Genomic DNA, 72,089 nt, shown 5'->3' on the forward strand with positions numbered 1-72,089 from the left:
ATCATCCTGTCTGCATCCCAAATGGGGCACTACTTTTGACCAGGGCCCATAGGGAAACCCACTATTTAGGGAATAGGGTACCATTTGGGTTGCATACAGGCTCAGTTTAGATGCTTCTCTGCACTAATGTCACCCCCCCCCCCGCACAGAGACATGACGTGGGGTGACGGGTTGCTAAGACTACAGCTTTACGTCGACGCTAGTGGGAAATGTCACATCCATAACTAGTAAACCATGTCTCAGTATGACAGGCCTACAGTGTAGTGTTAAGAGTGTCTGCTACCCTTTGGGGTACGTTCGCATTCAAAACACAGGGTATATATATATATATATATGCACCCTTACACCTTGCCCAAACCGGCTGCGCGCATGCACTATCGTGCATAAATTTATTTTGCCCCCCTACACCAAACGCGATCACGACACACAGGTTAAAATATCAAAACAAACTCTGAACCAATGACATTCATTTGGGGACAGGTCGAAAAGCATTAAACATGTATGGTAATTTAGCTAGTTAGCTTGCACTTGCTAGCTAACGTTAATTTGTCCTATTTAGCTAGCTTGCTGTTGCTAGCTAATTTGTCCTGGGATATAAACATTGAGTTGTTATTTTACCTGAAATGCACAAGGATCTCTACTCCGACAATTAATCCACACATAAAACGGCCAACCGAATCGTTTCTAGTCATCTCTCCTCCTTCCAGGTTTTTTCATCGTTTAAATTATATGGTGATCGCATCTAAACTTTCATTGTATTACCACAACTACCGGCAAAACAGTTCGTCTTTCTATCACCCACGTGGGTATAACCAATGAGGAGATGGCACGTGGGTACCTGCTTCTATAAACCAATGAGGAGATGGCACGTGGGTACCTGCTTCTATAAACCAATGAGATGGGAGAGGCAGGACTTGCAGCGCGATCTGCGTCAGAAATAGGAACGACATCTATTTTAGCCCTTGGTGTCGCAGACGCTCGTTGGCGCGCGCAAGCAGTGTGGGTGCAATAATTGAATAACATGGATTTCTAAATTTATTTTGCGACGCTCGCGCACGCGACGTGTCCGGTCTGGTCAGCATTTAAGTGGCACCCTATTCCCAGATGTAGTGCACTACTTCTTACCAAAGTCCTATGTGTATCCCTATGGGGCTCTGGTCAAAAGTAGGCCACTATAAAGGGAATAGGGTGCCATTTAGGACAAAGAAGCTCTCACTGTTCTTTCATCCAATCATTGAAATTGACGCATCTGCGTTTACAAAATGTGTTAAGACAGACCTGCAGCAGCATTACATATTCAGTCAGTGAATAATTGGTCCTGGAAACCCCCTCTCTCTCGCTCTCTCTCCCATTAGCTACGCTGGAGTGTCTCCTTATGTCACTCACACCCCAGAAAGCACATGTGCATGTCGCAAGGAGACACACTTGTCTCTTGGGACAATGAGAAAAGTTGTGTTTCCTATCCGAGAATAATACTTATACTATTATGCTAAATTATATTCAGAGTAATTTAATTGTACAGTATAGACAAATGAAATGGTAGGAAAATATTTCACTTGATAGAGGACATGTCTCACCTCTCTGGGGTTGTAGGCTACTAGTGAAGGGGCATGGTGTGGTGTTTCTTTGAATCAGGTAGACTTGGGTGACGATAAATTAAAACAACTTCTCTGTTATGATCTCATGTGTCCCTCCCTATGCAGGTGCTCCATTGTAATAAATCCGTAATAAAGGATAGTATCACAGAGGCGATTGGGCTTTTCAATGCCTGGATAATTAAATAAGTATTTTGAAAGCTATACAAAGCCACAGTGAAATGTTAGCAAAAGAGATTCAAAGAAGAAGACAAAGAAAAAATAAAAGAATGTAGGAGATCTAATTTTCTGTTTAATTGGCACTATAATTAGCCTATCGAGATAATCTTTGATAGTTTTTAACCTTTGTTAACAGAAATAATTTGATATGAACGTGAGAATATCTTTATCAACACACGCAGTGTCTTGTTTGTTTTGACATTGACTACAATGTGGTTTATTGCGAAGGTCCATTCATAGTTCTTTGATCTGATTGGATCGCTATACAGTCGTTTTTCCCTTATCCCCAATACACTTGAAATATTTTCCAATATTTGTGAATCAGTTGAAATGTTACACATTTGTTTCACCGTTTCCTATTTGTGAACTTTTCCACGCCGAACACAATGCCTACCCTCAAATCAGCAGCCATATTCTAGATTATTCTATAATTGTCTTTATTGTGAGGTGCACAAATCACTTCTATTCTTACGCCTTCGATCAATGAAACGGGTAAACATGTATCGGTTAGAATGCAACGTTGTTTTATCAAATAAATCCGAGCATCGGAGACTTGTCGAGAACAGGCGGACGGCAGGTGTTTAAAGGGTCTGTCTGAAAATGGCGCCGAATGTGAAAAAAAATTTCAACATATTTATTTCCTCGCGTGCATCTCATCACACAATACATAATCCATTGTTAAAGTTTCACATTGCACTTACCTTTTTCTATATATTTCATGAAAATAAAGAAATACTCCTCAGTGAATATCGACGGTTGGTTGCCTATTACTTTCGCGCATTGGATAAACAGAGTGGCAATTCCATGTGTGTTATTATCCGGGCTATGTTTTTAAAATGTGTTTAGGTTCTAGCAAAAAGGAGGTGGCTTCGTATGCAATGAGATAAGTGTATTTATTGCAGTGGCCAATGGGCAACGGGCAGAGACCAGCCTAATCCAATCAGGCTGGTTCGAGGTTGGTGTTCGATGGCAAGCGCCAAGGCTGCACCGTCGTAACCAAGGACACAGATGATGTGTTAATTTTCTAAGAAAATCAATGTATATATTTCCAAGGATAAATGTAGCAGATTATATAACAGACAAAAAAAAAAAAAAAAAGCACGCAGCTGATAGCATAAATGATTTAACATTGATTGTATATAGGTATAGGCAATTAACCGGAATCAATTCAATGTCCGAGAGGTACATTTTCATAACATGGTTACTAAAAGAGTGATTGTTCAAGGCCCGCAACCCTGGCGCATCTACACACCTTGTTGTGACAATAGAGCTGGTCGGAACAGCTCGGGGAAACCGCACTCATGCTCACAGAACAGCGCTCACGTTCTAATAGAATAAAACACGTTCTAATAGAATAAAACACGTTCTAATAGAATAAAACACGTTCTATTCACTCAGCTACCGACTTTCCCACCTTTAGGCCTACATTCATGTGGTGAATCAGGTGACTTAATCCACGTCTCTCACAGACCCTCCTTGCTCCTTTCAGCCATCAATGAATAATGAATAACATTAAACACACAAAAAAGTCCGTCCTTCTCACTCAGCTAAATCACTAGAACACGTGTGTATAGTGCAGTCTACATGTAATACAAACTGTCTGGAATAAAAAGCTTCGTATTGATAAGAGATCAATTCCATGGAGAAACGGCATACGTGAGATCCCTCAAATAAATACCTACCAGCCTAACGTCGGTGAGGAGATGTGCGCAGTTGCGTTAGGGGTCTGGATTCGAGTCTCTTGAAGGCGCAGTGCGAAAGTACCTGGTATATCTGACACTTTTAGCCAAGTACTCTGGGGAATATTCAGTGGAAACAGAATGGCCACTAGGCCAGGCTACTATAGTTGAATTTCTGTATGATCAGCAGTCCTCATTGTGAGCTACTGTGATATATAATGGCGATCTCACACAGCCTAGACACTCACTTTCTCCAAAACACGCTCCGGAGTAAAGTTTCCCCAAGGTACAGACCTACAGTGGGGACACGTCCTCAATCCATCTCTAGGGCCTGTTTTTCCACACTTGTATCTGCCCTCTCATTGGCTAGAATGGTCCCACCTGATCTGGCCTCCTCCCGCCTGCCTTCCATCGTTGAGGACATGTATTTCCATTGTTAGAGTGGTCACTTAACTATCTTGTCAATATAATAGACAATCTTTGGTTTTCTTTTCTTTAGCCTTATGATGTTACACCCCCCCATCTCTAATGTAAAGAGACCGGGTCCCCAGTGAGGAGAGGAGCAGGGGGAGCAGGGAGGAGGGGAGCAGTGGGAGCAGAGAGGAGGGGAGCAGGGTCCCCAGAGAGGAGGGGAGCAGAGAGGAGGGGAGCAGGGTCCCCAGTGAGGAGAGGAGCAGGGGGAGCAGGGAGGAGCGGAGCAGTGGGAGCAGAGAGGAGGGGAGCAAGGTCCCCAGAGAGGAGGGGAGCAGGGTCCCCAGAGAGGAGGGGAGCAGTGTCCCCAGAGAGGAGGGGAGCAGGGTCCCCAGAGAGGAGGGGAGCAAGGTCCCCAGAGAGGAGGGGAGCAGGGTCCCCAGTGAGGAGAGGAGCAGGGGGAGCAGAGAGGAGGGGAGCAGTGGGAGCAGAGAGGAGGGGAGCAAGGTCCCCAGAGAGGAGGGGAGCAGGGTCCCCAGAGAGGAGGGGAGCAGGTGGAGCAGAGCGGAGGGGAGCAGTGGGAGAAGAGAGGAGGGGAGCAAGGTCCCCAGAGAGGAGGGGAGCAGGGTCCCCAGAGAGGAGGGGAGCAGGGGGAGCAGAGAGGAGGGGAGCAGTGGGAGAAGAGAGGAGGGGAGCAAGGTCCCCGGAGAGGAGGGGAGCAGGGTCCCCAGAGAGGAGGGGAGCAGGGAGCAGCATAATTACCTCCATCCACTTCCACTATTACCACCAATTCAATACCCTCCGTACCACCCTGACAATACAATACCCACCCTGCCACCCTGCCAATACAATACCCACCCTGCCACCCTGACAATACAATACCCTCTGTACCACCCTGACAATACAATACCCTGCCTACCACCCTGACAATACAATACCCTGCCTACCACCCTGACAATACAATACCCACCCTACCACCCTGACAATACAATACCCACCGAACCAGCCTGACAATACAATACAATACCCACCGTACCACCCTGACTATACAATATCCACCCTACCACCCTGACTATACAATACCCACCCTACCACCCTGACAATACAATACAATACCCACCGTACCACCCTGACTATACAATACCCACCCTACCACCCTGACAATACAATACAATACCCATGTACCACCCTGACAATACAATACAATACAACACCCACCGTATCAGCCTGACAATACAACACCCACTGTACCACCCTGACAATACAATCTCCACCGTACCACACTGACAATACAATACAATACAATACCCAATGTAAATAACAGCCTACTTAAAACCTGTGATAAGTGATGGAATAACTGTCACTAACAAGCATCACACCTACTAAATCAATCTGAATTCCACTTTATCTCCATCAAACAATATCGCAACTGGGAGTGCAATCAATCACCTCTATGGTACCCCAACACATGACATCATACTATTCAGCAGTGTTTTAATTGAGCAATAAGGCATGTAAATGGCAGGTAAATGGCATTGTTCGGCCCGACGCGATAGAGTATCCCACCTTGCTCCTCTCCTCTTCATGATAATGCAATGCCTCGCATGTCTTATCGCTTTTATAAAAGCTGTGGTATCCCGGAAGGTCTACCCCGGGGGTTGGTGATAGAGGGGATGTACGTGCCGCGACGTTGTCTCCCTCTGCTGGGAGTACACGGGCTGGGCACCCCGACATGGATGGCTCCGGGTAGAGGTAATTCGTGGAGAGCGCCAACCAGCCGTGGAGGCCACATAAAGGGAGCACCGTGGCACACAGCGGGAGAGAACAGAGAGATAGACACGGGGGAGAAGCTGAGAAGAAGGACCGAGCCAAGCCTACGTGATTCCGTTGTTATGTTTATTGTATTGCCTAGCAACCCAACACCCCACGGTTTACTACAAAGTGTTACCAACATATTAAAATAACAACGAATTACATATTTTCATTAAAACTTTATTTCGATAAGTAAATTAATACAATTTAATTATTCAAACTTTAGCTGCATTTTCCTTTGTTAGAGCTTTTTTCCTATTGCCATTTATTGGGATATGTCCATGATAATGACATTGATGCGTGATTTCGACTGGCTCAGGAAAAAGTTGTCTCGTCTGGACACTGTTCACTCTCTATGTAAGGTACAGAGATCAAAATTCTAAAGTGAAACATTGACAAGCAGAAAGCTAGGTTTACACTATCCCCCGCTGTACCAAACTAAATGCTAGGTTTACACTAACCCCCACTGTACCAAACTAAATGCTAGGTTTACACTATCCCCCGCTGTACCAAACTAAATGCTAGGTTTACACTAACCCCCACTGTACCAAACTAAATGCTAGGTTTACACTAACCCCCGCTGTACCAAACTAAATGCTAGGCTTATACTAAACCCCTGCTGTACCAAACTAAATGCTATGCTTATACCAACCCCCGCTATACCAAACTAAATGCTAGGTTTATACTAACCCCCACTGTACCAAACTAAATGCTAGGTTTACACTAAACCCCGCTGTACCAAACTAAATGCTAGGTTTACACTAAACCCCGCTGTACCAAACTAAATGCTAGGCTTACACTAAACCCCGCTGTACCAAACTAAATGCTAGGCTTATACTAAACCCCACTGTACCAAACTAAATGCTATGCTTATACCAACCCCCACTGTACCAAACTAAATGCTAGGTTTACACTATCCCCCGCTGTACCAAACTAAATGCTAGGCTTGAAGCAAGGGGAAATAATGTGTGAGTTGAGATAAAGACAAGAGATGATTGGGATAGCAACATGAACATGATGATATTCTTATGAGGTGCAGTGATCATTTTCAGATGGAACTGTTAGCAGGCCAATACAGCACGGCTTGGAACGCTGCGTGTCCAATCAGCATCAAAGATCCAAACAACCAGTCTTATAATGGTAGTGTGAGGAGGGGATAGGATCCAAACAACCAGTCTTATAATGGTAGTGTGAGGAGGGGATAGGATCCAAACAACCAGTCTTATAATGGTAGTGTGAGGATGGGATAGGATCCAAACAACCAGTCTTATAATGGTAGTGTGAGGAGGGGATAGGATCCAAACAACCAGTCTTATAATGGCAGTGTGAGGATGGGATAGGATCCAAACAACCAGTCTTATAATGGTAGTGTGAGGAGGGGATAGGATCCAAACAACCAGTCTTATAATGGTAGTGTGAGGAGGGGATAGGATCCAAACAACCAGTCTTATAATGGCAGTGTGAGGATGGGATAGGATCCAAACAACCAGTCTTATAATGGTAGTGTGAGGATGGGATAGGATCCAAACAACCAGTCTTATAATGGTAGTGTGAGGAGGGGATAGGATCCAAACAACCAGTCTTATAATGGCAGTGTGAGGATGGGATAGGATCCAAACAACCAGTCTTATAATGGTAGTGTGAGGAGGGGATAGGATCCAAACAACCAGTCTTATAATGGTAGTGTGAGGATGGGATAGGATCCAAACAACCAGTCTTATAATGGTAGTGTGAGGAGGGGATAGGATCCAAACAACCAGTCTTATAATGGTAGTGTGAGGAGGGGATAGGATCCAAACAACCAGTCTTATAATGGTAGTGTGAGGAGGGGATAGGATCCAAACAACCAGTCTTATAATGGTAGTGTGAGGAGGGGATAGGATCCAAACAACCAGTCTTATAATGGTAGTGTGAGGAGGGGATAGGATCCAAACAACCAGTCTTATAATGGCAGTGTGAGGAGGGGGTAGGATCCAAACAACCAGTCTTATAATGGTAGTGTGAGGATGGGATAGCGGACGGAAGGGGATCAGTGCAACCCTTCAGCCTCTACTAATTAGTCTGTCTTCTCTCCGTTTGTCTAGACACCAATGTAGAGACGTTTTGATGGTGCTAATACAGATGCAGGTGAAATAGGATGTTAACATACTCGAGGGGGGGGTACGGCTAACCATGCGTGCTTAATCAGGACCACTTTTGTATTCCCACAAATGTGACTTGTCTTTTTGTGCAGCAGATTAGACTGTGCTGTGGCTACAGTTGAACTATTCCCTCTGGTGTCCCATCGCCCCACAGCTTGTACCTGATTGAGGAAATTGCATATACGTATATCCATGTATCATTGTGCACAAATGGCTTTAGCCACATATGGGATTCCTGTTTGCACCAGCTTTAATACATATTCATCACCAACATCGCTAAATAAACTATGATGCCGGAAAGATTTAATTTGTTGTTCCTAAATGTCCTCTACTTTTACCTCCTCTCTCTGTCTCTCTGCCTGTCTGTCTGTCTGTCTGTCTGTGGTATAATGCTTAATTTCACCAGTAAAAATACGCCAGAGAAGATAACCCAGCGTATCTTCATGCCCCCCTCCAAACCATTCCTCTGTAATAGCAAGAGTAAAACTGTGTCATCATCCCGCGAGACGTGGTCTGAAAGGTGATAGTCCTATGTATCAAACATCCAATCAGAGATTAGGATTTAGTACACTTTATTTGGGGTTATAAGAATTCCCTGGGCCCAGTTTTTAAACTGTTATCTATCTGGATTTCAGATACGATTAAATGCATAGAAATAGAATGAATAGAACGGGCAAATCATTGACTTGAATGGGAACTCCAGTTCTATTCATTATATTTCTATGCATTTAATACTATCCGAAATCCAGATAGATACATTTAAAACACTGTTTCTCCTCTCTCCTGGGATCATCTTTTTCATACATCTCTATGCCCGTCTCCTCCATGTTGACGTTGGTTTCATGTTGTCAATCCCATGGCCGAGCCAGTGACCACCTGTTCAGTTTCCCTGTCTGGCTCTCTGCTGCTCCCTGCTGTCTGAACGCTGAACTAAATGTCTGTGTGTTTCTTGGTGAATCATTTCCCATTAATGGATGGACATTTCAACCTTATTTTACCAGCTAAATTTACTGAGAACATATTCTCATTTGCAGGTATCGTATAGCTGTGCCTGCAAGCTTTTTGAATATAAGAGAGAGAGCGACTTGGGGCTATTTTTGCACTATTAATGGAGCTGAGAGTCAGTGTTCTGTCTATTGCTGTGTGTCCCCACAGAAGAAGGATGAGATCATATTTCTATGGTTGTCCCATGCCGCTGTGATGTCACGAGACAGACCCAGAAATGTCTGTTCTGAGTAGATAATAACAACTCACAGGCTCCGCCCTCCTACTGTACATCACCACTTCCTACTAGACCTCCACGCTACTGGTCTGACGACTGGTCTGACGACTGGTCTGAACACTGGTCTGAACACTGGTCTGAACACTGGTCTGACGACTGGTCTGAACACTGGTCTGAACACTGGTCTGAATACTGTACCTCCTCCTGGTCTGACTACTGTACCTCCTCCTGGTCTGACTACTCTACCTCCTCCTGGTCTGACTACTGTACCTCCTCCTGGTCTGACTACTGTACCTCCTCCTGGTCTGAATACTGTACCTCCTCCTGGTCTGACTACTGTACCTCCTCCTGGTCTGACTACTCTACCTCCTCCTGGTCTGACTACTCTACCTCCTCCTGGTCTGACTACTGGTCTGAATACTGTACCTCCTCCTGGTCTGACTACTCTACCTCCTCCTGGTCTGACTACTGGTCTGAATACTGTACCTCCTCCTGGTCTGACTAGTGTACCTCCTCCTGGTCTGACTACTGTACCTCCTCCTGGTCTGACTACTGTACCTCCTCCTGGTCTGACTACTCTACCTCCTCCTGGTCTGACTACTGTACCTCCCCCTGGGCTGACTACTGGTCTGAATACTGTACCTCCTCCTGGTCTGACTACTCTACCTCCTCCTGGGCTGACTACTGTACCTCCTCCTGGGCTGACTACTGGTCTGACTACTGTACCTCCTCCTGGTCTGACTACTGTACCTCCTCCTGGTCTGACTACTGTACCTCCTCCTGGTCTGAATACTGTACCTCCTCCTGGTCTGACTACTGTACCTCCTCCTGGTCTGACTACTGGTCTGACTACTGTACCTCCTCCTGGTCTGACTAATGTACCTCCTCCTGATCTGACTACTCTACCTCCTCCTGGTCTGACTACTGTACCTCCTCCTGATCTGACAGTTCATTATCACCTCAGAATGACTGTATGGCAGTACACATCACAACTACGTACAGTCGTGGCCAAAAGTTTTGAGAATGACACAAATATTAATTTTCACAACGTTTGCAGTTTGTATGATGGCAATTTGCATATACTCCAGAATATTATGAAGAGTGATCAGATGAATTGCAATTAATTGCAAAGTCCCTCTTTGCCATGCAAATGAATAGAATCCCCAAAAAACATTTCCACTGCATTTCAGCCCTGCCACAAAAGGACCAGCTGACATGTCAGTGATTCTCTCATTAACACAGGTGTGAGTGTTGATGAGGACAAGGCTGGAGATCACTCTGTCATGCTGATTGAGTTCGAATAACAGACTGGAAGCTTCAAAAGGAGGGTGGTGCTTGGAATCATTGTTCTTCCTCTGTCAACCATGGTTACCTGCAAGGAAACATGTGCCGTCATTATTGCTTTGCACAAAAAGGGCTTCACAGGCAAGGATATTGCTGCCAGTAAGATTGCACCTAAATCAACCATTTATCGGATCATCAAGAACTTCAAGGAGAGCGGTTAAATTGTTGTGAAGAAGACTTCAGGGCGCCCAAGAAAGTCCAGCAAGCGCCAGGACCGTCTCCTAAAGTTGATTCAGATGCGGGATCGGGGCACCACCAGTACAGAGCTTGCTCAGGAATGGCAGCAGGCAGGTGTGAGTGCATCTGCACGCACAGTGAGGGGAAGACTTTTGGAGGATGGTCTGGTGTCAAGAAGGGCAGCAAAGAAGCCACTTCTCTCCAGGAAAAACATCAGGGACAGACTGATAATCTGCAAAAGGTACAGGGATTGGACTGCTGAGGACTGGGGTAAAGTCATTTTCTCTGATGAATCCCGTTTCCGATTGTTTGGGGCATCCGGAAAAAAGCTTGTTTGGAGAAGACAAGGTGAGCGCTACCATCAGTCCTGTGTCATGCCAACAGTAAAGCATCCTGAGACCATTCATGTGTGGGGTTGCTTCTCAGCCAAGGGAGTGGGCTCACTCACAATTCTGCCTAAGAACACAGCCATGAATAAAGAATGGTACCAACACATCCTCCGAGAGCAACTTCTCCCAGCCATCCAGGAACAGTTTGGTGACGAACAATGCCTTTTCCAGCATGATGGAGCACCTTGCCATAGGCAAAAGTGATAACTAAGTGGCTCGGGGAACAAAACATCGATATTTTGGGTCCATGGCCAGGAAACTCCCCAGACCTTAATCCCATTGAGAACTTGTGGTCAATCCTCAAGAGGCGGGTGGACAAACAAAAACCCACAAATTCTGACAAACTCCAAGCATTGATTATGCAAGAATGGGCTGCCATCAGTCGGGATGTGGCCCAGAAGTTAATTGACAGCATGCCAGGGCGGATTACAGAGGTCTTGGAAAAAGAAGGGTCAACACTGCAAATATTGACTCTTTGCATCAACTTCATGTAATTGTCAATAAAAGCCTTTGACACTTATGAAATGCTTGTAATTATCCTTCAGTATTCCATAGTAACAGCTGACAAAAATATCTAAAGACACTGAAGCAGCAAACTTTGTGGAAATTTATATTTGTGTCATTCTCAAAACTTTTGGCCACGACTTTACTTTACCAACCATATATAGGCCATTGAAATGTCACACTGTGAGTCAGACCTGTATGTTGACTAGTCTGAACCAATATGTCTGTTGACTAGTCTGCACCAATATGTCTGTTGACTAGTCTGCACCAATATGTCTGTTGACTAGTCTGCACCAATATGTCTGTTGACTAGTCTGTACCAATATGTCTGTTGACTAGTCTGAACCAATATGTCTGTTGACTAGTCTGAACCAATATGTCTGTTGACTAGTCTGTACCAATATGTCTGTTGACTAGTCTGAACCAATATGTCTGTTGACTAGGCTGCACCAATATGTCTGTTGACTAGTCTGTACCAATATGTCTGTTGACTAGGCTGCACCAATATGTCTGTTGACTAGTCTGCACCAATATGTCTGTTGACTAGGCTGCACCAATATGTCTGTTGACTAGTCTGCACCAATATGTCTGTTGACTAGTCTGTACCAATATGTCTGTTGACTAGTCTGAACCAATATGTCTGTTGACTAGCCTGAACCAATATGTCTGTTGACTAGCCTGCAACAATATACAATATGTCTGTTAACTAGTCTGTACCAATATGTCTGTTGACTAGTCTGCACCAATATGTCTGTTGACTAGTCTGCACCAATATGTCTGTTGACTAGTCTGAACCAATATGTCTGTTGACTAGCCTGCAACAATATACAATATGTCTGTTAACTAGTCTGCACCAATATGTCTGTTGACTAGTCTACACCAATATGTCTGTTGACTAGTCTGCACCAATATGTCTGTTGACTAGTCTGCACCAATATGTCTGTTGACTAGTCTGAACCAATATGTCTGTTGACTAGTCTGCACCAATATACAATATGTCTGTTGACTAGTCTGAACCAATATGTCTGTTGACTAGTCTGCACCAATATACAATATGTCTGTTGACTAGTCTGAACCAATATGTCTGTTGACTAGTCTGCACCAATATGTCTGTTGACTAGTCTGCACCAATATGTCTGTTGACTAGTCTGTACCAATATGTCTGTTGACTAGTCTGAACCAATATGTCTGTTGACTAGTCTGAACCAATATGTCTGTTGACTAGTCTGCACCAATATACAATATGTCTGTTGACTAGTCTGAACCAATATGTCTGTTGACTAGTCTGCACCAATATGTCTGTTGACTAGTCTGCACCAATATGTCTGTTGACTAGTCTGTACCAATATGTCTGTTGACTAGTCTGAACCAATATGTCTGTTGACTAGTCTACACCAATATGTCTGTTGACTAGCCTGCAACAATATACAATATGTCTGTTAACTAGTCTGTACCAATATGTCTGTTGACTAGTCTGCACCAATATGTCTGTTGACTAGTCTGCACCAATATGTCTGTTGACTAGTCTGAACCAATATGTCTGTTGACTAGCCTGCAACAATATACAATATGTCTGTTAACTAGTCTGCACCAATATGTCTGTTGACTAGTCTGCACCAATATGTCTGTTGACTAGTCTGAACCAATATGTCTGTTGACTAGTCTGCACCAATATACAATATGTCTGTTGACTAGTCTGAACCAATATGTCTGTTGACTAGTCTGCACCAATATGTCTGTTGACTAGTCTGAACCAATATGTCTGTTGACTAGTCTGCACCAATATGTCTGTTGACTAGGCTGCACCAATATGTCTGTTGACTAGTCTGCACCAATATGTCTGTTGACTAGTCTGCACCAATATGTCTGTTGACTAGTCTGAACCAATATGTCTGTTGACTAGTCTGCACCAATATGTCTGTTGACTAGGCTGCACCAATATGTCTGTTGACTAGTCTGCACCAATATGTCTGTTGACTAGTCTGTACCAATATGTCTGTTGACTAGTCTGCACCAATATGTCTGTTGACTAGTCTGCACCAATATGTCTGTTGACTAGTCTGCACCAATATGTCTGTTGACTAGGCTGCACCAATATGTCTGTTGACTAGTCTGCACCAATATGTCTGTTGACTAGTCTGCACCAATATGTCTGTTGACTAGGCTGCACCAATATGTCTGTTGACTAGGCTGCACCAATATGTCTGTTGACTAGTCTGCACCAATATGTCTGTTGACTAGTCTGCACCAATATGTCTGTTGACTAGTCTGCACCAATATGTCTGTTGACTAGCCTGCAACAATATACAATATGTCTGTTAACTAGTCTGCACCAATATGTCTGTTGACTAGTCTGCACCAATATGTCTGTTGACTAGGCTGCACCAATATGTCTGTTGACTAGTCTGCACCAATATGTCTGTTGACTAGTCTGCACCAATATGTCTGTTGACTAGGCTGCACCAATATGTCTGTTGACTAGTCTGCACCAATATGTCTGTTGACTAGTCTGCACCAATATGTCTGTTGACTAGTCTGCACCAATATGTCTGTTGACTAGTCTGCACCAATATGTCTGTTAACTAGTCTGCACCAATATGTCTGTTGACTAGTCTGCACCAATATGTCTGTTGACTAGTCTGAACCAATATGTCTGTTGACTAGTCTGCACCAATATGTCTGTTGACTAGTCTGCACCAATATGTCTGTTGACTAGTCTGCACCAATATGTCTGTTGACTAGGCTGCACCAATATGTCTGTTGACTAGTCTGCACCAATATGTCTGTTGACTAGTCTGCACCAATATGTCTGTTAACTAGTCTGCACCAATATGTCTGTTGACTAGTCTGCACTCCAGATCTAACAAAGTGCGTAGCTCAATGTGTAGATAATCTTTCACGTTAATTCAGACTAGCCTACATCCTGCAGTGTAGTCCATTTAGAAAACATATAATAACTTCACTAACAACAACAAAAACAACAATAACCTCATATTGTAAACAACAACCTCATATTGTATACAACAACCTCATATTGTATACAATAACCTCATATTGTATACAGCAACCTCATATTGTATACAGCAACCTCATATTGTATACAATAACCTCATATTGTATACAACAACCTCATATTGTATACAATAACCTCATATTGTATACAATAACCTCATATTGTATACAGCAACCTCATATTGTATACAACAAGCTCATATTGTATACAACAACCTCATATTGTATACAATAACCTCATATTGTATACAACAACCTCATATTGTATACAATAACCTCATATTGTATACAATAACCTCATATTGTATACAGCAACCTCATATTGTATACAACAAGCTCATATTGTATACAACAACCTCATATTGTATACAGCAACCTCATATTGTATACAGCAACCTCATATTGTATACAACAAGCTCATATTGTATACAATAACCTCATATTGTATACAACAACCTCATATTGTATACAACAACCTCATATTGTATACAATAACCTCATACTCAATCATATTCACTTGGTCAAATTCCCTCTGTCAGTCTCTGTAATGGCACTAAAGGCAACAATCAATCACGCTCACTGATAAGTTAAGTTCCAGTCTTGAAAGATGTCTCCTGAATATATATCATATTTTCTACTGAATTCCTATCACATTCTGCAGCTGTATGTACTACTATATTCACAGTTGTCCCAACTGTCAAAAGAACAAAGTATATTTATTGTGTGATCTAGATAACCTCTAGACGCATCATCTCTTAGGGTGCTGCTGTCCCACTCCAGCTCTGAACAAGAGACAGGAGACAAGAGACAGGAGACAAGAGACAGGAGAGGTAAGGCAGTGAGACAGGAGACAGGATAGGCAGTGAGACAGTGAACCCCAGGCTACTGTCTGTCTGAGCCCAGACTGTCTGTCTGTTATAATAATATATAATATCCAAGGCTTCTTACAGTCATGCATGCATTCATTTTGCCTATGGGTGGCCCAGGGAAGCACCATGCTCTACCAACTGAGCCATACAGTTATTGCAACATTCTCCAGCAGAAATTATTTGCTAGCCTGGTCCCAGATCTGTTTGTGCCGTCTTGCCAACTGCTATACATGTTTGACGTGACAATGACCACAGGAGTTGGAATGACAGCACCAATACATCTGAAACCATGCTACATGTGTTTTTCCGAACTCAGAAATCAGTGAGAGGGATCAATTCGGATCTCTATCTCTCTCGGCCACAAGGGGGCAGGAAAGGGATACATTTTTACCTGTGGAGAAGATCTGAGATTTGAAATCTAAATCTGTGTGATTTACTGACAGTACTGATTCGACCAGGGTCAGATTACCGATCAGATCTCCAGGGTCAGATTACCGATCAGATCTCCAGGGTCAGATTACCGACCAGATCTCCAGGGTCAGATTACCGACCAGATCTCCAGGGTCAGATTACCGATCAGATCTCCAGGGTCAGATTACCGATCAGATCTCCAGGGTCAGATTACCGATCAGATCTCCAGGGTCAGATTACCGACCAGATCTCCAGGGGGCAGGTGCGTTCGGGGGTAGTCGCGAAATCCCAGTGGTGGGAAAAGTTACCAATTGTCATACTTGAGCAGAAGTAAAGATACCTTAATAGAAAATGACTCAAGTAAAAGTAAAAGTCACCCAGTAAAATACTACTTCAGTAAAAGTCTAAAAGTATTTGGTTTTAAATATACTTAAGTATCAAAAGTAAATGTATAAATCATTTCAAATTCCTTATATTAAGCAAACCAGAGGGCACCATTTAATAAAAATAAAAAATGTTTTTAACGTATAGCCAGGGGCACACTCCAACCCTCAGACATAATTTACAAACGAAGCATGTGTTTAGTGAGTCCACCAGATCAGAGGCAGTAGGGATGACCAGGGATGTTCTCTGTTTAGTGAGTCCTCCAGATCAGAGGCAGTAGGGATGACCAGGGATGTTCTCTGTTTAGTGAGTCCACCAGATCAGAGGCAGTAGGGATGACCAGGGATGTTCTCTGTTTAGTGAGTCCTCCAGATCAGAGGCAGTAGGGATGACCAGGGATGTTCTCTGTTTAGTGAGTCCTCCAGATCAGAGGCAGTAGGGATGACCAGGGATGTTCTCTGTTTAGTGAGTCCTCCAGATCAGAGGCAGTAAGGATGACCAGGGATGTTCTCTGTTTAGTGAGTCCTCCAGATCAGAGGCAGTAGGGATGACCAGGGATGTTCTCTGTTTAGTGAGTCCTCCAGATCAGAGGCAGTAGGGATGACCAGGGATGTTCTCTGTTTAGTGAGTCCTCCAGATCAGAGGCAGTAGGGATGACCAGGGATGTTCTCTGTTTAGTGAGTCCTCCAGATCAGAGGCAGTAAGGATGACCAGGGATGTTCTCTGTTTAGTGAGTCCTCCAGATCAGAGGCAGTAGGGATGACCAGGGATGTTCTCTGTTTAGTGAGTCCTCCAGATCAGAGGCAGTAGGGATGACCAGGGATGTTCTCTGTTTAGTGAGTCCTCCAGATCAGAGACAGTAGGGATGACCAGGGATGTTCTCTGTTTAGTGAGTCCTCCAGATCAGAGGCAGTAAGGATGACCAGGGATGTTCTCTTGATAACTGTGTGAATTAGGCAATTTTCCTGACCTGCTATGCATTCATTGGGTGTCAGGGAAAATGTATGGAGTAAGATGTCTTGACTGCCCCTGCATGGTCAGAAAGAGAACTGCTCTTTTTCAGAGAATCACAAGGCTCATTTTTGTTTTAATTTACTGAGCAGCAAGAAAATGTTTGCAAAAAAAAGAGTGATGAAGTCAACATCCAACATCTGTACGTCACTACTATGATCCGCTTGAAAAAAATACAAAATACTAGCTAGGAAGAAGGAGATCACAGAGGTTATTTTAATGAGTGGCTACCACCACTGCAAAGAGTTTTGCCTGCAAACTTTGCTTTTGAATCACAACGTTTTGGCATGTCTGCCTCGTGATTGGCTGGGAGAGTTGAAGAGAACCCACCGATGAATTTTTTTTCTTCTTCTCTCTTATCAAAGTTGCAAAAAGATTCTAGCCTGGAGGAAGGTGCCTTCAGGGCCCCAGATGTGGTGGTCCGGCCCTGGATTCGGGCCATTGGAAAATAAACAGACACAACACAAACATCAGAGTGCTACCTTTTAAGTTGGGGAATGTGAGGCCTTTGTCTCAAAAGGAAAATGCCAAAGATTACTCAAAGCTGTCTGACGCTTCACAGAGAATTACTTTTGATCTCAACACATTCGAGTGTGGAAATCAACACAAAAGTGGCTGAAATCTCATAATGTAGGTCTACTGAGTCCCTGAGGCATAACTACTGACACCTGGAGTGAGGTAGAATGGGATGTGGGTTAACCAGGCTGAAATGTTCAGAAAGTGCCCTGATGATGGAAAAAGCCCGCCTCAGCAGTTTGGTACAGTACATTACCTCTTGTTTTCAGAGCTGTTTTATACCCCTGTTGTTTCCACACTGCTTCCTGAAGCAGCAGGCCATGTTATAAAGCAAAAAGCACGTGCTCTCCTTTTGGATGTACAGGTTAATAGGAACTATATCAAAACTGTGTAGGTCAGGAAGACACACACACACACACTGTAAACACACACACACACACTGTAAACACACACACACACACACACACTGCACACACACACACACACACACTGTACACACACACACACACACACACACTGCACACACACACACACACACACACACTGTACACACACACACACACACACACACACACACACACACACACACACACACACACACACACACACACACACACACACACACACACACACACTGTACATACACACAGAGATGTGCACACACACACTGTACACACACACTGTACACACACACTGTACACACACACACACACTGTACACACACACACTGTAAACACACACACACACACACTGCACACACACACACACACACACACTGTGCACACACACACACACACACACACACACACACACACACACTGTACACACACACTGTACACACACTGTACACACACACTGTACACACACACACACACACACACACACACACACACACACACACACACACACACACACACTGTACACACACACAGAGATGTGCACACACACACACACTGTACACACACTGTACACACACTGTACACACACACAAACATTATGTGCATTATGTCCATCACAACAAAGTGGCAGTTTCTGCCACACAAAAAATAAACTTGATTGAAATAAACTTGATTGCTGAGCTTTCCTCTCATCAACATCCAAGCGGATGAAATGAAATACTCACCACATATCAGAGATACAGTTTCCGAGGAGGTGGACAGCCAGGGGAACATCGGTCCAGGGCACATAGGTCCAGGGCACATCGGTCCAGGGCACATCGGTCCAGGGTGTGTGAGAGAGGGAGAGAAAAAGACATGGTCAGACAATTCTAACTCATACACTGTAGCCTAGATATTTGGATATTACACTTACAATACAATGGTGTTATCCTGGGTACCAGTCTGTTTGTGTCATTATGCCACTCCTTGCTGTGCTAAACACGAGTTGACATGAGACCTGGGACCAGAATACAATAACGTTGCACAGTATAATGTACAAGCCAGTACATTCTAGTACAATCTAGTACAATCCAGTACAATCTAGTACAATCCAGTACAATCTAGTACAATCCAGTACAATCTAGTACAATCCAGTACAATCCAGTACAATCTAGTACAATCCAGTACAATCTAGTACAATCCAGTACAATCCAGTACAATCTAGTACAATCCAGTACAATCTAGTACAATCCAGTACAATCTAGTACAATCCAGTACAAGCCAGTACAATATAGTACAATCCAGTACAATCTAGTACAATCCAGTACAATCCAGTACAATCTAGTACAATCTAGTACAATCTAGTACAATCCAGTACAATCTAGTACAATCCAGTACAATCTAGTACAATCCAGTACAATCCAGTACAATCTAGTACAATCCAGTACAATCTAGTACAATCTAGCACAATCGTGTACAATCTAGTACAATCCCATACAATCTAGTACAATCCAGTACAATCTAGTACAATCCAGTACAATCTAGTACAATGATCAGCCAAGCAGGAGTATATCACCATGTTTTTGATGATCAATATTTACTGTAATCCTTTCTATCAACTGGAACATGGTCATCAACAAGAGTGCAGTGTCTCCATCTATACTGACCTAAAGAATCATCCTTAAAGAGTGCAGTGTATCCATCTATACTGACCTAAAGAATCATCCTTAAAGAGTGCAGTGTATCCATCTATACTGACCTAAAGAATCATCCTTAAAGAGTGCAGTGTATCCATCTATACTGACCTAAAGAATCATCCTTAAAGAGTGCAGTGTATCCATCTATACTGACCTAAAGAATCATCCTTAAAGAGTGCAGTGTATCCATCTATACTGACCTAAAGAATCATCCTTAAAGAGTGCAGTGTCTCCATCTATACTGACCTAAAGAATCATCCTTAAAGAGTGCAGTGTATCCATCTATACTGACCTAAAGAATCATCCTTAAAGAGTGCAGTGTATCCATCTATACTGACCTAAAGAATCATCCTTAAAGAGTGCAGTGTATCCATCTATACTGACCTAAAGAATCATCCTTAAAGAGTGCAGTGTATCCATCTATACTGACCTAAACAATCATCCTTAAAGAGTGCAGTGTATCCATCTATACTGACCTAAAGAATCATCCTTAAAGAGTGCAGTGTCTCCATCTATACTGACCTAAAGAATCATCCTTAAAGAGTGCAGTGTATCCATCTACACTGACCTAAAGAATCATCCTTAAAGAGTGCAGTGTATCCATCTATACTGACCTAAAGAATCATCCTTAAAGAGTGCAGTGTCTCCATCTATACTGACCTAAAGAATCATCCTTAAAGAGTGCAGTGTATCCATCTACACTGACCTAAAGAATCATCCTTAAAGAGTGCAGTGTATCCATCTATACTGACCTAAAGAATCATCCTTAAAGAGTGCAGTGTATCCATCTATATAAAAGCATGCTGAAGCTAGCCAAGCATGCTTCCCCTATAAATACTTTATGTAACTTACTGGAATACCACGAGGGAGATGATACAAAGATCTTAAACTGCCATGCGGAATTTATTTTCTCTTTTGAATGTATTATTCCCCTTCGTCATCGCTGTTGTAATCTAACCCGAATGGTGTCTTCAAATTAGACTGAATGGTATCTCCAAACGGAACCCTGTTTCCTAAAAGGTAATAGGATGCCATTTAGGATGAAGCCCGTCATTAACTATCCAAATACTACACTGAGAGGGTTTACATGGATTACAAGAAGAGAAGATCCGTGGTCTTAATGAGGAAGTCCTGCTCTGAACCACAGGAGTCAGTAGTCCTAACTCATTAATGGAGCTAACTTCAAACTGACTCTTCAGGGTGCAGGAAAAGAGCTGCTCTGACTCTATAAATACTTGAACTTGGCTATCGTCCCAAATAGCACCCTATTCCCTATCATAATGCACTACTTTTGAACAGGGCCCCATAGGCTCTGGTCAAAAGTAGTGCACTATTTAGGGAATAGAGTTCAATTTAGGATGCAACCTTGTTCTTATGGGCCGCACAGAGCCCCAGTGCTCAATATTTAATGTACTCAGGAATGGAATATAATTCCTATTAAGTTAAGGACAGATGGCTCATGTTTCATGTCAGTGGGCAAATCTTCTTACTGTCTCTTCTCCTGTCTCAGCAGTTCCTTCCACACTTAGTTCTGTTTATTTCACTAAGGATGTTTACCAAATGGCACATTATTCCCTATATAGTGCACTAGGGCCCATGGGGCTCTGGTCAAAAGTAGTGCACTATGTAGGAAATTGGGTGCGATTTGGGACACAACCTAAAAGTCCTCTCCAGCTGTTAATAATTGAAAATAGACCATGGTGTATGTGATGTTTCCATGAGGGTGTGAGAACAATGAGAGAGGGAGATCTCTCTCTCTCCCTCTCTCTCTCTCTCTCTCCCTCTCTCTCTCTCTCTCTCTCTCTCTCTCTCTCTCTCTCTCTCTCTCTCTTTCTCTCTCTCTCTCTCTGTCTCTCTTTCTCTCTCTCTCTCTCTCTCTCTCTCTCTCTCTCTCTCTCTCTCTCTCTCTCTCTCTCTCTCTCTCTCTCTCTCTCACACACTCACTCTGCCACTCTCAACTCAATTTCAATCTAAGGGCTATATTGGCATAGGAAACCTATGTTTACATTGCCAAAGCAAGTGAACTAGATAATAAACAAAAGTGAAATAAACAATAAAAAATGAACAGTAAACACTACACTCACAAAAGTTCCAAAATAATAAAGTCATGTCAAATGTCATAATATGTCTACATACAGTGTTGTAACGATGTGCAAACAGTTCAAGTACAAAAGGGAAAATAAATAAACATAAATATGGGTTGTATTTACAATGGTGTTTGTTCTTCACTGGTTGACCTTTTCTTGTGGCAACAGGTTACAAATCTTGCTGCTGTGATTGCACTTCACCCAATAGATATGGGAGTTTATAAAAATTGGATTTGTTTTCACATTCTTTGTGGGTCTACGTAATCTGAGGTAAATATGTGTCTCTAATATGGTCATTATGTCCATTTTAGAGACACATATTTCCCTCAGATTACAGAGACCCACAAAGAATTCGAAAAAACAAATCAAATTTTGCTAAACTCCCATAGAGGAAGTTGACATCACAAAACGGTGATGTTTTGGTTGTACTGGTACTGAGGCATCAATAGGATGCAGAAATCACGTGATCAGCTTCCAGATTGCTGTTAGTGATCTACTTAAGGTAGGACTAGGTACAATGATAAAGTGTACGGAAGCTGACGTCTTGAGTGAGTCTTTTCCTAATTAACTTTTATCTTGATTTTCAGGTCAGATGTGTGAGGTTTTGTCTCTAGATGGTAAACAGCTGATTTTCAGAATTTACTTTTCATAGCACCCGAACACACAAAGGTCATCTGTTCTCAGTGACAACATGTTTGGGACAACTTCTCTCTAACTGTTACAAAAACATGCATGTGTAGGCCTGCCTAACATAATAGGGGGTATTCATGATTAGCCATGGTTATGTTACGAGCTTAAACAATTTGAGTGTATTACCTGTTTACAAGGAAATAGGCTACTATAATAACATGATTGACAGGTATGACAGACAGGTAAGCATGTGTTAATCATACTTTTTCAGTTCGTTGAGTAGACAATAAATTATGTGGCCTAAAACGAGGCAAACAAAAGCTCCCGAACCCACCTCCGAGTTCTCAGACGAGCGGAAGAGCCTCTGTCTGCCGAAATAGGAGAGTAGACGCTGGCTGAGGATAAGGGCGTGGATGAGAGTCGTAATTTCTCGGCACTGTCAGCCTACCCTACATTGGGCCACTGAAGTGCGTCCTCCCTCCCTTCCGCGTCCGCCGCAAGGGTAATACGCGAGTGGATCACCAACAAACAGTTTGCCGATGTCACCGACTGACGCGAGAGAGGTGGGGTGAGATGCTGGCATTCCCAGAAACAGACGGCCTTGGAACCGCGGCAACCAGCAACTGTATCTATGCAGCAGACAGCACAAATAATAGACCAATGAGTCTTAACGTTCCCTCACGCCGGCGGTGTGTAGATAAAATATAACAGGAACTTTAAACCAATGCGGAGTAATAGCCTATACTTTTGGTCCATAGTAGACCTATCATAGATTCCATCCACACGACTGAAGCATCCTCAGTCAAATGCGCTTTATTAACATAGGCTACATCACACCTCCACTGTGCTGGTTATTTATCTCGCATGGCCCTCATAATATGATATATAATAATAATAAGGTGGCTGCTTATATTTGTCCTATCTCATACATGTACAAGTTTGTTTATAAGCATCTGTGAAATGGAAATGTGGTGTTTGTTTATCCCAACGCCCTCAGAGAGGGGCTCAGCCATTATCAACTGCAACCCCGAAGCAATTAGGCTTAAGTGCTTTGCTCAATGGTACAACGACAGTGTTCACCTTGTCGACTCGTGGATTCGAACAAGCGACTTTTCGGTTAGTGGCCCAACGTTCTAACCGCCGGGAACTCTGAACCGGATGACAGCTGTCACAACCATAGCATGAAAGCCAAAGGCGCGCGCGCTACCGTGCCAGTGGTGGCTAATCCACTTGAAATCTTCTTCACTACGATTTATTTAGCTCCCATGCACTAGTCCACCTGACTACTTACCCTACCTAGGCTTGCCTAGCCTATACTCTCATCGGTAACTGACAATTCTAGAACAAACTAGGAGGAAAGGAAAGAGGACCGACTCAGTGTCCGACTGACGTATGACAAAACAAACCCCATAAAATGACAGTGAAATAGTCAGCACAGAGCACATGAAAACATAGCCCTCTAAAATGTGTTCCCCGAGATAACTAGTATATCATTTTGCTAATTTCTATACCCACTGCACCACAGCATTGAATTACACGATAAAATGGACTAACGTTGGCCAGACGTTAGTCCATACATTCACAAATGAGACAGTTCCAGAAATAGACGAAACGTGCCGTTGACAACGTTTTCGATATAATGGGTTTACCTGGGAGGATGACAGCGCGTTGTCTTCGATTCCTTCTTATTATATGTCTGTGTAATTTACTAATTTGTGCAGTAGGGGGCTTCTATTCATTTTGCCTTTCTCACCAACACAGCAGCATTCCTCCGTCAAAAAAAACGTCACTGTGGAGTTGTGATTGTAGCGTACTGTCGGGGCTCGCGACATCCATTTACCCGCCTCTGGAAGATGGTGATTGGAGCAAAGCGCGTCTTCTCAGCCAGGTACTGTGACGTCGTATGGATAATGTTATGCACGAGCAACGGACTGGGATTAGTGACTGACAACAACCACTGATCGGGGTTATTTTTGTTGTTGTTTTTTGTTCAGTAGTATAAATTTGCAATATTTTTTTTACCCAGAAGTGTTTTTGTGTGTAGCCAGCGCAGACCCTAAACTACAGCAGCGCTTGTCTATGCATCCAACTGACCATGTGCTGAAGTTGCTACACTGACATCAGAGGTCAAATCAAATCAAACTTTATTTGTCACATGCGCCGAATAATAACAAGTGTCGACCTTACCGTGAAATGTTTACAAGTCCTTAACCAACAGTGCAGTTCAAGAAGAGTTAAGAAAATATTTACCAAAGAAACTAAAGTAAAATAATAATAAAAAGTAACACAATAACATAACAATAACGAGGCTATATACAGGGGGTACCGGTACCGAGTCAGTGTGCAGGGGTACAGGTTAGAGGTAATGTGTACATGTAGGTAGGGGTGAAGTGACTATGCATAGATAATAAACAGAGAGTAGCAGCAGTGTACAAAACAAATGGGGGGGGGGGGGGGGGGGGGGGGGGGTCAATGTAATAGTCTGGTGACCATTTGATTAATTGTTCAGCAGTTTTATGGCTTGAGGGTAGAAGCTGTTAAGGGGCCTTTTGGTCCTAGATTTAGCGCTCTGGTACTGCTTGCCGTGCTGTAACAGGTGAGATGCACTTTGGGGGAAAAGGTCAAGGGATGGCAGGAGATCTTGACCTCTAGGCTGAATAAATATTCATTTATACATTTACATTTTATCAGACACTCTTATCCAGAGCAACTTATAGGTTAAGTGCCTTTGCTCAAGGGCACATCTACACATTTGTTCACCTAGTCGGCTCAGGGATTCAAGCCAGCGACCTTTCGCTTACTTGCCCAATCCTCTTAACCGGTCTGCCATATTCATGGTAATCAATAATATTCCAGAGGCACCCAATTAAAATATCGCTTACACTTTATCACATTGTCTTTGAATGTAGGATAGGAAAGTAGACTATGCATTTTACTCACAAATCTGTGGAGGTGGATTGGGCTTTCAGGTGAGAGGTCAGTGAAAATCTGTGGAGGTGGATTGGGCTTTCAGGTGAAAGGTCAGTGAAAATCTGTGGAGGTGGATTGGGCTTTCAGGTGAAAGGTCAGTGAAAATCTGTGGAGGTGGATTGGGCTTTCAGGTGAGAGGTCAGTGAGCGGTCAGGTCCTCTCATTGGAGCACATTGGCAGAGGAAACTAAACATGACAGACTTCCTAAATGCATAGTTTGTGTTGACTCTGTGTGTGCTGGTCAGTCATTCAACAGCCTGCTCTTCCTCTAGGCCGCTGGTGGAATTCACTCGGCATTTACTGTGAACAAAGATATTTTTTTTTTAAATAAATTTAAGCTCAGTCTTTTAGCTTATTTTTTTTGGGGGGGGGGGGGTTTCGTTCCAGTTTTCAAGCTCTGTCCTCTTTTGCTATGCTTTTTGCAGGTTGCCATGACATATTTGGGGATTAATTTGAGAACGCCCACACATCCGCCTACGGGATGGATACGCTCTCTGTCGTGTTGCTAAAGTGGATCTCTTTATAACTCTACGTAGCAATTTACAGCTAAATAATAATTCCATTCACAACTATCCCTGTTCTAATACTCACCCACAGATAACTGCTCATAGGCTGAATACCAAAATGGCACACTATCCCCATATATAGTGCACTACTTTTGACCAGAGCCCTATTCCCTATACAGTATAGTGCACTACTTTTGACCAGGGCCCTATTAGCCCTGGTCAAAAGTAGTGCACTATATAGGGTATAGGGTGCCATTTGGGACATATTTCATCATATTGAAATCAAAGTGTATGCCACCTACCTACAATACAGCAGCACCAGCTCCATTAATACAAACAGAAACAGTAGCTACATTGTCCTTCCTACACAGCAGCACCAGCTACTATAAATACATTTCATTACAAAACAAATATGGGCTCCAGTTCAGCTCATAATACTATCATATTACTATTACTATAATTTCAGAATGGTGAACTGATCTCAAATTAAATGGGAGAATGCACATGATTTGAAGCGAGTAATTGCTTTGTTCTCAGTTACCTAATTCCCCATACCTTCTATTTCTGCCAGGGTGGATTCTGAGGTTCAGGTGCATGTAAGGCACGTGTGATCCCCTTGTGTGTGTGTGTGTGTGTGTGTGTTTTGGTGAAATGACACATGTACGCAGAAAAGATATGAAATATTTAAAGCAAACACCCAAAACATCATTCCTTCCCATGAACACTAGTTCCTGGTTCCTACTCCTTGACATCCCGTTTTCTGCAAATGCTGCAGTCGACTGTGGACCGCGTCACTCAGCCGCGTCCATAACATCATACGCAGGTACTTAGACGCTGACTATGCATGTGCCACTGGTTCGAGAGACAGAACTTTTCTTTCTTGACCATTTCTCAGATTTTACATTTCAGTCATTTAGCAGACACTCATATCCTTACAGGAGCAATTAGGGTTAAGTGTCTTGCGTAAGGGAACGTCGTCAGATTGTTCACCTGGTTGGCTGAGGGATTGAAAGCAGCAACCTTCTGGTTACTGGTCCAACGCTCTTAACTGCTAGGCTGCCTGCTGTCCTAGCAGTAGATGACTGCTACTGTATCCTTCCATTAGAACGTTCCATGTCCCATCTCATTCCATTAGAACGTTCCATGTTCCATCTCATTCCATTAGAACGTTCCATGTCCCATCTCATTCCATTAGAACGTTCCATGTTCCATCTCATTCCATTAGAACGTTCCATGTTCCATCTCATTCCATTAGAACGTTCCATGTTCCATCTCATTCCATTAGAACGTTCCGTGTTCCATCTCATTCCATTAGAACGTTCCATCTCAATTATACAGCAGACAGGGAAATGATGACTGCCTGTACTGGCCACACCCTCCTCTAGACTAGACCTTCTATTTTAAGAAATGCCTCAATTTCTATGCAGTCTTTAACATTCATATTTCAGAAACAATTAGTCTCACTGTGTATGTCAGACAAAGGATGAAAAGTAGTTTATGTATAAAAAATATATAATTTATTTAATTAGAAATAGACAAAAGTGCAACAATAGGAACTCACTTGTATCTTGGCCAGGTGGTTACAGTGAAAAACAAGTATGATACAAATACAACAACAACTTACAACCTGGTGTTATTACTTAAACAACAACCTGGTACATAAATTATAGTACTAAACTGTACACAGTCTTACAGTATTTACACAAGGTGTATTCGTCAATGCAGAATTCATTTATTTCCTTTGTTCTTTCTTCTCTTTTTTAAAATAAACAGTAAACAATATTATTTACATTCTTCAGCCAAGCTACTTTTTGTTTTTAGTGTTTTTGGACTAGTGTTTTTTTTCTTTGGATTTTAGTCATTTTAATGTCTCTTTTTGACCATGATGTGAACGTGAATTCACGGTCAGAAAAAGCAGTTTTTAGGGACCCAAACTCTTACGTTGGACTAAACTGAAAATATATCAGTGGTCAGCAACTAATGAAGTGACTAAATAATGAGAGATATAGGTAACGTCCCCGTCGAAGTTAAAAGACTCAATCATAAATATTTCCAATAATTTTGTGTCAGGTGTATATAAGTATATATATATATAAATATATATTCACTCAATAATATGCAGATCAGTCGAGGCACATACTAGTAGTATAATATATTCAAACTATTTCTGTATTGTTAATCTTTAACATATGAATAATGCTTTTTTTTTTTTAAATGTCATATTCTAACATTTTATGTCAAAATGTGACATTTGGTTGAGTAAGTACCTACTGCTCATCTGTACACTACCATGTCATGCTCCTATAACCCTTTAGCAGTGAATATAACTATATACCTTCCTAAGTGATGTGCTACGTCTCTCTAACATTGATTCCTCAGTGCGTCAGATCCACCCTATAGTATCTCTGTAGACATACAGGCAGACGAGTCAAAGAGCCAGGTGACTTTAGAGCTGCGCGTTAAAAACCCAAACAAAACAACAATAAAAAAAAGTAGCAAAAGAAAACCTAAAGAGTCAATCTCATGCTTGAACTCACATACTTGTTTTCAGTCTCACTACTAGGTAGACATGTCTATGGGTAGTAAGGTAGAGACAAGGCTCCAGGAATTCAAAAAGCTGCCTATGTGTGTGTGAGAGCGATGTGAAGTAGTTTTATCAGTGTGTGTATGTGTGTGTGTGTGTGTGTATATGGGCTGATGTGTTTATGTGCTTGTCAGTTTGTTTGGCAGCCATGATGTTTACATATCGTTGTCATAGTCCCCAATCATTCTGCGTGTGTGCGAGGCCAGGAAGATGTCATTGTCTCGTGGACAGTCGTGGTGACAGGAGCACGTCTTGATGAACATCATCTTGCGTCTGAAGGTGTCTCCCTCGGGGCAGTGGAACTCCACCTCGGCGGTGATGGTGGTGTGAGGGGTGCAGCAGCGCCCGTCCGTACACACACCACAGAACTTGGGCTTGTAGATCCTGCTGCTGCTGCAGCCTGACAGCTGGAAACGCATGCCGCGCAGGGACTTGGGGGTCCGTACACACTTCTTCCCCCTCTGTGGAAGCAAGAAGAATGGCGGTTAGTTTAGGATGGGAATAACTTGCTACATTGTCTATCATGCTTAGGGCAGCTTGGGTTTAACCTTTAGTAAACGATAAGAAGCCAAAGACATTCTATGCTCCTGAATTGCATGGCTTCTTGTTTACATTTGTGATGAAAATACAGCATTCACTTATTAAATGTGCTGAGAAATGCCATGTGATATCATCTTATGTCATGCTTATATAATAGGCTATATAATATACTATATAATACATTCCTCTATATGTTGTTGTACTATATAATATAATCCTCTATATGTTGTTATACTATATAATACACCATATAATACATTCCTCTATATGTTGTTAAACTATATAATATACTATATAATACATTCCTTTATATGTTGTTATACTATATAATACACTATATAATACATTCCTTTATATGTTGTTGTACTATATAATACACTATATAATACATTCCTCTATATGTTGTTAAACTATATAATATACTATATAATACATTCCTTTATATGTTGTTATACTATATAATACACTATATAATACATTCCTTTATATGTTGTTGTACTATATAATACACTATATAATACATTCCTCTATATGTTGTTATACTATATAATACACTATATAATACATTCCTCTGTATGTTGTTGTACTATATAATATATTCCTCTATATGTTGTTATACTATATAATACACTATATAATACATTCCTTTATATGTTGTTATACTATATAATACACTATATAATACATTCCTCTATATGTTGTTATACTATATAATACACTATATAATATGTTTCTCTATATGTTGTTATACTATATAATACACTATATAATATATTCCTCTATATGTTGTTATACTATATAATACATTCCTCTATATGTTGTTATACTATATAATACATTCCTCTATATGTTGTTATACTATATAATACGTTCCTCTATATGTTGTTGTACTATATAATATGTTCCTCTATATGTTGTTATACTATATAATATGTTCCTCTATATGTTGTTATACTATATAATATGTTCCGCTATATGTTGTTGTACTATATAATACACTATATAATATGTTCCTCTATATGTTGTTATACTATATAATACATTCCTCTATATGTTGTTATACTATATAATATGTTCCTCTATATGTTGTTATACTATATAATACACTATATAATATGTTCCTCTATATGTTGTTATACTATATAATACGTTCCGCTATATGTTGTTGTACTATATAATACACTATATAATATGTTCCTCTATATGTTGTTATACTATATAATATATTCCTCTATATGTTGTTATACTATATAATACGTTCCTCTATATGTTGTTGTACTATATAATATGTTCCTCTATATGTTGTTATACTATATAATACATTCCTCTATATGTTGTTATACTATATAATACGTTCCTCTATATGTTGTTGTACTATATAATATATTCCTCTATATGTTGTTATACTATATAATACATTCCTCTATATGTTGTTATACTATATAATACACTATATAATATATTCCTCTATATGTTGTTATACCTATATAATATGTTCCTCTAAATGTTGTTATACTATATGATATATTCCTCTATATGTTGTTATACTATATAATACATTCCTCTATATGTTGTTATACTATATAATACACTATATAATATATGCCTCTATATGTTGTTATACTATATAATACACTATATAATACATTCCTCTATATGTTGTTATACTATATAATACACTATATAATACATTCCTCTATATGTTGTTAAACTATATAATATATTCCTCTATATGTTGTTATACTATATAATACACTATATAATATGTTTCTCTATATGTTGTTAAACTATATAATATATTCCTCTATATGTTGTTGTACTATATAATACATTCCTCTATATGTTGTTATACTATATAATACATTCCTCTATATGTTGTTATACTATATAATACATTCCTCTATATGTTGTTATACTATATAATATATTCCTCTATATGTTGTTATACTATATAATGGTATTAGTCCATGTATCCACCTTGATGTCCTTCTCTTGCTCCACGTGGCAGGGCCGGATCATACAGATACGGGTCTGCCTCTCCAGCTGGCACCGTTCGTTGTCATTGGTGACGCGGGACGACACGCCCATGCCGCAGGTGGCCGAGCACTCGTCCCATTTGGTGGTCTGGACGATGCAGTTCTCCCTGGGGCTCTCCGCCGGGACCGGCCCGTGGGCTGACACCTCTCTGTAGACTGACAGAGGGGAAGAAGAGACCAAGGGGTGAATTTCAGATCCTGAGAGAAGAGGAAGGGAGAGGAAGAGGTGAACAGTGGTGAAAGGGTGAACAAGAGGGGAGGAGAAGAGGGAGAGATGGTTAGTTTGATCTTTGGTAAAGAGAGAGACAGAGACACAGAGAGAGAGAGAGAGAGAGAGAGAGAGAGACAGAGAGAGAGAGAGACAGAGAGACAGACAGAGACAGAGACAGACAGAGACAGAGACAGGGAGAGGGGGAGAGAGAGAGAGCATTGTGGAGAAGAAAAAGATGAGAGAAAAAGTGAAAGTGATATAGAGAGAGAAAAGAAACCCAGACAGAGAGAGAAAAATGAAGAGTTTGTAGGAGGTTAGACTCACCAGCCATGGCTGACTGGTAGGGGTTGTCCTGAGGGCTCTGATCACACACCCACTCCTCACAGCACTTCCCAGGGATCTGGATGCGGCGTGGGTACGGGCAGTCCGGGGAGGGCAGCCACACGTCGCTGGCACAAGTTGGCACGCAGCCGATCTCTCCGTTCATACAGACACACTGGTGCTTGCAGCTGGGCTGGAAGGTCTCTCCACTGCGGTAGATGACCCCTCCCAGGTCACACGTCTGGCCTTCCTGGGCTGAAACAGAGGTGGAGACGCCATTTTAGATTTCATATTTCAAAGGCTTTACATTATTAGGCCAGAGATTGCCCACTTTGGATAATAATAACCTAAGCCCTGACAAAGTCTACACAAAATATGTAGCAATCTCTACAATAGGAGAGCCAAGAGGTGATCACAGTCTCAAAGGATATCTCAAAACCTCCTACCCTTTCTTTAATAGTTGACAGGAGAATTCAACTCACCCATGCAGATGCCGTGCTCAGTGTCACTCAGCACTGCATAATCACAGTAAAGCCCCTTATGGTGGTCACATGGCTCCAGGAGGGTACAAGGCTCGCCAGCTTGCCTGGCACACACCTTACAGCAACCACAGCCATCCAGAACCAGGCTGGTACCAAAAGGGCATGGAGGGGGGTCCGACGGGCAGTCACAGGGATCAGAACAGTCCTGGGCCATTGTCTGTAGACGTAAGAAAATATAACAGTCAGAAATGTAAAAAAAAACACTTAGGATAGTGTGAATAACATGTCTGATATCAGGATTTGTCTCCAGGGAAGATGTGTTTATCCACAAAACTTCAAGCAATGAGTTAGGTCTATACTGTGTGTCAAAGAAGCAGATACTGTTGTATGAAGCTTCTTCACGTTTTGTGTAACACCTCACTTGTAATGCATCTTACTGCCACAAGATGGAGACATGACTCGATGTAACCAAATCATGTCTGGCAGTCATTTCTATGGAGAGTGATGCACTGTGGTATTACAGCATGTACAAATAAATAAAATATATCAATGTAGGCTACTCAAATGCTGTCAAATATTGATGCGCTGTTTATCTAAATACATGTAGTGATAAAAGGTTAGCGTAACATGGATTAAAAACGATTTAATAAGAGGGGACAAAAACAACTTGGCACTAAATTGTAGGTCCTATGTCACAATTTAGGCTACTAAGTTATTTTTACTGCTTCTCTGTACTCTGTATTTATGTTCCTTTTAGTAGCAATGAATAAGACAAACCCAAGAACATAGCCTATTTGAATCCAATAATGTCAGTAACAGTGACATCCAATTATAACAACCCTACTTTTTCATAACCTTGCATTGTTTACAGAACTGCTGCTGTAGGCTACTTTACGCTACTTTATAGAGCTGCTATAGATTACGTTACAGGCTACTTTACAGAGCTACTGTAGGCTACTTTATAGAGTTGCTATAGGTTACTTTACAGGCTACTTTACAGAGCTACTGTACGCTACTTTATAGAGTTGCTATAGGTTACTTTACAGGCTACTTTACAGAGCTACTGTACGCTACTTTATAGAGCTGCTGTACGCTACTTTATAGAGTTGCTATAGGTTACTTTACAGGTTACTTTACAGAGCTGCTGTACGCTACTTTATGAAGATGCTGTAGTCTACTTTACAGGATACTTTACAGAGCTGCTGTAGGCTACTTTATAGAGTTGCTATAGGTTACTTTACAGGCTACTTTACAGAGCTACTGTCGGCTACTTTATAGAGTTGCTATAGGTTACTTTACAGGCTACTTTACAGAGCTACTGTAGGCTACTTTATAGAGTTGCTATAGGTTACTTTACAGGCTACTTTACAGAGCTACTGTAGGCTACTTTATAGAGTTGCTATAGGTTACTTTACAGGCTACTTTACAGAGCTACTGTACGCTACTTTATAGAGCTGCTGTACGCTACTTTATAGAGTTGCTATAGGTTACTTTACAGGTTACTTTACAGAGCTGCTGTAGGTTACTTTACAGAGCTGCTGTACACTACTTTATATAGTTAGTTGCTTTAGGCTACTTTACAGGTTACTTTACAAAGTTGCTATAGGCTACTTTATAGGCTACTTTACAGGCTACTTTACAGAGCTGATGTATAATACTTTACAGGCTACATTACAGAGCTGCTGTATAATACTTTACAGGCTACTTTACAGAGCTGCTGTATAATACTTTACAGGCTACATTACAGAGCTGCTGTATAATACTTTACAGGCTACTTTACAGAGCTGCTGTATAATACTTTACAGGCTACATTACAGAGCTGCTGTATAATACTTTACAGAGCTGTTTACTGTGAGCCCACACCCCCATGGGATGTTTTAGCTGCTATAACTGCATAATGCGTTCCCAAAGGTTGTACTTCAAATCTACATTTACATGACTAAATAATAATAAATAAATAATAATACATAAATATGAAGACAAATCATATGACAATAGCCGGGTGAATGAGAGAGAAAGAATAGGTTATTATTGCATCAAATGCAAAGTGATGACAAAGTTACATAAATTAATAGATGAAAAGCCAGCACTTTATTCACATCTGATACATAAAATCTGTCATATTATATATTCAACTTACCGAACAGACGATGAGTAGAAAAAGGCAAATTCTGGTAATTTCCCCAGACATTGTTGCTAGTTTATTTTAACAGCGTGCACACTACAACCCGTTTGTTTTCGTTCAGACAGACAGGAGTTTCCCTTTTCTCGCGCTCTACAGTCATTCGGTTGTGTTGACTCGCTGCAGGGCTCGAGGACTGAGGTACGGAGAGGAGAATCTTTAAATAGTCCGCGAGGCGGGCCGGAGCCCAGGAAACAAGAGTCATGACACGCGACCCAAAGGGGTGAAAATATTTCAATTCCAGATGGGTTTCTTTCCTAATTCCTGAGAGAAGAGCTATTTCTACAGACAATCAATTTACTGTATCATATTTCACCTTTTCAGACACAAGCCCAGCCAAGTGGGAGTTGTTTTATGTCCTAAAGCAGGAACTGACAAGGATGTCTATGAGTGTAATTTGACATGGACTAAAGGAGAACATTGTTCATCTTGGCCACCGTTCAGACCAACGTAGCCTACATAAAGTGGTAACAGGTAAAGGGAAAAGATTGATAGTAGGATTATGTAATAACTAGGGGTAATAACATGACAAAGAGTAGTCTCAAATGGCACCCTGTTGTCTATATAGTATGTAGGAAATAGGGTGCCATTTGGGATGAACACAAAGTATCAACCTTTGTTTTATCAATATTTTTATTTCATTTATTTATATTTTTAATCCCAGCCCCCTGCAGGAGCCCTTTTGCCTTTTGGTAGGCCGTCATTGTAAATACGAATTTGTTCTTAACTGACTTGCCTAGTTAAATAAAATAAAATAAAAACATTTCATATGACACACTGAGACCATCCTAATAGTTACTTTCACCAGGTGATTCCAGGTGATTCCAGGTGACATGCTGTACAGACACACAATAACAGGTAATGGTCACTCGTTTAGAAGAGGGCATCGCTCACTGTCTGCCAATGTCAGATCTGTACCGTAAATCATTGTCATTTCTCAAACTTTTCCCACTCTTGTACCTTTCTTAGAGGTAGTCTACAGATAGCGCCGGGGCCACAGAGGTCTTTACCTTTCTTAGAGGTAGTCTACAGATAGCGCAGGGGCCACAGAGGTCTTTACCTTTCTTATATGTAGTCTACAGATAGCGCCGGGGCCACAGAGGTCTTTACCTTTCTTAGAGGTAGTCTACAGATAGCGCCGGGGCCACAGAGGTCTTTTGCATGAATAGGAATTGAGGCTTTAGTCAAGGTAGCTTACAGTTTGAAGAAGAGCATCAGTTTAAGCCTAGAGAACAAACATGGAATGTTCAACTCCAAGACAAACATTATGTAAAAGCTATGATTTTGAGAGTTCTTAGAGAGAGAAAGAGAGGGAGGAAGGGGGAGAGAGAGGAAGAGAAAGAGAGGGAGGGAGAGAGAGAGGGAGAGGAAGAGAAACAGAAAGAGGAATAGGGAGAGAGAGAGGAAGAGAAAGAGAGGGTGGAAGAGGGAGAGAAATAGAGGAAGAGGGAGAGAGAGAGGGAGAAACAGTGAGAGGAAGAGGGAGAGAAAGAGAGAGAGGGAGAGAGGAAGAGAAAGAGAGAGAGGGAGAGAGAGGAAGAGGGAGAGAGAGAGGGAGAAACAGTGAGAGGAAGAGGGAGAGAAAGAGAGAGAGGGAGAGAGGAAGAGAAAGAGGGAGAGGGAGGAAGAGGGAGAGAGAGAGGTAGAAACAGAGAGAGGAAGAGAGAGAGAGGAAGAGAAAGAGAGGGAGAGGGAGAAACAGAGAGGAAGAGGGAGAGATGATATGAAAGACTGCCACGTGGAGTACAGAGGAATAGACAGGTGTTTCTAAGAACCAGAGAGGATATATCTGATCTGACATACTATGTATTTGAACCTGAGCTTATTAAAACCCACATTAGAGGATAAAGTAGGATGACAGGTCTGTCATATTCTCACATAGTAGCATATACATGATATCTGAAAGTCAAAAACAGCCTGTCCACTCCACTCCTCACGTGTCAAGTCTTAAATAGGAAACACACACGGGGAAGGAAAAAGTCAATGTTGTGCTTTTTTTTTTTTTTTTGTCTTGCCCGGACGGCAGCTATTTCCTGCAGCATGCAAACCTCATGAAGCTGTGTGTGTCTACCTAGAAAGTCAAGAGGTTCTGTTTGCCCAAACGCCACAGCGAGCACAATCACACCAGGGATCATATTTGAGAACATAATGAACAAGCTAAATCCGTTTTGTACCTCTCTCTCTCTCTCCTCCCTCCCTCTCACCCCCCACCCTCCACCAGAGGTGAGAGAACCAGAGGTATGAGAAACAGAGGTGTGGGAACCAGAGGTGCGAGAACCAGAGGTGAAAGAACCAAAAGTGAGAGAACCAGAGGTGAAAGAACCAAAAGTGAGAGAACCAGAGGTGAAAGAACCAAAAGTGAGAGAACCAGAGGTGAAAGAACCAAAAGTGAGAGAACCAGAGGTGAAAGAACCAACAGTGAGAGAACCAGAGGTGAAAGAACCAAAAGTGAGAGAACCAGAGGTGAAAGAACCAACAGTGAGAGAACCAGAGGTGAAAGAACCAAAAGTGAGAGAACCAGAGGTGAAAGAACCAAAAGTGAGAGAACCAGAGGTGTGGGAATGTGAAAGCAGGCAGAGTGCCTCCTATTCCTCAGAGACTGTCTGGCTAGAGGAAACCATGCCTTGGCAACAGGAGACAGGACCAGGCCTCGGAGCTGAAACATGTACATAAGTTCAAAACAGAACCGTAACTAAGGAGGGCCGTACAAATTTCAAGACTGCAGAGCTGTGGAGTGCCTTGAGGTCTCTAGCCGAGAGACCTTCCTGCACAGAGCTCAGAGCACTGGAGGCTGATGGTTACAATGTGTGAATTTCAGAAAGACCAGCCTCAGTCAAGAGACAGCCAGTAGAGAGAGTTAGGACATGTAACGCTGTTGATACCGCATGGGCAGGACATGGACAGTTTCATTAAATACTAAAGAGAGGTCAGAGAGCTCTAATTCCCTTGATACTGGATGGATACTGGGCAGGGGCACGGGACAGAGCCCAGCAGCCAATGATTTTGCATAATAGATCAACCGGTTGCTATTTATGTACCGTCTACCATGCAACAGGCAGGCACAACATCCAAAGCCTGCAACCTATTTAAGAGCAATAAACACCATCCGAACTGGAACAGGTTCAACTAGGAATGATGTCATATTGCCAGGCAGCAAAAGCTTCAGCATCAGCTGCTATTGTTGGAACTCTTGTACTCTATTATGTGTGTAACCCATGTTTACGATTTGCTTTTGTTAACATTCATTGACCACATCACAAACTTGTTGCAGTACAGTACAGTGCACAGCATTCCACACATTGTAACTCGTTTATTGCTGTGGTACCACACATGACCACTAGGAGGCCAGCACCACACTGCTCATAGAGATAGAAGGAGGGAGAGATGGGAAGAGAGAGGGAGATGTTCACATATTTGTGTGTAAGGTGGGAACTGTGGTGGATTTAAGCATACATAAACATTCCTACTTGTATCAGATCTACGTCAGATTTTATTTATTTATTTATTTTACACACGAGGTGAGATCCTGGGGACTGAGACAGGACAGGACAGGGTCTTTAAGTCAGGGAGTAGAGTGTGGGAATCAACAGGCCAGGTATATAACCAACTTTAACCTGTTACAATGTGTTGTTCAATGTCTTTGTCTGCATATGACCATTGTCTGGTAGTATGACCAGTGTCTGGTAGTATGACCAGTGTCTGGTAGTATGACCAGTGTCTGGTAGTATGACCATTGTCTGGTAGTATGACCAGTGTCTGGTAGTATGACCAGTGTCTGGTAGTATGACCAGTGTCTGGTAGTATGACCAGTGTCTGGTAGTATGACCAGTGTCTGGTAGTATGACCAGTGTCTGGTAGTATGACCAGTGTCTGGTAGTATGATCATTGTCTGGTAGTATGACCAGTGTCTGGTAGTATGACCAGTGTCTGGTAGTATGACCAGTGTCTGGTAGTATGACCAGTGTCTGGTAGTATGACCAGTGTCTGGAAGTATGACCAGTGTCTGGTAGTATGACCAGTGTCTGGTAGTATGACCAGTGTCTGGTAGTATGACCAGTGTCTGGTAGTATGACCATTGTCTGGTAGTATGACCATTGTCTGGTAGTATGACCAGTGTCTGGTAGTATGACCAGTGTCTGGTAGTATGACCAGTGTCTGGTAGTATGACCAGTGTCTGGTAGTATGACCATTGTCTGGTAGTATGACCATTGTCTGGTAGTATGACCAGTGTCTGGAAGTATGACCAGTGTCTGGTAGTATGACCATTGTCTGGTAGTATGACCATTGTCTGGTAGTATGACCAGTGTCTGGTAGTATGACCAGTGTCTGGTAGTATGACCATTGTCTGGAAGTATGACCAGTGTCTGGTAGTATGACCATTGTCTGGTAGTATGACCAGTGTCTGGTAGTATGACCAGTGTCTGGTAGTATGACCAGTGTCTGGTAGTATGACCATTGTCTGGTAGTATGACCAGTGTCTGGTAGTATGACCAGTGTCTGGTAGTATGACCAGTGTCTGGTAGTATGACCAGTGTCTGGTAGTATGACCAGTGTCTGGAAGTATGACCAGTGTCTGGTAGTATGACCAGTGTCTGGTAGTATGACCATTGTCTGGTAGTATGACCATTGTCTGGTAGTATGACCAGTGTCTGGTAGTATGACCATTGTCTGGTAGTATGACCATTGTCTGGTAGTATGACCAGTGTCTGGTAGTATGACCAGTGTCTGGTAGTATGACCATTGTCTGGTAGTATGACCAGTGTCTGGTAGTATGACCAGTGTCTGGTAGTATGATCATTGTCTGGTAGTATGACCAGTGTCTGGTAGTATGACCATTGTCTGGAAGTATGACCAGTGTCTGGTAGTATGACCAGTGTCTGGTAGTATGACCAGTGTCTGGTAGTATGACCAGTGTCTGGTAGTATGACCAGTGTCTGGTAGTATGACAAGTGTCTGGTAGTATGACCAGTGTCTGGTAGTATGACCAGTGTTTGTTAGTATGACCATTGTCTGGTAGTATGACCAGTGTCTGGTAGTATGACCATTGTCTGGTAGTATGACCAGTGTCTGGTAGTATGATCATTGTCTGGTAGTATGACCAGTGTCTGGTAGTATGACCAGTGTCTGGTAGTATGACCAGTGTCTGGTAGTATGACCATTGTCTGGTAGTATGACCAGTGTCTGGTAGTATGACCAGTGTCTGGTAGTATGACCAGTGTCTGGTAGTATGACCAGTGTTTGTTAGTATGACCAGTGTCTGGTAGTATGACCAGTGTCTGGTAGTATGACCAGTGTCTGGTAGTATGACCAGTGTTTGTTAGTATGACCAGTGTCTGGTAGTATGACCAGTGTCTGGTAGTATGACCAGTGTCTGGTAGTATGACCAGTGTCTGGTAGTATGATCATTGTCTGGTAGTATGACCAGTGTTTGTTAGTATGACCATTGTCTGGTAGTATGACCAGTGTCTGGTAGTATGACCAGTGTCTGGTAGTATGATCATTGTCTGGTAGTATGACCAGTGTCTGGTAGTATGACCAGTGTCTGGTAGTATGACCAGTGTCTGGTAGTATGACCAGTGTCTGGTAGTATGACCAGTGTCTGGTAGTATGACAAGTGTCTGGTAGTATGACCAGTGTCTGGTAGTATGACCAGTGTTTGTTAGTATGACCATTGTCTGGTAGTATGACCAGTGTTTGGTAGTATGACCAGTGTCTGGTAGTATGACCAGTGTCTGGTAGTATGACCATTGTCTGGTAGTATGACCAGTGTCTGGTAGTATGACCAGCGTCTGGTAGTATGACCAGTGTCTGGTAGTATGACCATTGCCCACATTGCCCAGAAATCAACTTCAGAGTACAATAGAGTGGAAATATACCTGAATATTATATTTAGGAAGCCTAATGGGTGAAGATTTGATTGATGTGACATCTCCCCTGACCTCAACCCTCTGTAAGGTCATCCAACCTGGCTCCAAACCAAACCCTTTGACTCTAACAGAGTTAATTGGTTCCTGTGTTAATAAGAACGGCGTAGACGACAAAAAGTCTGAGTCCCAAATGGCACCCTATTCCCTATTTAAAGTGCACTACTTTTGACCAGAGCTCTATGGCCTGTGCTTAAAAGTAGTGCACTATATAGGGAATAGGGCTCTGGTCTAAAGTAGTGCACTAGATAGGGAATAGGGCTCTGGTCTAAAGTAGTGCACTAAATAGGGAATAGGGCTCTGGTCTAAAGTAGTGCACTAAATAGGGAATAGGGCTCTGGTCTAAAGTAGTGTACTAAATAGGGAATAGGGCTCTGGTCTAAAGTAGTGTACTATGTAGGGAATAGGGCTCTGGTCTAAAGTAGTGTACTATATAGGGAATCGGGTGCCATTTGAGCCGCAGCCTAAATTCCGGCAGGGACCTGGGTGCTTTGTCTGTGGTCGATGCGTTCAAGGCTTTGACTGTTGGCTGGTGTGAGTCACCAGAGTGCAGTGGTACAGACAGAAGCATCAGGCGGAGAGGAGATCAACACCAGTCAAACACATCTAGGAGGCGTCCAAAATTACACCCTATTCCCTAATAGTCCCTCAAAATCCCTCATTACTTACAGCGATGTGAGACACATGGACATCCTACGAGATTCATCTGCGTTGGGTTGGGTTGGGTTGGGTTGACTCCCTCTCCCCCTCGTCTCATATCTCAAGCAGGGCAGCAAAGTGTGAGAGCCAACGGGGCTTATAATCAGGGAGCTTCTTGGACCTCCTGTGGAGAAGAAGAGATGGAGGGCTGAATGGCTAGGACTGAATGGCACCCTATTCCCTATATAGTGCACTACTTTTGACCAGGGCCCCCCATAGGTAATAGTGGAATAGGGTAGTGCACTTTGTAGGGTATAGGGTGCCATTTGGGACTCACTACCAGGTCACGACCACCACACAGTCAACCTCCCTCTCACACTCTTATCTCAGCTGACTCGCATTTCCTCCATGCCTGATGACCTCACCTGTTAGTGAAGCTGACCTCACCTGTTAGTGAAGCTGACCTCACCTGTTAGTGAAGCTGACCTCACCTGTTAGTGAAGATGACCTCACCTGTTAGTGAAGCTGACCTCACCTGTTAGTGAAGCTGACCTCACCTGTTAGTGAAGCTGACCTCACCTGTTAGTGAAGCTGACCTCACCTGTTAGTGAAGCTGACCTCACCTGTTAGTGAAGATGACCTCACCTGTTAGTGAAGCTGACCTCACCTGTTAGTGAAGCTGACCTCACCTGTTAGTGAAGATGACCTCACCTGTTAGTGAAGCTGACCTCACCTGTTAGTGAAGATGACCTCACCTGTTAGTGAAGATGCCCAGCGTTAGTAGAGGAGGAGTTGACCGCGTTAGAAGAGGAGGAGTTGGCCAGCGTTAGTAGAGGAGGAGTTGGCCAGCATTAGTAGAGGAGGAGTTTGCCAGCGTTAGTAGAGGAGGAGTTGACCAGCGTTAGTAGAGGAGGAGTTGACCAGCGTTAGTAGAGGAGGAGATGGCCAGCGTTAGTAGAGGAGTTGACCAGCGTTAGTAGAGGAGGAGTTGACCAGCGTTAGTAGAGGGGGAGTTGACCAGCGTTAGTAGAGGGGGAGTTGGCCAGCTTTAGTAGAGGAGGAGTTTGCCAGCGTTAGTAGAGGGGGAGTTGGCCAGCGCGGGAGGGCGACGTGCTCTCCAGCCAGAGCCTAGCTGTGTGATCGGAGCCTATCGGACAAACTGATTACGTCACTGTAACTTTCCTGCTGAGATTAACAGAAAGCTGAGGTGGGCCACGTCTCGTTCTGGTGTGTGTGTGTGGGGGGGGGGGGGGGTTGTACACTGTAAAATGAAAAGGTGCTGAATATGTTCTGTGTATTTTATACCCTGGGCTTTGAGACAGAGGGCCCCACACAATCAGAACTAGTGCAAGGCAAAACAACATTTATTCCCACCTTATTCCATTTCGTTCTGTTTCACAGAGAAAACAGTGTTTTATTAATTCAGTAAATTGAAATTGTACGGTACATCCACGCAGAAAGTCTTACCCCATACATGTCTGGATCACAATGTGATTAAACAAAGACTTTGTAGTTCTTATTATCTTACATGGAAGGCCCTACAACACTAAACTACCTGAATAACAAGTGAAAAGCAGTGGGAGTTGTAATCTACTAAACCCTCTGGAACAACCAGGCAGACAACACCAACAATAACCACCTCTGAATTAGTTTGATTGAACTGAGACTTTGCAGCTCTCAATAATCTTACATTAACAACCTAATGAGAGGTGACAGGATAACTGAATAATAACTGAATAATAACTGAAAGGAGGTGGGAGTTGGAACAACCAGGTAGACAACAACAACGATGTCATTCTACCTGAGGCCCCTTGTCTTCACACCTGACCCCCAGCACGGTCCCACCCAGCCTCTGACTGCCAGCCAGCCAGACAGTCAGACAGTCAGCCAGCCAGTCAGCCAGCATCTTCTACCTGGGCGATAAAAACATCTCCCTCACCATGGATCAAGCCTCTAGTCACCTCTCTCTCTCTCCCTCTCTCCCAGACCCAGACAACCCCCTTTGAACTGGCACACCAAATTTATTTTCAATATTATTCTAATTGAGTCTGAACTGGACAAGGTTGCAAACACAGGACTCAATCAAAAAAATACAGTAAGCCAGGGGGATTTAGTTACTGCTGAGGTGATGTAATTGTGTCTTTTCTCACCCAGTGCAGGAAGGTGGGTCTCCTTCTCTTCTCCCGGCCGCTCCAGACGTTATTTCAACACTTTAATCTACATGATACACTCCTATTTAATATTTTCCAGTCATTTTCCCACGGGACAGTTGCCCTGCTGTGAAACCTCCTTGCACTCTAAATTTGCGTCCCAAATGGCACCCTATTCCCTATATAGTGGCACTACCTTTGACTGGGGGCTCCCGAGTGACGCAGTGGTCTAAGGCACTGCATCTCAGTGCTAGCGGCGTCACTTTAGACCCTGGTTCGATTTCAGGCTGTATCACATCCGGCCGTGATTGGGAGTCCCATAGGGCGTCGCACAATTTGCCCAGCGTCGTCCGGGTTTGGCCTGGGTAGGCCGTCATTGTAAATAAGAATTTGTTCTTAACTAACTTGCCTAGCTAAATAAAGGTTAAATAAATAAGTAAAAAACCCATAGGGCTCTGGTCAAAAGTAGTGCACTATGTAGGGAATAGGGTTGTACTTAGCCCCAGTCCTCTTGTTCAGCATTAGTGTTGTCCTCCCATTCCAACCAACCTCATATCCCCTAACATCAAAGTGAAGCCGTGTAGGTGCTGGAATGAAGCTTTGCCACTTGATTTCCTGCCAAATGAAAACATTGCTTCCATAGGCGTCTCCCCACCGAGGTTGATCCTCCTGGGAAAGGGTTGTTGATGACGGTGCTGCTGATGTAAGTACCTGTTCCCATATCACACCCGCCGCCGCCGCCGCCATCACAGAGAACATGATGACAGGCACATATAGTACCAGAAAGTCTGCACCCCCTTGAAGTTGTGAGTTTCATGCATTTAAGTAAGGACCCCCCCCCCCCCCCACACTTATCTACGCACCATACTGCACACTTTTAAAAGGATTTTTGTAGAAACGTGTGGAAAATGGAAAAGTGGAAAAAGTGTGGAAAAATGTATATATTAAAAATACAAAACTGAAATATCATAATTGGATACGTTTCCACCCCCTTCAGTTAACACTTGGTGGAAGCAGCTTTGTCTGTAGGGATAGATTTGGCAATATTTTACCATTCTGCGTGTATGGATATATATATTTACCCAAAAAAATATGGGGGATTGGAAATGATGCAGACAATTACATTGGAAGCAACATTCTTTCCGCAATATTAAGCTGATCCACCCCTAAAAAAAAATAATAATAATTAAAAAAAAAATTAAAAAAAAATTAAAAAAAATAAAATATTTTACCATTCTTCTTTACCAAACTGTTCAAGCTCTGTCAAGTTCTTGGGGAGCATTGGACTAGCAATCTTCAAGTCATGCCACAAATTCTCGATTGGATTTATGTTGGGGCTCTGACTGTGCCACTCAAGACATTTCATTCCTTAGCCACTCCACTGTAACTTTGGCGGTGGGCTTCGGTTCATTGTCATACTGAAAGGTGCACTTCCAGCCTTGTTTCGGCTTTCTTGCAGAGGGCGGCATGTTTTCCTCAAGGACTTTTCTGTACATTGCTCCATTCATCTCCCCTTCTATCCTGATAAGTCAGCAGTCCGTGATGATGAGAAACATCCCCATAACATGGTGCTGCCACCACCATGCTTCACAGTAGGGATAGTGTTCTTTGGGTGATGTGCCGTGTTGGGTTTGCGCCAAACTTAACATTTTTGCATTTAGTCCAAAAAAAGTTCAATTTTAGTTTCATCAGACCACAAAAGATTCGGCCACATGCCTACAGAATCTCCCAAGTGTTTTTTTGTTGTTGCATGCTTCAAAACAGGATTCAAGGTGGGCTTTCTTGAGTAATGGCTTCCTTAAAGCCACGCTACCACACATGCCAGATTTGTGGAGAGCTCGGGATATTGTTTTCACATGGACAGTTTGAACAGTCATGTCCATAAACGCCTTTAGCTCTTTAAACATGTCCATTGGACCCTTGGTAGCCCTCTCTGATCAGTCTCCTACTTGCTCTGTCATCCAGTTTGGAGGGACGTCCTGATCTCGGCAGAGTCTTGGTGGTGCCATACACCTTCCATTTCTTAATAATCGTCTTGACCGTGCTCCAAGGGATATTGTGGTTGAATCGGTGCTTGAAATTCACTACTCGATTGAGGGACCTTACAGATAATTGTATGTGTGGGGTACAGAGATGGGGTAGCCATTCAAAAATCATGTTAAACCCTATTATTGAACAAGGAGTTCATGCAACATATTATGTGATTATTTGTTAAGCACATTTTTACTCCTGAATTTATTTAAGCTTGCCATAACAAAGGGTTTGAATACTAATTGACTCAAGACATATTCCACTGAATTAAAAAAAAAATGAATTTATAAAATGTTCTACAAACAAAATTCCACTTTGACATTATGAGGTATATAGGTGACACAACATTTCAATTTAATACTTTTAAATTCAAACTGTAACAACAAAATGCGGAAAAAATCAAGGGATGTGAATACTTTCTGAAGGCCCTGCAGTTAATAGGGTAGCATTTGGGACGCAACCAGACCCTTCATCCTCCCATTATCCTCCTTCATCCTCCTTCATCCTCCCTTCATCCTCCATCATTCTCCCATCATCCTCCCAATATCCTCCCATCATCCTCCCATTATCCTCCATCATCCTCCTTCATTCTCCTTCATCCTCCTTCATCCTCCCATCATCCTCCCATCATCCTCCCATATCCTCCCATCATCCTCCCATCATCCTCCTTCATCCTCCTTCATCCTCCTTCATCCTCCCATCATCCTCCTTCATCCTCCTTCATCCTCCTTCATCCTCCCATCATCCTCCCATCATCCTCCCATCATCCTCCCATCATCCTCCTTCATCCTCCAATCATCCTCATTCATCCTCCAATCATCCACCTTCATCCTCCCATCATCCTCCTTCATCCTCCCATCATCCGCCTTCATCCTCCCATCATCCTCCTTCATCCTCCCTTCATCCTCCCATCATCCTCCTTCATCCTCCCTTCATCCTCCCATCATCCTCCTTCATCCTCCCTTCATCCTCCCATCATCCTCCTTCATCCTCCTTCATCCTCCCATCATCCTCCTTCATCCAGCCCCATCATCCTCCTTCATCCTCCCATCATCCTCCCTTCATCCTCCCATCATCCTCCTTCGTCCAGCCCCATCATCCCATCCTCCTCAGGCTCTGATTATTTTTGGCTAAAAGAATGGCCTGCTGGGGTTACAAAAGCACCCTGTTTTTAATGAGGTGAGGTGGACGTTCTAAAAATAGAACTCAGGCAGGGCCTCCTGCCCCCCTCCCCTCCCGTCTCCATCCCCTCCGCTCCCGCCCCTGCCCGGCCGCTGGCTGCCTGCATTCCGTCTCTGCTGCTTCTCCCTAAGGATGTTGTTTTGAAGTCTCTGGTACATTCCTCACACGCTTGGCCAGCCTCAGTGTTTGGTCCAAATGGTACCCTATTTCCTTTGTAGTGAACTACTTTTGACCAGAGACCTATGGCTATTCCCCACTACATAGGGAATAGGGTGGCATTTGAGACACTACCTTACTTATAACACTTTGCCTCTTTTTCTCTCTACCCCCATTTCCTTTCCTCTTCTCTTTTCCCCCCTTTACCTCTCCCTCCTTCCTTGCCTTAAGAATGTTTGAGAAGGACTCTTTGTCCCATAGCTGTGGTTAGCTGGTGTTCTGTAGCATCGTCTGGTAATGTTGGGCACCAGGTACGTGAAGACAGTTGACTCAACTTAGCCTGAGTCCTGTCTTTAGTTCCAGTTTTCCAGAATGGTTCATTCAGTCGATACAGTATCTGTTGATCTGTAGACTCTTCACCTGCAGAGATCCCCATCTCATATTGAGTATTGGCTTATTACAGAGTTCCTCCACCTTAATATAAACAGTACTGGCAGAGTTCCTCCACCTTAATATAAACAGTACTGGCAGAGTTCCTCCACCTTAATATAAACAGTACTGGCAGAGTTCCTCCACCTTAATATAAACAGTACTGGCAGAGTTCCTCCACCTTAATATAAACAGTACTGGCAGAGTTCCTCCACCTTAATATAAACAGTACTGGCAGAGTTCCTCCACCTTAATATAAACAGTACTGGCAGAGTTCTTCCATCTTAATATAAATTGTACTGGCAGCTATTTCAGTCAGGCACTGCAAATACCTGTTATGCAAAACCAAAACCCTTTCCCAACAATGGCGGTTTCCTTGGACGCGGAGAAGGCATTCGTCCACATAAAATGGCCATACTTGTTTAGAACACTCTCAGAGTTTGGTTCAGGGCCAAACTTTATTAAGAATATATCACTTTTATACAAGTTACCAACAATCAAAATCTGCATTAATGGTCTGATGTCAGATGCCTTCACCCTCCACAGAGGATCAGGCCAAGGGTGCGTTCTCTCACCTTCGCTCTTTATCCTGTCTTTAGAACCCTTCGCTTGCTTACTCAGAGATCATAAAAGGATACAAGGAATTAAAATTGGTAAAGAGATGTCAAACTAAGCCTCTATGCAGATGACATAGGGGAAAGTGGGGTAAGTTGATCCCTTATTTTACATTCAGCATCACTCCATCAAGGGAAATATAGTATTATTTCTAACACAGATATCTACATATATTGTGTATCCCTGAGAAATAATCAGAATTCATGTAAACATTACAGTTTTGAAAACATAGGGTAAGTTAAGTAGCCGACATATTTCTGTACTGAATGAAATATTACCTCTACCTTTTTAAAACCATGTCTATCCGTGTCTATCTTTAAACATTTTCACAATATTTTATTTTGTATTTTAATAATTTTAAGCATCTTTCAACACATGCTTAACACCAAACAAACACTTTTAACACAGGCCAGTCCCCGTTGTTACCAAATATCCGGACGACTGTGTGATCACGCTCTCCGCAGCCAATGTGGGTAAGACCTTTAAACAGGTCAACATTCACAAGGCCGCAGGGCCAGATGGATTACCAGGATGTGTACTGCGCTGACCAACAGGCAAGTGTCTTCACTGACATTTTCAACCTCTCCCTCACTGAGTCTGTAATACCAACATGATTTAAGCAGACCACCATAGTCCCTGTGCCCAAGAACACTAAGGTAACCTGCCTAAATGACTACTGACCCGTAGCACTCACATCTGTTGCCATGAAGTGCTTTGAAAGGCTGGTCATGGCTCGCATCAACACCATTATCCCAGAAACCCTAGACCCACTCCAATTTGCATACTCCCCTAACAGATCCACAGATGATGCAATCTCTATTGCACTCCACACTGCCCTTTCCCATCTGGACAAAAGGAACACCTATGTGAGAATGCTATGCATTGACTACACCTCAGCGTTCAACACCATCACGCCCTCAAAGCTCATCAATAAGCTAAGGATCCTGGGACTAAACACCTCCCTCTGCAACTGGACCCTGGACGTCCTGACGGGCCGCCCCCCAGATGGTAAGGCTAGGTAACAACACATCCGCCACGCTGATCCTCAACACAGGGGCCCCTCAGGGGTGCGTGCTCAGTCCCCTCCTGTACTCCCTGTTCACTCATGACTGCATGACCATATGACCAGGCACGACTCCAACACTATCATTAAATTTGCCGACGACACAACAGTGTCACAACAGTAGGCCTGATCACCGACAACAACGACACAGCCTATTCGGCCGTGTGGTGCCAGGACAACAACCTCTCCCTCAACGTGATCAAGACTAAGGAGATGATTGTGGACTACAGGAAAAGGAGCACCGAGCACGCCCCCATTCTCATCGACGGGCTGTAGTGGAGCAGGTTGAGAGTGTCCACATCACCAAAAGACGAACATGGTCCAAGCACACCAAGACAGTTGTGAAGAGGGTAAGACAAAACCTATTCCCCCTCATCACTGCCTGGTATGGCAACTGCTCGGCCTCCGACCGCAAGGCACTACAAAGGTTAGTGCGTACGGCCCAGTACATCACTGGGGCCAAGCTTCCTGCTATCCAGGACCTCTATACCAGACGGTGTCAGAGGAAGGCCCTAAAAATTGTCAAAGACTCCAGCCACCCTAGTCATAGACTGTTCTTTCTGCTACTGCATGGCAAGCGGTACCGGAGCTCCAAGTCTACCCCCAAGCCATAAGACTCCTGAACATCTAATCAAATGGCTACCCAGACTATTTGCATTGCCCCCATCCACCCTCTTTTACGCCGCTGCTACTCTCTGTTATTATCTATGCATGGTCACTTTAATAGCTCTACCTACATGTACATATTACCTCAATTACCTTGACTAACTAGTACCCCCGCACATTGACTCTGTACCGGTACCCCCCTGTATATAGTCTCACTATTGTTATTTTACTGCTGCTCTTTAAAAACCTCTCTAGGCTAGGGGCGGTATTTTCACGTCCGGATGAAAAGCATGCCCTAAGTAAACTGCCTGCTACTCAGGCCCAGAAGCTAGGATATGTATATTATTCGTATATTTGGATAGAAAACACTCTGTTTCTAAAACTGTTTGAATAATGTCTGTGAGTATAACAGAACTTATTTGACAGGCGAAACCCCGAGGACAAACCATCCAGGAATTTTTTTTTTGAGGTCACTCTCTTTTCAATGGGTTTTCTATGTGGATTTAGATTTCTAAGGCACTTGCTTGCAGTTCCTATTGCTTCCACTAGATGTCAACAGTCTTTAGAAATTGGTTGATGTTTTTCCTTTGAGAAATGAAGAAGTAGGGCTGTTCAGAACGAGGGTCGAGTCTAGTGTACTGTTTGTTAGGGGGCGCACGACCTGAAAGCTCGCTCCACTTTGTTTTTATCCGGTATTGAACGTAGTTTATCCCGTATTAAATTTTATCGATTATTTACGTTAAAAAATACCGAAAGTTGTATCAGGAAAGTTGTTTGAAATGTTTGGACAAAGATTACAGGTAACTTATTAGATATTTTGTAGTCATGTTGCGCGAGTTGGAACCGGTGTTTTTCTGGATCAAACGCGCCAAATAAATGGAAATTTAGGAGCTATAATGACGTAATTAATCGAACAAAAGGACCATTTGTGATGTTTATGGGACATATTGGAGTCCCAACAGAAGAAGCTCGTCAAAGGTAAGGCATGAATTATATCGTTATTTCTGAGTTTTGTGTTGCGCCTGGCGGGATGAAATATGATTGTCTGTGTTTGTTTGATGGGGTGCTGTCCTCAGATAATAGCATGGTTTGCTTTTGCCGTACAGCCTTTTTGAAATCTGACACGGTGGCTGGATTAACAAGAAGTACAGCTTTAATTTGGTGTATTGCACTTGTGATTGTATGAAAGTTAAATATTTATAGTAATTTAATTTGAATTTGGAGCTCTGCCATTTCACCGGATGTTGTCAAATCGATCCCGGTAACGGGATTTGATCCCTAAGAAGTTTTAACTACTTGTTACTTTTATTTCTTATTCTTATTCGTATTTTTTAAACTGCGTTGTTGGTTAGGGGCTTGTAAATAAGCATTTCACTGTAAGGTCTACTACACCTGTTGTTTTCGACGCATGTGACTAATAAAATAAAATTTGATTTGATTTTATTTGTTTTGAAATCCCAGTTATAATGCATTATGCCTGGGAAGAAAACATTTCAAATTGCTAAACTTGGCATTGGTTCAACCATTGGCTCAACTTATCCCAAGGCCATTGGCTCACCTTACCCCAAGGCAGACATGTTAATTATATTAGCCCACATCTACAAGGATGCACTTTCATGCTAGGTTTAGGACCTCATATTGAAGCTTATAGAGACCCTAACAGATGTATAGAACAAACATAAAATTATCTACTTTGGTTTAGATACAAGCATCATGAAACTGACAACACAAATCAGTTTTTTGGACCTAACTTGCTTACCGTTTTTTTCCATGTGGCTTCTTCCTTCACAGACTCCATGGAATGATGACCTGTTCCTGTTTGGTCAAATTATACATTTTGTGTATGGTTTCCTAGAAACAAGTGTTGCTCAACTTACCCCTTTGGCTTAACTTACCCCACTCTCCCCTTACTGCTAAAAGTACAGAATCCACAGACATCACTTTATCATGTACAAGAAACCATCTCACATTTTAGCAAGCTATCTGGCTATAAGCTCAATTGGGAAACATCGAAGGTAATGCATGTAAACATGCACTGTCACATAGACGGTATTGCATCCCTCCCATTCAAATGGTTTCCACAAGGAGTTTTAAATACCTTGGAGTAACGTTAAAACCACAAATAGATCAAATCACCCCCTTTAACATAGCCATTCTAATTAACAAGATAACGGACAATCTTGAAAGACCTTCCACTCTCGCTGTGGGGTAAAATAGACAATAAAAATGAACATTCTTTCATGTGTATCATACCTCCTTGTCACGATCGTCTTGAGGATAATGAGTGGACCAAGGCGCAGCGTGTGAAAAATACATTCTCTTTATTAGAGATGAGTGAAACACGAAACAAACACTTAAAACAAAACTAAACAAAACAACAAACGACCGTGAAGCTACAAACGTAAGTGCAATACAAAAGCTACAAACGTTCTACATAGACAATTACCCACAAAACCCAATGCCTATGGCTGCCTTAAATATGGCTCTCAGAGACAATGAACCACAGCTGCCTCTAATTGAGAACCAATCTAGGCAGCCATAGACATACAAACACCTAGACAAGACACTGACCCATTTAACATACAAAACCACTAGACAATCCAAAAACACATACATTCCCCATGTCACACCCTGACCTAACTAAAATAATAAAGAAAACAAAGATAACTAAGGCCAGGGCGTGACACTCCTACTATGTGCAATCCCTCTCCCCTTTTTTGGAGAATGGTTCAAGAAGTTCAATAGTTTGTTCAGGAAGTTCTTCTAGAGAGAGAAACCCCCTCCAGTCAGAAGCTCAAAATGACCTATGAGCTATGGACACAAAACGAAGTGGCCTGGGCCTTACATTTATTATGAAATACTACTTGGCATTTAATGCAAGGTACCCTCTTAAATCAGCGTATAACAATGATCCCACTTCCACTCCTTGGGAGATTATAGAACAAGAAGTCTTAGACATGAACAAATGTCTCTTCGGACCCTGCTGTGGTACAATCCAAAACACTGGGAAGGGATAAAAAAATCCCATCATAAGATTTTCCCGTGAGATTGCTACCAATTTACATAAAACTCTGAGCTTTGTTGGAATAAAATCATCACAAGCCCCTCTTCGGTAAAATAGGGGTTTGTTGAATAATGGAAAACCTTTAGTAATTAGAGAATGGGAAGCTAAAGGAAACATTTGGTAAATATAGAGGAGGGGAAGCTAAAGGTAACATTTAGTAAATATAGAATGGGAAGCTAAAGGAAACATTTTGTAAATATAGAATGGGAAGCTAAAGGAAACATTTAGTAAATATAGAAGGGGAAGCTAAAGGAAACCTTTAGTAAATATAGAATGGGAAGCTAAAGGAAACCTTTAGTAAATATAGAATGGGAAGCTAAAGGAAACATTTAGTAAATATAGAAGGGGAAGCTAAAGGAAACCTTTAGTAAATATAGAATGGGAAGCTAAAGGAAACCTTTAGTAAATATAGAATGGGAAGCTAAAGGAAACCTTTAGTAAATATAGAATGGGAAGCTAAAGGAAACCTTTAGTAAATATAGAATGGGAAGCTAAAGGAAACCTTTAGTAAATATAGAATGGGAAGCTAAAGGTAACCTTTAGTAAATATAGAAGGGGAAGCTAAAGGAAACCTTTAGTAAATATAGAATGGGAAGGTTACATCTTTTTAAACATGTGGGAGAGAAGATCTCCCCTCCAACGTCTAGTGAACTGGAAAACAAACATATTGACCTCCCCTCCAACGTCTAGTGAACCGGAAAACAAACATATTGACCTCCCCTCCAACGTCTAGTGAACCGGAAAACAAACATATTGACCTCCCCTGCAACGTCTACTGAACCGGAAAACAAACATATTGACCTCCCCTCCAACGTCTAGTGAACTGGAAAACAGTCCAAAGTCTAGTGAACTAGAAAACAGTCCAAAGTCTAGTGAACTGGAAAACAGTCCAAAGTCTAGTGAACTGGAAAACAGTCCAAAGTCTAGTGAACTAGAAAACAGTCCAAAGTCTAGTGAACTGGAAAACAGTCCAAAGTCTAGTGAACTGGAAAACAGTCCAAAGTCTAGTGAACTGGGAAACAGTCCAAAGTCTAGTGAACTGGGAAACAGTCCAAAGTCTAGTGAACTGGGAAACAGTCCAAAGTCTAGTGAACTGGAAAACAGTCCAAAGTCTAGTGAACTGGGAAACAGTCCAAAGTCTAGTGAACTGGGAAACAGTCCAAAGTCTAGTGAACTGGGAAACAGTCCAAAGTCTAGTGAACTAGAAAACAGTCCAAAGTCTAGTGAACTGGGAAACAGTCCAAAGTCTAGTGAACTGGAAAACAGTCCAAAGTCTAAAGAACTGGGAAACAGTCCAAAGTCTAGTGAACTGGAAAACAGTCCAAAGTCTAGTGAACTAGAAAACAGTCCAAAGTCTAGTGAACTAGAAAACAGTCCAAAGTCTAGTGAACTGGGAAACAGTCCAAAGTCTAGTGAACTGGGAAACAGTCCAAAGTCTCGTGAACTGGAAAACAGTCCAAAGTCTAGTGAACTAGAAAACAGTCCAAAGTCTAGTGAACTGGGAAACAGTCCAAAGTCTAGTGAACTGGAAAACAGTCCAAAGTCTAGTGAACTAGAAAACAGTCCAAAGTCTAGTGAACTGGAAAACAGTCCAAAGTCTAGTGAACTGGGAAACAGTCCAAAGTCTAGTGAACTGGAAAACAGTCCAAAGTCTAAAGAACTGGGAAACAGTCCAAAGTCTAGTGAACTGGAAAACAGTCCAAAGTCTAGTGAACTAGAAAACAGTCCAAAGTCTAGTGAACTGGGAAACAGTCCAAAGTCTAGTGAACTGGAAAACAGTCCAAAGTCTAGTGAACTGGAAAACAGTCCAAAGTCTAGTGAACTAGAAAACAGTCCAAAGTCTAGTGAACTAGAAAACAGTCCAAAGTCTAGTGAACTGGAAAACAGTCCAAAGTCTAGTGAACTGGAAAACAGTCCAAAGTCTAGTGAACTGGAAAACAGTCCAAAGTCTAGTGAACTGGGAAACAGTCCAAAGTCTAGTGAACTGGAAAACAGTCCAAAGTCTAGTGAACTGGAAAACAGTCCAAAGTCTAGTGAACTGGGAAACAGTCCAAAGTCTAGTGAACTGGAAAACAGTCCAAAGTCTAGTGAACTGGAAAACAGTCCAAAGTCTAGTGAACTGGAAAACAGTCCAAAGTCTAGTGAACTGGAAAACAAACATATTGATCTCCCCTCCAAAGTCTAGTGAACTGGAAAACAAACGTATTGATCTCCCCTCCAAAGTCTAGTGAACTGGAAAACAAACATATTGGGGTTGGGCCTGTGTCCAGGGGGCTGGGCCTGTGTCCAGGGGGTTGGGCCTGTGTCCAGGGGGCTGGGCCTGTGTCCAGGGGGTTGGGCCTGTGTCCAGGGAGGATGGGCCTGTGTCCAGGGGGCTGGGCCTGTGTCCAGGGGGTTGGGCCTGTGTCCAGGGGTCTGGGCCTGTGTCCAGGGAGGATGGGCCTGTGTCCAGGGAGGATGGGCCTGTGTCCAGGGGGATGGGCCTGTGTCCAGGGGGATGGGCCTGTGTACAGGGGGCTGGGCCTGTGTCCAGGGGGCTGGGCCTGTGTCCAGGGGGATGGGCCTGTGTCCAGGGAGGATGGGCCTGTGTCCAGGGGGCTGGGCCTGTGTCCAGGGGGCTGGGCCTGTGTCCAGGGGGCTGGGCCTGTGTACAGGGGGCAGTGCCTGTGTCCAGGAAAGATGGGCCTGTGTCCAGGGGGATGGGCCTGTGTCCAGGGGGTTGGGCCTGTGTCCAGGGGGCTGGGCCTGTGTCCAGGGAGGATGGGCCTGTGTCCAGGGGGTTGGGCCTGTGTCCAGGGGGTTGGGCCTGTGTCCAGGGGGATGGGCCTGTGTCCAGGGAGGATGGGCCTGTGTCCAGGAAGGATGGGCCTGTGTCCAGGGAGGATGGGCCTGTGTCCAGGGGGGATGGGCCTGTGTCCAGGAAGGATGGGCCTGTGTCCAGGGAGGATGGGCCTGTCTCCAGGGAGGATGGGCCTGTGTCCAGGAAGGATGGGCCTGTGTCCAGGGAGGATGGGCCTGTGTCCAGGGAGGATGGGCCTGTGTCCAGGGAGGATGGGCCTGTGTCCAGGGGGCTGGATGTTTAAATATATTTATATGGCTATTTCTGTCCATGTACATGTATGTGTGTGTACTCCTGTAGATGATAGAACATATATGTCAATCTTAAGATTCCTTCCTTGCCCTTTCCACATTCTAGAATGTTATCGTTATATGATGATCTATGAGAATGCTTTGTTTTTGAAAGTGACATATTTAAAGAATTTATTAAAAAAATCCTATAAAAATATTAGTCCAAAATATTTTTCTAATTGTTTAATGTCTGTGGGGTTCTGTTGTCTTTCCATCAAGGTGGTGGTTTAGGCATGTCTTTTTTTTTGGGGGGGGGGGGGGGGTTCAGCTTGTCAACGAGAGAGATTCTTCTCACGTGTGACCATGTAGTGACGAAATAGAATGTTGGTGTGATGTCCGCGCATTCCAGAACATCTGTCTGTCCTTTGACGCAGCCAGCCCTGTAACAGGATGCTGGAATGACAGACAGACAGTGGTTTGCTAAAGCACACACACACACACACACACACACACACACACACACACACACACACACACACACACACACACACACACACACACACACACACACACACACACACACACACACACACACACACACACACACACACACACACGTATCCCACATCCCAGACAACAAACTCTTTCAGTCTCTTTCTCGTTCACACACACACGTTTCCACATCCCACCCACACCTGTCCTGCAGTCAGACCCAACGGATGGCCAGTAATGGCCCTTCAGTCTCAGTGCAAAGCCAAGCCAGCAGACCATTTCTAGCCCTTTCCCTTGGTTCAGGTTTGGAGATCCTGAAATCCCTAAGTGATCTCCTGTTCTATAAATATACCTCCCTCTCTGTTTAACTGGGCATTGACCCTTAGAATCAGGATGAGCCAAACACATTTTGGCTTTCTGTTCTTCAGTGAAACGTTCCAATCCCTTCCTCTGCTGGCCCACATTCCCGGGCGGACTGGCGGACTTAAGGATGATTCCAGTAAACCTGTGTTTCATCAGCTGCTTCCAGCCACCTTGCTGAAACACAAATCAGTGAATACCAGATTGTCATCTATCCGCTGCACTAATGGCTTAGCTGACTCATTTGGTCCTATTTCATCCTGCTCTCTGTTATCCTGCTCTCTTCTGTCATCCTGCTCTCTGTCATCCTGCTCTCTGTCATCCTGCCCTCTGTCATCCTGCTCTCTCTCTGTCATCCTGCTCTCTCTCTGTCATCCTGCTCTCTCTCTGTCATCCTGCTCTCTGTCATCCTGCCCTCTGTCATCCTGCTCTCTGTCAACCTGCCCTCTGTCATCCTGCTCTCTGTCATCCTGCTCTCTCTCTGTCATCCTGCTCTCTCTCTGTCATCCTGCTCTCTGTCATCCTGCCCTCTGTCATCCTGCTCTCTGTCATCCTGCCCTCTGTCATCCTGCTCTCTGTCATCCTGCTCTCTGTCATCCTGCCCTCTGTCATCCTGCCCTCTGTATTCCTGCACTCTGTCATCATTCTTTCTGTCATCCTGCTCTCTGTCATCCTGCTCTCTTACTGACTGTTCTCTGTCATCCTACTTTCTGTCATCCTGCTCTTCCTCTGTCATCCTGCTCTCTGTCATCCTGCCCTCTGTATTCCTGCACTCTGTCATCCTTCTTTCTGTCATCCTGCTCTCTGTCATCCTGCTCTCTTACTGACTGTTCTCTGTCATCCTACTTTCTGTCATCCTGCTCTTCCTCTGTCATCCTGCTCTCTGTCATCCTGCCCTCTGTATTCCTGCACTCTGTCATCCTTCTTTCTGTCATCCTGCTCTCTGTCATCCTGCTCTCTGTCATCTTGCTCTCTGTCATCCTGCTCTCTGTCATCCTGCTCTTTGTCATCCTGCTGTCTGTCATCCTGCCCTCTGTATTCCTGCTCTCTGTCATCCTTTCTGTCATCTTGCTGTCTGTCATCCTGCCCTCTGTCATCCTGCTCTCTGTCATCTTGCTCTCTGTCATCCTGCTCTATGTCATCCTGCTGTCTGTCATCCTGCTCGCTGTCATCCTGCTATTTTTCATCCTGCTCTCTGTCATCCTGCTGTCTGTCATCCTGCTCTCTGTCATCCTGCCCTCTGTCATTCTGCTCTCTGTCATCCTGCCCTCTGTCATTCTGCTCTCTGTCATCCTGCTCTCTGTCATTCTGCTCTCTTACAGACTGCTCTCTTACAGACTGCCCTCTTACAGACTGCTCTCTGTCATCCTGCTATTTTTCATCCTGCTGTCTGTCATCCTGGCCTCTGTCATCCTGCTCTCTGTCATCCTGCTCTTTTACATCCTGCTCTTTTATAGACTGCTCTTTTACAGACTGCTCTTTTACAGACTGCTCTCTTACAGACTGCTCTTTTACAGACTGCTCTCTTACAGACTGCTCTTTTACAGACTGCTCTCTTACAGACTGCTCTTTTACAGACTGCTCTCTTACAGACTGCTCTTTTACAGACTGCTCTCTTACAGACTGCTCTTTTACAGACTGCTCTTTTACAGACTGCTCTTTTACAGACTGCTCTCTTACAGACTGCTCTTTTACAGACTGCTCTTTTACAGACTGCTCTCTTACAGACTGCTCTTTTACAGACTGCTCTTTTACAGACTGCTCTTTTACAGACTGCTCTTTTACAGACTGCTCTTTTACAGACTGCTCTGTATGTAGCCATTCCAAAACAAACTGTCAAATCTGAAGCATATGTAACCCTGTGTTACTTGGTCATATCTTAGTGCTTATACCTTTTATTATCAACTCCACTATGATATGCAGATGGTTACACTTCATCTTGTGGTATAAATCAAAGACGAAACGGTATGTACAGTAGGATAATATACAGTTCCCATCAAAAGAGTGTGCAAAGCTGTCGTCAAGGCAAAGGGTGGCTACTTTGAAGAACCTCAAATATATTTTGATTTGTTTAACACTTTTTTGGTTACTACATGATTCCATATGTGATATTTCATAGTTGTGATGTCTTCACTATTATTCTACAATGTAGAAAATAGTAAAAATAAAGAAATAAAAACCTTGAATGAGTAGGTGTGTCCAAAACGTTTGACTGGTACTGTATATGCTGTACATTTTTTTGTAGGATAACAATACTTTGGCATTGATAACTACATGTTCCTTCCTATAGATCATATCTACATTCCTGTTACTGTTGTTCCAAGCGAGCCTCCCTTTCACACACCACATTGTCTCAGTGTTGCAGGCCCTGCTAAGCTTTTATTTCAAACAGATATCTGTGAATTATGAAGGTTTGACATTCACGTTCTATTGCTGTGGGTGAACCCCACCAAAGCTCAGGGGTGGTCCCGTTCATTTCAGGCCCGTGCAGAGGCATGCGATATGACATCAGCCAAAGCACTGTGAATGGCTGTGGTTGGAGTTCTGGGGACCTTTTGAAGTCTTCCCTCCCTCACTCCCTAGCTTAGTGAGTTAGGTTTGCCTCTACTGTATCTATACACTAACCCACGGCCATGGAAACGGCAGGGAATCATTGATTTATTGGACATTCTTCATTCTTCAGAGGAAATGGATATCTGCACATTTTCTGGGGTGTGTTACCAGCTTAGAAAAGTAGGAGAAGCAGGAAAATAAGGATCATAACTCACTGACTGGGAGGGACTCGACCTGAGACTGACTGGTACGGACTCGACCTGAGACTGACTGGTACGGACTCGACCTGCGACTGACTGGTACGGACTCGACCTGAGACTGACTGGTACGGACTCGACCTGAAACTGACTGGGAGGGACTCGACCTGAGACTGACTGGTACGGACTCGACCTGAGACTGACTGGTACGGACTCGACCTGAGACTGACTGGTACGGACTCGTCCTGAGACTGACTGGTACGGACTCGACCTGAGACTGACTGGTACGGACTCGACCTGAAACTGACTGGGAGGGACTCGACCTGAGACTGACTGGTACGGACTCGACCTGAGACTGACTGGTACGGACTCGACCTGAGACTGACTGGTACGGACTCGACCTGAGACTGACTGGTACGGACTCGACCTGAGACTGACTGGTACGGACTAGACCTGAGACTGACTGGTACGGACTCGACCTGAGACTGACTGGTACGGACTCGACCTGAGACTGACTGGTACGGACTCGACCTGAGACTGACTGGTACGGACTCGACCTGAGACTGACTGGTACGGACTCGACCTGAGACTGACTGGTACGGACTCGACCTGAGACTGACTGGTACGGACTCGACCTGAGACTGACTGGTACGGACTCGACCTGAGACTGACTGGTACGGACTCGACCTGAGACTGACTGGTACGGACTCGACCTGAGACTGACTGGTACGGACTAGACCTGAGACTGACTGGTACGGACTCGACCTGAGACTGACTGGTACGGACTAGAACTGAGACTGACTGGTACGGACTCGACCTGAGACTGACTGGTACGGACTCGACCTGAGACTGACTGGTACGGACTCGACCTGAGACTGACTGGTACGGACTAGACCTGAGACGGACTCAAAAGGCAACCAGATTGGGAGGGACTAGACCTGAGACTGACTCTAATGTCAACCAGATTGGGAGGGACTTGACCTGAGACTGACTCTAATGTCAACCAGATTGGGAGGGACTAGACCTGAGACTGACTCTAATGGCAACCAGATTGGGAGGGACTTGACTTGAGAATGACTTGTGTCACACCCTGATCTGTTTCACCTGTCTTGTGCTTGTCTCCACCACCTACCAGGTTCCTCCCACTTTTCCCCATTACCTCCTGTGTATTTATACCTGCGTTTTCTATTTGTCTGTTGCCAGTCCGTCTTGTCTTGTCAGGTCGTACCAGCGTGTTTCCCGGTTTCCTGTTGTCAAGTTTTGTTTCTAGTCTTCCCGGTTCTGACCTTTCTGCTGCCCTGACCCCGAGCCTGTCCTGACCCCGAGCCTGTCCTGACCCTGTCCTGACCCCGAGCCTGTCCTGACCCTGTCCTGACCCCGAGCCTGCCCTGACCCCGAGCCTGTCCTGACCCTGCCCTGACCCCGAGCCTGTCCTGACCCTGTCCTGACCCCGAGCCTGTCCTGACCCTGCCCTGACCCAGAGCCTGTCCTGACCCTGTCCTGACCCCGACCCTGTCCTGACCCCGAGCCTGTCCTGACCCCGCGCCTGTCCTGATCCTGTCATGACCCCGAGCCTGCCCTGACCGCGAGCCTGTCCTGACCTCGAGCCTGTCCTGACCTCGAGCCTGTCCTGACCCTGTCCTGACCCCGACCCTGTCCTGACCCCGAGCCGGTCCTGACCCCGAGCCTGCCCTGAACCCGAGCCTGTCCTGACCCCGAACCTGTCTTGACCCCAAGCCTGTCCTGAGCCTGCCTGACCCTGAGCCTGACTGTCCTGACCCTGCCTGCCGTCCTGTACCTAACTGACTCTGACCTGGAGTACCAACCTCTGCCTTCCCTCGACCTGCTCTTTGCTTGGCCCCTGTGTTACAATACATATCTGAGAATCGAACCATCCATCTGCATCTGAGTCTTATCCTGAGCTTTCATACCTGGCTCTAATGGCAATCAGATTGTTGCTCTTAATCCCATGTTCCAGTGTTTCTCCTTTAATCCCAAAGGAGTTTGGGAAGACTTGGCTGACACAGTGTTTTTTTAAACGTCTGTATTTAGGGAGGAGGAGGTGGTGGTGGTGGAGGGGGAGGAGGGGGAGGAGTTGGAGGAGGAGGAGGAGGAGGAAGAGGAGGAGGAAACAGACCTTTCATCCTAAAGAGTCTATTGACGCACCAAACTAAGTAACATAATACAAAATACCACATCAAATTCGGTCAGTTTAAGATAGAGATATCGACCTTCCGCATCTGCAGTGGAAGGTGGCCGAGCTGCATCGGTGTTTGTCCCGAAAATCGGTCTTCTCACAAAAACATCTGTAGCGTCACGATGGTGTTCTCTGTTTTGATCTACGACCCCCACAAGTGTCACGAGACTTGTTAACGGTAACACATACGAACAAATGTAAGTGTGGAGGTACTTTTGTGCCCCAAAAAATAATGGGTTAAATATGTGTAAAAATATATATATATATTTCCTGAGCTTTCTTAAAGTACAACTCCTAGATATTAGACAGACACTTCAAAACCTTATTCCTTATGATTAATGTTTTTACCGTCTTTTTTTTGCCATTTATGAATATGTTATTCAATGCGGGTTTAATCAGAACAGATAAGATGCTGGCGAGCATTGGTGAGTCAGTCAGAGTGATAGCTGTTAGCTGCAGCTTGTTAAAGTGCAGTAAGTTACAGTCTGAGCCATCCAAGGGCTGTGCATGTCAAAAGAGAGTCAAGGGGGTTGCATCCCAAATGACCTGCTATTTTCCATTAAGTGCACTACATTTGACCAGAGCCCCATAGGGTCAGATCTTACGTATGGCACTTATATATGGAGTATGTTACCATGTGGTGTCACATCAGGTCAATGGAGCAAGGATGAGAGGAGTCACTGTCAAAAGAGATAACTTTTTGGGGGATAAAGTAGAGATGGATGGCATTTGCAGTCTATATGGACTTATCTTACCTCACAGCCATACAGGAGCATGTGTTGTACTGTAACTGTAGACTGGAGGGAAACATAACGAAAGCAATACAACGACAGACATGAGATACAAAAGGATTCCCCCTGAGTAGAGTTAGCCACTAGCCTATATTTCCTATAGGTCTAATAAGAGACAAAAGGATTCCCCCTGAGTAGAGTTAGCCACTAGCCTATATTTCCTATAGGTCTAATAAGAGACAAAAGGATTCCCCCTGAGTAGAGTTAGTCACTAGCCTATATTTCCTATAGGTCTAATAAGAGACAAAAGGATTCCCCCTGAGTAGAGTTAGCCACTAGCCTATATTTCCTATAGGTCTAATAAGAGACAAAAGGATTCCCCCTGAGTAGAGTTAGTCACTAGCCTATATTTCCTATAGGTCTAATAAGAGACAAAAGGATTCCCCCTGAGTAGTTAGTCATTAATTTACATTTCCTGGATTTTAGGATTATTTGACTTTGGTTTCCATGGTTTGCAGTTAAAACCAACGTTACTGTCCAGTGAAAAATGACATTTGAAACAATGAAGGTTATCTCCACTGGTAGTATTGGTTTAGATCAGATATGATCTAAGACACTGCATTGCTCTGGTCTAAAGTAGTGTACTATATAGGGAATAGGGCTCTGGTCTAAAGCAGTGCACTATATAGGGAATAGGGCTCTGGTCTAAAGTAGTGCACTATATAGGGAATAGGGCTCTGGTCTAAAGTAGTGCACTATATAGGGAAAAGGGTGCTATTTGAGACCTAGAATCTGCATGCCATGTCTGGAGGACAGAGGATGATGTAGCCTGCCCCCTAGTAGTCAGTGTTTTACATGTTGTAGACCCATGCAGTTGTCATCCTGCAGCCGGCTGGCTGGCGCTGCTGCAGGTCAGTCAGTAGAATCCCCCTCAGGAGAAGAGAAGAGACTTCACCTGTCCTGCCCTGGTGGAAAAACACATAGGTTTTGTGAATGTATTTTCCATAAAGGTCTCTACAGACATCACTCCGTCAACGTACGCGGGCGGGGTTGAATTTTTGAGATATAGGTATTTGTGTTAAAAGGTTGTGATACCAGCTGTTATCTTTTGCATTCTTGTCCGTATACAAAGGAAGGATTGTAGGGGTTATCATATTGTCTCACCTCCTCGGAGACACTCCTCAAAATTTCAGAGCACTCTCGCCTGAGTGTGCCAGAGCACAGATGAACTGAAGAATTTTACAAACGCTCAACACCCGTTGAACATGGCCGGTGTCGGTAAATGTCGGCAAAAAAGCGTAATTCAATTGTTGTCAGCAGTTCAGTTACAGTCACCAACGCTCTGGATTGCCTGAGCTTATAGCTGTATTCCGTTGCTTTTTATCTTTAAAAACTCTCTAGTCCTTGCCAATGACAAGCATACCCATAACATGATGCAGCCACCACCACGCTGGAAATATGAAGAGTGGTACTCAGTGTTGTGTTGTGTTAGATTTGCCCCAAACATAACACTTTGTATTCAGGACATACATTTTATTTATTTGCCACATTTTTTTGGGCAGTTTTCTTTAGTGGCTTATTGCAAACAGGATGCATGTTTTGTACAGTCTTCCTTCTTTTCAATCTGTCATTTAGGTTAGCATTGTGAAGTAACTACGATGTTGTTGATCCATCCTCAGTTTTCTCCTATCACAGCCATTAAACTCAAACTGTTTTAAAGTCACCATTGGTGAAATCCCTGAGCGGTTTCCTTCCTCTCCGGCAACAGTTAGGAAAGACTCATGTATCTTTGTGGATGAATCTGTGTTTTGAAATTCACTGCTTGACTGAAGGACCTTACAGATAATTGCATGTGTGGGGTACAGAGATGAGGTAGTCATTCAAAAAGCATCTTAAAAACTATCATTGCAGTGAGTCCATGCAACTTATTATGTGAATTGTTAATTATTAAGAACATTTTTACTCCTGAACTTATTATCATAACAAAGGGGTTGAATACTTATTGGCTCAAGACACTATAGCTTTTCATTTTGAATACATTTGTAAAAGATTACGGGGTGACAGCTTTGCACACTCTTGGCATTCTCTCAACCAGCTTCATGAGGTAGTCACTTGGAATGCATTTCAATTAACAGATGTGCTTTCTTAAAAGTTAATTTGTGGAATTTCTTTCCTTCTTTGGTGTATTTGAGCCAATCAGTTGTGTTGTGACATGGTAGGGGTGGTATATAGAAGATAGTCCTATTTGGTAAAAGACCAAGTCCATATTATGGCAAGAACAGCTCAAATAAGCAAAGAGAAACGACAGTTCATCATTACTTTAAGACATGAAGGTCAGTCAATCAGGAAAATCATCAAGCGCTATGATGAAACTGGTTCTCATGAGGACCGCCACAAGAAAGGAAGACCCAGAGTTACCTCTGCTGCAAAGGATAAGTTCATTAGAGTTACCAGCTTCAGAAATCAACAATTAACTGCACTTCAGATTGAACCTCACAGAGTTCAAGTAACAGACACATCTCAACATCAACTGTTCAGAGGAGACTGTGTGAATCAGGCCTTCATGGTCTAATTGCTGCAAAGAAACCACTACTAAAGGACACCAACAAGAAGAAGACACTTGCTTGGGCCAAGAAACACAAGCAATGGACATTAGACCGGTGGAAATATGTCCTTTGGCCTGATGAGTCCAAATGTAAGATTTTTGGTTCCAACTGCCGTGTCTTTGTGAGACACAGAGTAGGTGAACGGATGATCTCTGCATGTGTGGTTCCCACCGTGAAGCATAGAGGAGGTGTGATGGTGTGGGGTGCTTTGCTGGTGAAACTGTTAGTGATTTATTTAGAATTCAAGGCACACTTAACCAGCATGGATACAACAGCATTCTGCAGCGATATACCATCCCATCTGGTTTGGGCTTAGTGGCACTATAATTTGTTTTCAACAGGACAATGACCCAACACACCTCCAGACTGTGTAAGAGTTATTTGACCAATAAGGAGAGTGATAGAGTGCTGCATCAGATGACCTGGCCTCCACAATCACCTCAATCCAATTGAGATGGTTTGGGATGAGTTGGACCGCAGAGTGAAGGAAAAGCAGCCAACAAGTGCTCAGCATATGTGGAAACTCCTTCAAGACTGTTGGAAAATCATTGCAGGTGAAGCTGCTACCCAAGCCGGCTGGTCGTTCGTTCTATTGGTTCGGTTGCCAGAGACGCAACGAGAACTATATGTTCTGTATCTATGGAGGCGACCTAGTCGCTTATTCTAAATGTTCTATTGCCGGCCTCCCGAGTGGCGCAGCAGTCTAAGGTACTGCATCGCAGTGTTGCGGTGTCACTACAGCCTGGGGTTTGGCGAGGTGGGGCTTTACTTGGATCATCGTGCTCTAGCGACTCCTTGTGGCGGGCCGGGAACCTGCAGGCTGACTACAGTTGTCAGTTGAACGGTGGTTCCTCCAACACATTGGTGCAGCTGGCTTCCGGGTTAAGGGAGCGGGTGTTAAGAAGCGAGGTTTGGTGGGTCATGTTCGACTCTGTTGGGAAGTTGCAGCGACGAGACAAGATAGTAATCCCAAAAAAGAGGGAAAAATACATTTTATATTTGATTAATTTATTCATACTATTTCACAAGATATAGTGCCGACACAAATCTAGGGTTGCTAGAGACAGTCGTTCAGTCTTTTTGTTCTGTATCTATGGACGCAAACCAGTTGTTTGTTCTAAATGTTTCATTGCCATACTGGCTGGAAACGTTCTTATCCCTTGCTTATTAGCTAGCCAACTACGGCTAACGTACAGTCACGTCAAACAGTGAAGCTAGAATAACAACAAAGTAGGTGCATTTGCATTTGTTTAAGCAGTGTTCTAGTGACATTTATTTGAACACATTCATAACAATGAGCTAATAATGCGTAATTTCACCTGGCACAAAAAATGTATTCACTCATCAGGACACTGTTGTTCAGAGGAGCTAGCCAACAACACAGCTAACACAACTGGCTGAGATAAAAGCTGCCTGTCTGTCTCATCCCGACTCCTGACACGTTCATTAATATTCGATAGCTGGTGAACGAATTTGAATATTGAAACAATATTAGCAAATGTCAGAGAGACAGACAGCAAGGTTTATAAAAATCTCCGCTGTTGGAAAGTAATGTTAGTCTAAAATCAATGTGAGATAATGTCTAGATGCTTTTTATAGCGGATATCAAGTTCATAAATTGCCTGGCTGGGCTGATGAGACAGTGGATTGCAGCAGTCAGATGAAACAGAGTAAATAGGCCTTTTAACGTCATAGATTTAGACTGTGGCAACTTGTGGAATAGACACCGGCTGGAATGCGGTTTTAACCAATCAACATTCAGGATTAGAACCACCCGTTGTATAAAACGTTGCATGTACGAGTGTGCATGAGTGTGCATGAGTGTTTTTTATTTATATAAAAAAAATGACCTTTATTTATACAGGTTTTTCTCATTGAGATAACATCACTTTTCCAAGAGAGACCTGGTCCAATAGCAGCAGGGGGAACAACGTTTCAGACAAAACAACTTACATACACTAACACAACACTAAACAAAACTATAAACACACATACACTACAACAAAAACATTTTATGTTAAAAACAGGAAAGTCTTGAATAAAAACAGCTGGCCTAAAGACAATTACACTCTTCTATGATATATACATCGATCAAGTGTTTAAACTCCACCAACGAAACTAGATCGTCACATTTTAAAATGTTCAGGAGAGAATTCCAGGACCACGGAGCTGAGTAACTAAAACTATTTCTACCATGACCTGTTCTAATGTTTGGTACTGTTAGAAGCAAATGAGAAGGGGACCGTAATTGATATTTATTTACCGATCTGACTAAAAAAGAACAGAGATAAAATGACATTTTACCCAATATGGCCTTATAAATCAGTGTATACCAGTGTTTAAGCCTACGCAAGATCAATGATGAGCAGCCAACAGCGCTGTAGAGATCACAATGATGTGTTAGACATGTTTGATTTGTAATGAACCTGAGGGCTGCATGATACACTGAATCAAGTGCTGTCAGGGTAGTGGCTGAGGCCTGCATATATATAACATCACTAAAATCTAAAACCGACAGTAATGTACATCGTACCAGCTCCTTCCTGGCCTCAAAAGAAAAACAAGCCTTATGCCGGTAATAAAATCCTATTTTCAGCTTGAGCTTCCTTATCTAGTTCTCTACCTGCACAGTGAAGCTCCGCTTATCATCAGCCCACACACCCAAATATGTGTACACTTTAACTTGCTCTATAGTATGTCCAGCCAATGTAGCAATGACATGATTAGTAACATGCATGGCATTTGAAAATACCATGCATTTTGTTTTACCTGAATTTAGAACCAGCTTTAAATCATACAGATTCTGTTTGAGTGTGTGCGAGTGTATATGAGTGTGTAGGAGTGTGTGCGAGTGTGTATGAGTGTGTTTGAGTGTGTTTGAGTGTGTATGAGTGTGTACGAGTGTGTAGGAGTGTGCATGAGTGTGTAGGAGTGTGTGCGAGTGTGTATGAGTGTGTATGAGTGTGTAGGAGTGTGCATGAGTGTGCAGGAGTGTGTAGGAGTGTGTATGAGTGTGTAGGAGTGTGTAGGAGTGTGCAGGAGTGTGTAGGAGTGTGTATGAGTGTGCATGAGTGTGTATGAGTGTGTATGAGTGTGTAGGAGTGAATGAGTGTGTATGAGTGTGCATGAGTGTGTATGAGTGTGCAGGAGTGTGTATGAGTGTGCATGAGTGTGTAGGAGTGTGTAGGAGTTTGTATGAGTAAAGCCCTGAGTTTTTCCTGACAAAATAACCTGACCCGGAAAATCTCCTGGCCCTAGTTATGTACCTTAGTTATGTATGGGAAAATGTAAGCAGCCCAAACAGCAGTCCCCATCATTTGGCATGGTTGATTGATTTATTACTCTGTTTATATCCAGGCTTGACTGTTGAGAAGACAGACAGGCCAACATTTCCCAGGGTGGTTAAGTTAAAGGGAAAATCTGCGATTGCTACATTAACGTTTTGAATTTTAAATGTAATATATACACTGCTCAAAAAAATAAAGGGAACACTTAAACAACACAATGTAACTCCAAGTCAATCACACTTCTGTGAAATCAAACTGTCCACTTAGGAAGCAACACTGATTGACAATAAATTTCAGGTGGAAACAGGTGGAAATTATAGGCAATTAGCAAGACACCCCCAATAAAAGGAGTGGTTCTGCAGGTGGTGACCACAGACCACTTCTCAGTTCCTATGCTTCCTGGCTGATGTGTTGGTCACTTTTGAATGCTGGCGGTGCTTTCACTCTAGTGGTAGCATGAGACGGAGTCTACAACCCACACAAGTGGCTCAGGTAGTGCAGCTCATCCAGGATGGCACATCAATGCGAGCTGTGGCAAGAAGGTTTGCTGTGACTGTCAGCGTAGTGTCCAGAGCATGGAGGCGCTACCAGGAGACAGGCCAGTACATCAGGAGACGTGGAGGAGGCCGTAGGAGGGCAACAACCCAGCAGCAGGACCGCTACCTCCGCCTTTGTGCAAGGAGGAGCACTGCCAGAGCCCTGCAAAATGACCTCCAGCAGGCCACAAATGTGCATGTGTCTGCTCAAACGGTCAGAAACAGACTCCATGAGGGTGGTATGAGGGCCCGACGTCCACAGGTGGGGGTTGTGCTTACAGCCCATCACCGTGCAGGACGTTTGGCATTTGCCAGAGAACACCAAGATTGGCAAATTCGCCACTGGCGCCCTGTGCTCTTCACAGATGAAAGCAGGTTCACACTGAGCACGTGGCAGACGTGACAGAGTCTGGAGACGCCGTGGAGAACGTTCTGCTGCCTACAACATCCTCCAGCATGACCGGTTTGACGGTGGGTCAGTCATGGTGTGGGGTGGCATTTCTTTGGGGGGCCGCACAGCCCTCCATGTGCTCGCCAGAGGTAGCCTGACTGCCATTAGGTACCGAGATGAGATCCTCAGACCCCTTGTGAGACCATATGCTGGTGCGGTTGGCCCTGGGTTCCTCCTAATGCAAGACAATGCTAGACCTCATGTGGCTGGAGTGTGTCAGCAGTTCCTGCAAGAGGAAGGCATTGATGCTATGGACTGGCCCGCCCGTTCCCCAGACCTGAATCCAATTGAGCACATCTGGGACATCATGTCTCGCTCCATCCACCAACGCCACGTTGCACCACAGACTGTCCAGGAGTTGGCGGATGCTTTAGTCCAGGTCTGGGAGGAGATCCCTCAGGAGACCATCCGCCACCTCATCAAGAGCATGCCCAGGCGTTGTAGGGAGGTCATACAGGCACGTGGAGGCCACACACACTACTGAGCCTCATTTTGACTTGTTTTAAGGACATTACATCAAATTTGGATCAGCCTGTAGTGTGGTTTTCCACTTTAATTTTGAGTGTGACTCCAAATCCAGACCTCCATGGGTTGATAAATTTAATTTCCATTGATAATTTTTGTGTGATTTTGTTGTCAGCACATTCAACTATGTAAAGAAAAAAGTATTTAATAAGAATATTTCATTCATTCAGATCTAGGATGTGTTATTTTAGTGTTCCCTTTATTTTTTTGAGCAGTGTATATATATATATATATATATATATATACATTAATTTTGACCTGCAGATTGCCCCTTTAAATGTCCATGTTGAAGGAGGACAGTAGGTGACTCTGAAACTCTGTACACTCTCTGGCCAAGTGAACACATTGTCCAATTACAGACTTTCACTGTAGCACAGGTGGTAACCATTAAGAATAGGCTGCTGCTTAGCTGCCGCCGAATGAGAAGAAGTTTCAACCTGAATTCAAAAGTTATGGCAACTGGCTTAAATCTATTTGCGGTTTAACTTTCATTGCTGTTGATGGTTTGCATTTTATTAGAGAAGACCAGGTCTTCCTAAATTTAGATGTCATCGAGCCGGGTTCCTTCGTGAATAACACACACACACACACACACACACACACACACACACACACACACACACACACACACACACACACACACACACACACACCCCAGCGCCGGGTCAGCGTAATGACTGTCCGTCTGTCTCCAAGCAAAATCCAGGAGTAATACACAGCTGTTGTGCCCTCCCCTCCCTCGCTCTGAAAATCTGCAGCTGTATAATTGGATTACAGAGTCGGTGTGTGTGTGTGTGTGTGTGTGTGTGTGTGTGTGTGTGTGTGTGTGTGTGTGTGTGTGTGTGTGTGTGTGTGTGTGTGTGTGTGTGTGTGTTAGCAGTGGGAAAAGGGCAACCAGTAAGTCAGGAACAAAGCAGGGTTTACAGGCAGGTGCATGAAAAACAGAAAACGGAGAAAGAGAGCAATCAGCCCGTTGTAAGTGGCTTCCTGTTCCTGTCAGTGGCTTCCTGTTCCTGTCAGTGGCTTCCTGTTCCTGTCAGTGGCTTCCTGTTCCTGTCAGTGGCTTCCTGTTCCTGACACTGTAAAGAGCTTTGTTGTCAGTGATTCTACCTTTCTTCAGCCTGACACTGTAAAGAGCTTTGTTGTCAATAATTCTACCTTTCTTCAGTCTGTGGTCAGTCGGTCAGTCAGTAGCCCCACTGTGAGAGACCTTGGTTAACAGTATTTTTATGTCTGTCAAATCAAATCAAATCACATTGTATTGGTCACATACACATATTTAGCAGATGTTATTGCGGGTGTAGCAAAATGCTTGTGTTCCTAGCTCCAACAGTGCAGTAATATCTAACAATACACAACAATACACACAATCTAAAAGTAAAATTAGGGAATTTTTTCAGCCTCCTGAGGTTGAAGAGGCTCTGATGCCCCTTCCTCACCACACTGTCTGTGTGGGTGAACCATTTCAGATTGTCCGTGATGTGTACGCCGAGGAACTTGAATTTTTCTACCTTCTCCACTGCGGTCCCGTTAATGTGGATAGGGGGGTGCTCCCTCTGCTGTTTCCTGAAGTCCACGATCAGCTCCTTTGTTTTGTTGATGTTGAGGGAGAGGTTATTTTCCTGGCACCACTCCGCCAGGGCCCTCACCTCCTCCCTGTAGGCTTTCTCGTCATTGTTGGTAATCAGGCCGTCTACTACTGTTGTGTCGTCTGCAAACTTGATGATTGAGTTGGAGGCATGCATGGCAATGCAGTCATGGGTGAAGAGGGAGTACAGGAGGGGCTGAGCACGCACCCTTGTGGGGCCCATATTGAGGATTAGCGAAGTAGAAGTGTTGTTTCCTACCCTTGACCTCCAGGGGGGCAGCCCGTCAGGAAGTCCAGGACCCAGTGGCACAGGGTGGGGTTCAGACCCAGGGCCCGGAGCTTAATGATGCACTTGGAGGGTTACTATTGAGTTGAAGGCTGAGCTGTAGTCAATGTACGGTTGTTACGTTCCACAGGTACACATAAGCATGGTAGGTGATGCGGACATGTGTGTGTGGGGGGGGGGGGGGGTTCAGTGTGTTTGTTCAGTATATGTTTGTGTGAGTGCACATGCGTGTACTGTGTGGGGACGCCGAATGAGACAGTGTAACCTTGTGGTTCTACTGCAAATATTAGCTAGCGTTGAAATTGGCTTGTGGTTCTTCTACTAGTACCTACAGTCCCATTTCATTCTCTATGTCAATCATCTCATACAAAACATGCCTTAAGTCTTCAATTAGGCATAGCCTGCTGTTATTATGCCAGTGAACAAACAAACACTCATCTAAAGACACTCAATAAATACATTACAGACTTACTTAAAGAAGCGGATCATTTTTCATTCAACAAACTGAACTAATAAAAAGAAGAAGGAAAATAACAGAAACATCTAGAAGACTGTAGGAATGTTCTTTACTGCAGCCGCGCTTCTCGTTCAGGACAGGAAGTGCCAGTCAAACCGCAAGAATGCCAAGCACTACAGCAGACATGGTTTTCCACAGGGGGGAGGGAGGGAGGACGGGAGGGAGGGAGGGAGGGAGAGAGGGAGAGAGGGAGGGAGGGAGGGAGGGAGAAATAGAAAGGGGGGAGGGAGGGAGGGAGGGAGGGAGGGAGGGAGGGAGGGAGGGAGGGAGGGAGGGAGGGAGGGAGGGAGGGAGGGAGGGAGGGAGGGAGGGAGGGAGGGAGAAATAGAAAGGGGGGGGAGAAGGGAGAAAGGGGGAGTGTGTGTTAGAAAGAAAGAGAGAAACAGAGGATAAAGTGAGAGAGAGAGAGAGACACAGACAGACAAACGTGATGTGAGAAAATCATAGCAGGGCAAAAAAATATCAAAACATCGACAAGAACATAAGCTAACCCCTTTACTACACCTGACAACAGAC

At 43.5% G+C, this 72,089-nt stretch overlaps 1 protein-coding gene across 1 annotated transcript; it reads right to left on the minus strand.

The window, feature by feature from the left end:
• Positions 1 to 27,510: 27,510 nt before the first annotated feature.
• On the minus strand, positions 27,511 to 34,417 carry ccn2b (cellular communication network factor 2b). The gene is made up of 5 exons (XM_038972255.1): positions 34,278 to 34,417; positions 32,138 to 32,354; positions 31,659 to 31,910; positions 31,065 to 31,279; positions 27,511 to 29,008 (listed from the first exon to the last, which is right to left on the minus strand). The coding sequence occupies exons 1-5, from the start codon at positions 34,326 to 34,328 to the stop codon at positions 28,703 to 28,705; spliced, it is 1,041 nt and encodes a 346-aa protein (XP_038828183.1). The 5' UTR covers positions 34,329 to 34,417; the 3' UTR covers positions 27,511 to 28,702.
• Positions 34,418 to 72,089: the final 37,672 nt, after the last annotated feature.

This window comes from Salvelinus namaycush, chromosome 32, assembly GCF_016432855.1.
Source record: "Salvelinus namaycush isolate Seneca chromosome 32, SaNama_1.0, whole genome shotgun sequence".
Lineage (NCBI taxonomy): Eukaryota > Metazoa > Chordata > Actinopteri > Salmoniformes > Salmonidae > Salvelinus > Salvelinus namaycush.

What these genes read in the sequence shown, in the direction of transcription:
- ccn2b (XM_038972255.1), bottom strand. Translation starts at nt 34,328, where the DNA reads ATGTCTGGGGAAATTACCAGAATTTGCCTTTTTCTACTCATCGTCTGT. An exon ending in TGAGCACGGCATCTGCATGG is followed by an intron (nt 31,911 to 32,137) that starts GTGAGTTGAATT and finishes CCTCTGTTTCAG; the next exon opens with CCCAGGAAGGCCAGACGTGT. An exon ending in AGCAAGAGAAGGACATCAAG is followed by an intron (nt 29,009 to 31,064) that starts GTGGATACATGG and finishes TTGCTTCCACAG; the next exon opens with AGGGGGAAGAAGTGTGTACG.